The following is a 72089-nucleotide window of genomic DNA, read 5'->3' as shown; positions in this document are numbered from 1 at the left end:
TATTTTAAAAGGTTTCTATAGCCGAAAATTTTGGCTATTATGGGCCTTCGGTAGTATAGAGGTTGTGGGACATGGCTGAACGGGGCTGTACTTACCATTAGACACAGTGCCTAAGTTGGGTAACGGGGACCTTTATTTATGTTTAAAAAAAAACAACATTGATGGCCGCAGAGTACCACCCTGAGGATAGAGGGGATATTGGGTGTTGATAGAGTAGGTGCCTGCCCTTGCTCCAGACAATACTAAGATCAATAGTCAGGTCCCCCATCAGGAGGAGATACTGTGACGCAGACCCAGGACAGTTTTATATAGAATGGGTGTTCCTGGCCTTGTATTCACAGTATCTGCTCCTGAGGCAGCAAGATATTTCAAAAATACCCCCGAGTCCTTCTGCTGCACATGAGATCTGCAGCTTTCTCTCCTCTGCTTACAGCACAGTGCCCGCTGCATTTCAGAGAGCCCACAGCGAGAAGTCCCGTCCACTTGCTCCCAGCCAATGTATATAACATGACCTCTTGCTCCCAAATGATTAAAGGACACCCTGGTGCTTCTAATAGGCCTAACATGACTCCTCTTTCCCCTTCCTGACTCCTGCACCTCTCCTGACCTGTGTATTCCTATTAATTATACAGCAGCTATGCAGGCAGGTCATAGTGGTGAGGGGTGGGCTGCAGACTGAAGTTTTTCTTCTTGTCTGATGTAAAGCTATTTCAGGTAAGTAATATGTATATTCATAGGCCTACATAACTCTTATAAACTCTGGAGACTAATATGGCCTATGATGCATCCACATTTCTACCCCTTCCCTCCTGCCTGAGACAGGGGACTAAACCCCTTCTAGTCTAGCCCTCCACCTTTCCATCCTATCTGCATGCCACTTTGCTCCTTCTATCACCCTTTTTCAGCCTTCTTGATTTAGGTGGCCTACAAGTTCTAGTTGGTTATTCTTGTTTTTCATTTTCTTTTTATTCTTTTTTTATTTTTACTAACCAATTCACGGTTCTGTTTTGCATTTGTATCTGTATAAAGTGTATACAGATACAAATGCAAAACAGAACCGTGAATTGGTTAGTAAAAATATGTTTGGAAAATGTTGTATAAATAAAGCATTAAAAAAAAAAAAAAAAAAAATATATATATATATATATATATATATATATATATATATATATATGTTAGACACAAATATACACACACTTATATATAAGAGTTTGACATGGGTATTCATGTGTACAACATGTAGTGTAGTGTATATGTAGGTGTAAAATGTATTATGTGTAACATGAAATATGTGTATTTTTTAATATATATATATATATATATATATATATATATATACAGGCAATCCTCAGGTTACGTACAAGATAGGTTCTGTATGTTTGTTCTTAAGTTGAATTTCTATGTAAGTCGGAACTGTATACTTTATAATTGTAACTCCAGACAATATTTTTTGGGTCTTTGGATTGTCATAAGAACCAGGATTAATAATAAAGCTTAATTGCAGACAACTTTAATAACTGTTATTGGCTGTTTATTGTAGCCTAAGGCTAAAGTACCGTAAGTTACCAAAATCCAGATGTCCGTTTGTAACTAGGGGTCGTCTGTAAGTCGGGTGTTCTTAAGTAGGTGACCGCCTGTATTGCTTTCTCTATCTAAATACAACTCTATATATGTATGTGCATGTACAGTGCCAAAGGATATGTTCACAAAGTAGATTTAGCCACTTACTTCCTTGCCAGAATCCCTATTGAAATTGAGGTAATCTGGGAGAATTCCACTGGAAATATAGGATATTCTGCCATGTGAACATACCAGTAAATAATATGTACCATATGGCCAAAACATTGTTAATTTTTAAAACATTTTTAAAACTTCCACATTAACTCAAAATGACCATTATAAATTATTTCCATGTTATGTGATGGTCATTTTGAAATATAGTATGTATAGTCTCGGGTAAATGTGTGCATCAGCAATGTTTTGCATACTGTAGCAAAGGATTTTTCACAAATTTATTTAAAAATGAATATGCAGTAATCTTGGTTCTGGTCTTTTATCTATGTAGTAACCTTGGTTCTTGTGCTATATCAATGTAGTAAGATTTTTGTACTATCGCCATAGTTATGTTATAGTTACCATGCAACAAGTTTTTTCATATTGCAGTTTTTTACCAAACTTGATATCATCTAAAAAGTACTGTACTCTAGTATAAGGTAGGAAAATAATGTGCATGGGGCAAGAGGGAGCCAACAAAATTTGCACCAAAATTCCTGGTGGCGGCCCTATCAATAATACCTGTGTCTTTAGGACAACGGGTTTTACTGATTGCCAGAGCATCACAGGTGACTGCTGCTTTGAGAATTCTAGAAACATACAGGGGGTTATGGACAATGGCATAAGCTTGACACCTCCTATACAAGTGGAGCTTTCTCTTGAAAGTTACGATCAAATTTGGTATAGGGAATAAATTTATTAATTCCGTGAAATGTATGTAAGATAGGCCGATGGCCAGAGTAGGGGAAAATACTTCAGATTTTTTTCAGTTATCTAGAGGGACCGGACTGTGTTGTCCTTTATTTCAAAAATAAGTATGAGTTTTCATGGTGACCCCAAACTTTTGAGCGGTAGTGTATTGCTGGAAAATGGTGTAGTAGAGAGCCCCTACTAAGAGTCAATGGTACAATTTGTCATTGCAACTAAGGCAGTATGAGAGGATGCATTATATGAGTAGTAAACAGTTGAGTAAGTGTGAGAGAAATTGGGCATGCTGGCATTAGTATCCATTTCCAATTTTTTTTTATCTCTCTCTGCTAGAGGTAAAAAGGGGTGGGGTTAGGGGTGGTGTAGCAGATATTTGGGATTTCTATATTCGTATATTGATTTAAAGAGTAACTGTAAAGGGTTTTTTTTTCCAGAAATCAATAGCTCTTGGGATGTAAAACAACTTTGCCTATTATCTTTGTTACCTTATTCAGTAGTTTCCTTGCTATCCCACTCAGATTACCTCAGTGCTGCAATGGCTGCTTCCTCTCCATGTGCTGACAAGCCCTATGATTCTGCACTTTGTTTACACTTTGTTTCTGGGTTGGTTTCATGGGAGGGGAGGAGATGCTGCTCCCTGCTGACAGAGAAGGAGGTCATGTGACAGTGTTTGAAGCAGAGCTGAATGTGTGAATGCAGATGTCTCCTGCACAGAATAGTGAGGTACAAGATCTCCCTGACCCCTATGAGTCCCTCCATCCCAGTCTGTGATTCTACAGAACTTTCTCTGTCTTATTCATCTCCTTATGCTGCTCTTCTCCCCCACCTTGTCATCGCCAGTATCAGCTCTATCCAGATAAGCTATTAACCTTTAGTTCTCACACAGGTTATAGACTGCATGTAACTGGTGTACTAATGATTTCTGCAAAGGAAAAGGATTGAGCCCACCATCCAAACACAATGCCTGGTGTGGAGGAATCGGCACGGGCCACCTCGCAGCTGAGTTATTTAACCTTCATTAGAGAGTATTATTCACGGTCCAGCCAGTATCCAATACACACTTCTTTATTTGATAAATCACAGATACAAGAGAGTTGGTAAGGTCTACACGTTTCTAGCGGGTCAACCGCTCTTAATCATGATTGATACATAATAGAAACATGACGAACGCAGCACATTTAAAATCCCCGCCGGGAGGGAGAAGCTCCGCCCCGAAGTTGCGTGTCACTTCCCGTTCGTTGATGAATATTCATGAGTGGGGAGTGTATTCCACGAAAGACAGGTAAGTCTCGTGCAACGAATAGACAAATGCAATATATAAGACAAATAACAATATCAATGAAAGGGGGAAATGGATACAAAAGTTGGAAAACAAATGTAGTAAATAATTTTGAGGAAAAAGGCGGTCCTGTGTCGGGAGGAGGGTAAGAAATAGTGAGTGCGGCAAATGAAAGCCGACGATAGACGGTCCTTATGTGAACGACCCTGAATAAGCCCGTCACGGGGCAGCGTCCCCTCCAACAATTATCTGCAAGTAAACAGACAAAAGATTGGTAAAAAACAGATTTACAATAGTAAAATCAACATATTTATAAATGGAAACGTACAAGACAAGACATAGCACCTTAATTACAAGCATTTAAATATGTTGCAAATATGTTGCAGGTATACGTGATCAGTGCATTATTGTCTGTAAGTTTAAAGGGAGAGCAACAATGTTTACAGTACCACAGTCAGTTGAATGGCAACAACGGAGGCAAATTTTCAGGTATGTAGATAATGATACATTATTTCTTTCTTTAAATTAAGACCTGACGGGGAGCGTGATTCCAAGTGGAAAAAACAAAAAACCTGTGAAAAATGTTTTGACGTGGCCGTCAGATTGCGCCCCTCAGGGCGTAGGATATCGTGTAAATGCTCCATGAATCGGATTTTAAATTTGCGCATTGTCTGGCCCACGTACATTAAGTTGCAGGATGTGCAATAAATCACATTACATTTTTGTGTTGAAGTTGTTGAAACCGCGTATAGGAAAGTTTCTATTCCTCTAATTGTTGGTGAAGTATTTTTTCTTGTTTTCCGCATATTTGCAAGTTGTGCAGCGTGTGGCCCCGCATTTGAAGAAACCTTCTGTGTTAAGCCATGATTTAGTGTGATCAGGTTTGGAACTGAACAAAGAGGGGGATAACATATTGCCCAATGTACATCCCCTGCGGGATACTATTTTGTATCCTTGGGACAGTATCGAATCTAAGATTGGGTCTGCTTGTAGGAGAGGAACATGTTTTTTTTATTATGTTAGAGATTTGTTTGAATTGTGGACTAAATTGTAGGACTGCTGTTGGAGAAGCTTTGGATTTTGTAATGGGATTTGTGGAATTATTTTTAACCCATTGTTTTTTGTGTCCGGTTATCAGGTCTCTAAATTGTACATTTCTGTTTTGCTACAATTTCTTTTGCTCCTAGTCAGTTCTCCCACCAGTATGGATTTTATTGTGTGTCTGGGGGGTTGAGATGTGGCATGCAGAATGGTGTTACCTGCTGTTGGCTTCCTGAAGGTGGATGTAATAATTGGTTGATCAGCTGTGCCTTCCAGGGCAAGATCCAAAAAAAGTGGTTCTACAATCGTGTGTGTTGAAGGTAAATTTTAAGTTGACATCATTGTTGTTGATATAATTGATGAACTCTGGTATGGCAGGCACATCTCCCGACCAGATGATCAGGATATCGTCGATGTACCTGCCACACCAGTGTATACTGTCCAAGAAAGGGTTGGTATGATTGTAAATGACATGCTCTTCCCACCAGGCCATAGTTAAATTTGCTAAGGAGGGGGAGAACTTAGTTCCCATGCATACTCCTTGTAGTTGCAGGTAAAAAGTATTATCAAAAATGAAATAATTGTGGGTTAGTAAGAAAGAGCAGACCTCCAATACATATTCCTTAAATTCACTAGTATTGTTGGAATATTTGTTTAAATGAAATGCTAGCGCTGTTAGGGCCACATTGTGTGGTATTGAAGGATACAATGACATGACGTCACAGGTAAGCCAATGGAAACCAGGTTTCCAAGTCACATCAATGAAGGAGGATAATACATCTCTAGAATCTTGGAGATAACCTGGTGTTCTAGTGACTAAGGGTTGTAAAACCTGATCCAACCAGCTGCATAGATGTTCATTGATTGAACCTATGCCCGAGACATTTGTTCAGCCAATGCCTTAGTGAAAATACCCAGAGAGACCCCTTTGGCTAGAGTCTTCCTGAGTTCCCCCTGAAACATAACTACTAATGATTTCTACCACTTATTACATGTTCCCTGCTTCTCCATGTGATGGAAGTTGCCAGGCTAGTCACCATATATATCCAGTATGTATTGTACATGTCCCTTGCTCCTCCAGGTGATGGAAGCTACCAGGTTGTCACCATACACATCCTGTATGTGCACTGTGCAGTGTACAATGGATTTACTTGTGGGAAACTAAATGGATTTCATGCTAAATTACTATAAGAGAGAACACAAAGCATCATAGGATCTGAGGGTAAGCTAACTGGCCTCATCTTCAGGGGATAGACTAAATTAGTCTCCGCCCACTTCACCTCTGTTGAGAAAGATTTTTGTCAAACACTTTCAGAACAGAAAATGCCAGAACTTTGGAAAGAAAAGGATGAGCAGCACAAAGTAGGCATCATTCTGTATGTTTTAAAGTTGGAAGCACATAAAGTAATTTGGTAAAATCATTATAACTTTACAGTTACACTTTGAGTACTTCCTGCCCCTGGACATGTATTTACATCCTGCACTGCTGTCACTAATGACAACTGTTAACGGTGACAGCAGCACAGGAACCTGGCTGTATGCAATAGTTGGGCTGCTGCAGTAATAGCTTAGCATGTCCATGGCGTCTATAGGGCTTCACTACCTTCCCAGAACAGGATCTGTCAGTGTGCGTGTCATCCTATGCATCTGCCCCTCGACAGCCGGGACCCTGCTTTAAAAGTCCAGATGGGAATGAGCTCAAATCCGGCCTGTTTAACCTGGTAATGCTGTCAATGCTGTGACCGTGGGATCTAGATACCTGCAGAGAGAGGGGGCTTGCGTGGTGCCATCTTCACTGCCACGCAGCACTTGCATAGGCTGACAGACAGCTACAGGGGCTGGACCGAGCAGGCACTTGCACTTGCTGATGACAGACCATTCATTAGGTCCCCAGAACTGTCATCAGCATGTCCCTGACAATGGCTGGACCGAATAGCTGCCTTTCAGCCTCTGCATGATCATTAGTTCATGAGCTAGTATTGTAAAAATAAAGAAGCACAAAAATTAAAAAATAAATAAATATTTTAAATAAAATTAATTAAAATGTCCCAAAAGTCCCTAACACATATAAAACAAATAATTTAAAAAAGTGGAAAAATGTTAAAAAACACAACATATCAGGTAGACCTATAGAAATTTTAAAAACGGTTATTCTTGGTGGTGAACCCCGTAACAGAAAAATGCACTCAAATGAAAACGTCAGCTCGTCCCGGAAAAAAAAAATGACACCTTGGCCAACTTTCTGCTACTAAGTATGAAAAAGTTATTGGAAGTTATTGAAAAGTTATTGGAGTCAGAATATGGTAAAATTAATAATAATTTTTTGGTACCAAAAGTTAAAATTTTTTGTAAAATCTATTAACACCTAAATTTGGTATCCCTGTGATTGTAACAAACCAAAGAATATATTAGTGATGCCATTTGGAATATACAGTGAAAGGGGTAAAAACGGAACCCACAAGTGCCCCCTTCCCGCAGCCCAGTGCATAGAGTAGGTGACGGGCCGGAAGCAACGGGGGGAGTGCATAAATTAAAATACGAGGTTCCCTGAGGCGCTCGGGTGATGTAGCCTAAGCACCCCAGGGTAATTAGCATAACTTTTATAACTCTATAATCACAGAATGGCAGAACGTTGTTCTTCAGTAAGCCGATAGCGCATGTCCTTTAAGGTGAAAATGAGCTGGGTCCCTAAGACACTGGGGCACATGTATCATAGATTTTCGGCTGCCACATTTTCAAGTTTCCTGAAGTTGGCCTACTTAATCATTACAATGTATCTTAAGTTTTTCCCGTTGTGATACATGTGATGAGTTGCTTGTTTAGTGTCACTTTTGTGACTTTTTGTGGTGTGAGACTTTTTAGTCACAAATAATAGCTCCCAAAAGTAAGTCTTGGTTTAGCATGCTGTGTTTTGGGACTTATTAGGCGCAAGAATGGGATAGTTTTAGAGCCCAAAAGTCTTACAAGTTGAACAAACATCTGGGCTACAAAGATAAATACGGTACACTGCACTAAATCCTTGAGGCAGCCAAATCTGGTACGCTGTTGATTCTGCACCTGAAAAGTCTCAAACTGCAGAAAGTCTCAAAAAAAATTTGCACAAAAAAAGAGAAAGCAATAAGAGTGATACATGTCCCCCACTGTCTTATCTCCGGGAAACATGGTACCAACAAAGTCACTTGTATAACACCATTAGGGTTAGCTACAAGTTAAAGAAGTACATATTTTGGCACATTGGATCAACATACCCCTGCTCTTTATATGTACTATACAGTGTAGAGTAAAAATCATGTAACCTTTATTCTATAGGTCATTTCAATTGCACTGACCCCAAGTTTGTGGTTTAAAAAATGTATAGTTTACTATTTAGCATAATAAAACACTTTTAAAATATAAATGAGAAAGGCTGCACTCAAAACCCATAACTGTTTTATTTTAATTTTTAATCAATGTAGCATTCAGAGGGTTTGTTTCTGGGATATGTTGATTACAGCAATGCTAAATATGTATTTGGGTATATATAGAAATATCTTAGGTTTTTATTGTTATCCTCTTTTCTCTTATCGATATTTTAACATGTCAAAGAGTGAGAAGATATACAGTGTTACAGCATTTTTGAGAGGAATCAGTGGGCGAGGGAGACATAGGCCTCTACGACATAAGTACAGACATTAGGTAGAACTGTTGCTGGTCCCGATGTTAGCAACAGTGATAACTGCACACTCCTCTGAAGCTATAAAGAACCAAAGGATCTACTGGTGAATCAGGTTCGAAAATATGGAGATTGAAGAGATGGAGTAGAAGATACAGTCTATTAGATCTTATTAATGCATCCTACATGGGGACTTTATAGATGAAGGATGGGCCCTAAAGATGACCACCTCTGGTAGGCCCTTTATGTGCCAATCTGACACTGGAATCAGTTAAAGTAGTTTTGGATGAACCTGCTAAGAGTTAAGAAAGAAAGCCAGGTACTTAAACATTTACAAGAATAGGTGTCCTACATGACATCATCTGCTTGGTCAAAGCCATAGAAATCATAAGTAGGTGCGGTTTCCTGAACTCGCTCAATTGAGATACCGAAAATACACAAGACACAAACAAGACAGGAAGACAAACACAGTTAAGAAAACATTGCATTCAAATCTTTCAATTGATTCCCATAGGAATCTTGTTGGTACGACAACCTGTGTGACCTTTGTTAACAGCTTCTGTGAGCAAACACAGCCTCCAGGTGTAAAAGATACCTGGCTGAGCAGACCAAAATAACACATTTTCACTAGGCGGGTACATGAGATACATCCGGGGAGTTGTAAAGAGATCAGATTGTTTTCCATTCTGTGCTGCTAGAAATGTCATTGAGAAAAAGAGGTGTGTGCCAGGGTTCATATCCTCCAACAACAAGCCTTGGCTGAGTAGCCAGTCTTTTACAAGTACACACATCACCATTTCCTGCATGGCAGAACAGATTAAACAGTAAGGAGAAGGTGCGGCATGGCAGAGGATGGGTCAATAAAGTGTAATATGTATTAAGCACAGCTAAGTAAAAGTGGATGTAAATGTAACATTATTAAGCCTAAAAAAAGTTTTGCATGTGTATTCTAATTTGCCATTTGACAAGAGCAAAACCTAATTAATATTATGCTGTAGTAGGTTATTCATGTTACAATGGGGGAGATTTATCAGAAGTATATGAGAGCAGAACTGTTCTAGTTGCTCAACGCAACCAATCAAAGCTCAGCTTTAATTTTTACACAGCTGTTTCCAAAAAATTAAAGCTGAGCTCTTATTGGTTTCCATGGGCAACTACAGGGTGGGCCATTTATATGGATACACCTAAATAAAATGGGAATGGCTGGAGATATTAACTTCCTGTTTGTGGAACATGAGTATATGAGTGGTGGAAAACCCTTCACGATGATTGTTAACAATGGTGGCCATTTTAAAGTCAGCCATTTTGGATCCAACTTTATTTTTTTCCAATGTGAAGAGGGTCATGTAACGCATCAAACTTATTGAGAATTACACTTGAAAAACAAAAGTGTGCTTGGATTTAACATAACTTTATTTTTTCATGAGTTATTTACAAGTTTATGACCATTTATAAAATGTGTTCAAAGTGCTGCCCGTTGGGTTGGATTTTCAATGCACCCCTCTTCTCCTACTCTTGACACACTGATAGTAACACCACAGAAGAAATGCCAGCACAGGCTCCCAATAACCGTTGTTTCAGATGCTTCACAGCAAAGACAATTGCCTTTAGATGACCCCAAAGATAAAAGTCTAAGGGGCTCAGATCTGACCTTGGTGGCCATTCGTCTGGCCCACAATGACAAATCCACTTTGCAAGAAACTGTTCATGTAGGATTGCTCGGACCTGACGCCCATAATGTTGTGGTGCAATATCTTGCTGAAAAAGCTCAGGGAACGAAACACAGTGGTCGCCTAAAGCCTTTGGAGCCACAATTTTATAGTGTTTTTACTGCAAATCGCATTGTTTGGGGTCACCGCAACATGAGTAACTGTATTGCAGGGTCACAGCATTACAAAGGTTGAGGACCACTGATCTAAACGCAATTGTCTATGCCGTGAAGATATGAAATGTGCAGCATCTAAAACAATGAATACTGGAACCCTGTGCTAGCATTTCTTCTGCAGTGTTGCTATCTGTGTGTCAAGAGTATGAGAAGAGGGGAGCATTGACAATCCTATACAATGGGCAGCACTTGAAACACATTTTATAAGTTGTCATAAACTTGTAAATATCTCATGAAACAATAAAGTTATGTTAAAACCAAGCACGCTGTTGTTTTTCAAAGTAATTCTCAATAACTTTGATGTGTTACATAACCCTCTTCCCATTGGAAAAAATAAAGTTGGATCTATAATGGCCGACTTCAAAATGCCCGCCATGGTCAACATCAATCTCAGTCCCTCACAGACCACATAACAGGCAACCTACAGCCTAAGGCTACCTACTCATAACAAGGAAATAAGGACGATCTTTGGTGTGGATCATTCCATTCTTGATCCAAAAAGGTAGACTTCTTATGAAGAGGTACAGCGCAACATGACTTTTGAACGCATATGATTTTTTAAATTCTTGTTGGATCACTCACCTATTATAGAGATTTTATTATTCAGAGGAAAATTCATTGTAATCCAGGATCAAACATGTGTTCCATCTGAAATAGCTTCATTTTGGCTTATCAAAGGCCAAAATTACACCGATTTCTTGGTCAGATCACAAGCTTTTAATCCTTTCCTTAGATCATTTCTGGCTTAAATTCCTGCCAATTCTGCCTTGGCTCGGGAAATCCAAGATAAGTTGATGGGGTACTTTGATTTTTATAACCCATTAGGTACTCTGGCAACTAATTGGGGTGCTCAACATGCCACACTGAGCAGCAAGCTTATTAAGGAAGACCATAGATTCAAGAAGGAATGACCTTTTCTGTTGGCAGAAAAGGAGTCTACAAACAACTCTCAGGTGATCCAGCACAAAAGTGACCTAAAACTTATCTAAGGTAAGGTATTGGAATATATCTAATATATAATGCTGAGTGTGTGTGAGTATGTATGTATGTATGTCCGCTAAAGGAATCGCATTTACAATCATAGACTAGGTTTTGAGACAAAATTTTAGCCCTGCACTTTCCAAAATACACATATTAACCACCATTTACAGGAACCATTGTCTGGTGCTGTTGCTATGGCAGTTAGAAGCTGAGTTGTGATTGGTTGCTATTTTGCCACAGGCCATTAACATGAGCTCTGAGCTGGTTACTATAGGCCAGTGATGGCTAACCTATGGCCCTGGTGCCAGAGGTGGCACTCGGAGCCCTTTCTGTGGGCACTCAGGCCATCACCAGAGATGACTCCAGGTACCTTCTTGCAGTCCCAGGCAGCCCAGGACTTGCTGTGCTCAGAGCTATTTTAAAGTGACAGCTGTACCTGGGACTATTTTCTGCTTTATTGGTGACCTCAGAGTGCTGGTATCAATGAAAACTGTGACAGTATAAATCACAAATTAAATATCTGTGTTGGCACTTTGCGATAAATAAGTGGGTCTTTGTTGTAGTTTGGGCACTCGGTCTCCAAAAGGTTTGCCATCACTGCTATAGGCAATGAGTATAAGACAACTTATGCGTGAGGTAAGATGGATAGAGATACAAAGATAGGGGGAGATTTATCAGAAATGTCTGAGGTTTCTGGTTGCCTCTGGAAACCATTGAGACCTCAGCAGTAATTTTATAAACAGCTGTGGGAGAAGAAACCTGAGCTCTGATTGGTTTCTGTGGGCAACTAGAACAGTTCTGTTCTCAGAAACTTATGATAAATCCCCCCATAGACAAAGTGACTGTCAGAGTCAATCGGAGACAGTCAGAGACAGCCGGAGACAGACAGTGTCAGAGAAAAAGATGGTCAGAGACAGAGACAATCTAAGAAAGTCAGAGACAGAGACATTCAGAAAAACCCAGAGTCAGAAAGAAAGTTTTACACTCAGATACAGCTGGAGAAAGAGACAGTCAGTAAACTCAGAGACAGTCTTCTTATAGGTAAGAGCAGGTATTTACTATCCCAGGCAATGCTGGGAGCTACAGCGAGTATTTTATATATTGGAATTTATTAATGGCTATATTGCTTTTTGCACACTAATAAGCACAAAGGTGTATGCCATTTAAACAAAAAAAAAAGGCTTGAGGTGCACATCCATTGCGTTTTGTCCCTGAAGGTTTGACATTGCTTTGAAAACATCACAACTGTTCTTCAGCCTCATTGGTGAAAAAAATTGATGTTTCATAAATTTTTTATTTGCGGACCCATAGACTTCTATAGCCTTTCATGATCTGCATCTGTAGAAAAATAGGACATGTTTCATTATTTTTTCAGATCAGTTAAAACACTAGCCAATGTGAAAACACCCATAGAAATCATTGGCTTTGTGAGGCATCTTTGTAAATCACTGAACCATGAACGTGAAAACCAACGCCAATGTGAAAGAGCCCTATGTTTCATAGATTGGACAATAATTTTTTTTTAAATCAAGTAGTTTCTATTAACAATTAATTTTTTTGTAACAGCACAAGAAAGAAAATACATACAAACATACAAACAACCCCCCACCCCTCTGGAGTAAGGTGTCTCAATATCCAAGCATTAGATCCATCTCATATGAGCACACAGTGGGGCACATTTACTTATCCAGTCCAGGCGAGTTCCCGGAAAGTGCATTGTCCAACAATCATGCACACTGCTGCGATTCACTAAGAGCGTGCACCCAAAATCCTGCATGTGTCGCTTCCCCGCTCAGGTCCGTCAGAGTTCACCTTCTTCATGGTGCATGTAAGTGCATTGTCTTGCGACACAATTTGAAAGTTAAATTCCGCGCTCAGTCCAAATCAGTCGGATCGTTCAACGGCAAGCCCCCACAATTTGTGTCGCATGAAAGCCAATGCAGCTGTGCCAAAATCCGATCACGTGCGACATAATCCCAGCACAAACCTGTCAAAGCTGTGCAAATCCCCAAAACCGGGAACAGTCAAACAAAAGTGTGATCCGCGACCCTTAGTAAATAAGCCCCAGTCTGTGCCACCAGATATACCAAGAGAACGACAAGTGGAGCTTAATTGCAATTTGCAGGCCTATGAAGACCCCCGGGACTGCATAATCGGCAAGACGGGTGTGAGGATTCATTTCCGCCAGTGTTTTTCAAATTTCTTCATATTATCTTGCTTCAAATAAATGTACTTTTCCATTCTAATTACGAGATTAATTTGTGTAACTAGTTCCTTGAATTTAGGAGGTGATGCATCTAACCAATAAGAGACCACAAGTTTCCTTGCCTGATATAGTATCTCAGTAGTAGTAAATTTTTTAGCTAATGTTATATGGAGCCTCGAGACAGTGGTGACTTAATGTTAATTTCCTAAAGCTTCTCTACTAAGCCAAATGTTTTGCCCCAGAAGCGTTGAAGCAACAGGCATCCCCAGAACATTTGCAAGAAATCCTCCGAACACAGTGGACATTTTGGGGCACATTTACTTACCCGTCCCTGGCGCGTTCCCCGATGTGTCCTGCATGTGTCGCTTTCCCCCTCAGGTCCGCCGGAGTTCACCTTTCTCTTCCTGGTGCATGTAAGTGCATTGGATGCAACACAATTTTAATGTTAAATCTCCCGTTCAGTCCGAATCCGTTGGATCGTCCGACGAAACCCCCCCCCCCTCCCGAAGTCTGTCTGTCGCATGAAACCTGGTGCAGATGTGCCAAAATCTGATCGCGTGCGACACAATCTCCTTCTAAATACCTGTCAAAACGTCGGGAAGTCCAAAGGAAATGCGACCCGCGGACCCTTAGTAAATAAACCCCTTTGTGTCAGGACGATACCCCATTTTCTGCAACATGGCCTGTGTATGGTAAACTCTGTGCAACAGGAACAACTGGGATCTCCTATGGGCAATATTTAGGGACACCGTTGGCACGGTAGAGAGGATTTCCTTCCATGTTTCCCCTGTAACACCCTCTATTTCAGATGCCCATTTATCACATAGTATATCCAGAGAATTCAGATTCAAAAAGTCTAGAATCTGACTGTATAATATTGACCACTAGCTGAGCCTTCGTGTTCCAGCAAGTTAACAATGACAGAAGTTTAAATCTCCAGAGAGTCATCCAGCTTTGAGCTTCTGACGAATGTCGTAGTTGGAGATACTTTTGTGTGTTTGTGGGAGAGCAAATTTGTCTTGTGACTGCTGGAACGACTTTAAAGTGCCATCGTGGTAAATCTGAGACGTGTGGTTACCCCTTTCTGTTCCCACTCCTCAAAGCCCTCCAGCTGATACACCTCCCACTTATCTGGGTTATGCCACAATGGGGTGTGATTGGACAATAAGTTGACTCAATCAAGGCAGACACTAGGTAATTTACTTAAAGGACATCTACCACCAGTTTTTCTTGTGGTAGACTGTCACCAATGTAATGCTTGTAACCTTAGGGGTTAACTGGAGCAGTTTTTCTTATATTCCTTCTTTCTTATATTTTGGCACGTCTGTTTCACTGCAAAAACAACTTTATAGAATATGCAAATGAGCCAGAGGTGCTCAGGCCTAAGTCAGCCTAGCGCCTCCCCGCTCCGTTCCGCTAATAAAGTATGCATGTCCCCTTCATAAAAATTAATCCTTTTAACCTGTGATGTCATCCGGCTATCTGCAAATATCGTGGTCTCCGGCAGGCTACACAAGGTGTAGAGCTACCGCACTTCTGCGAGATTTGCCAGGCGTTGTCACAACCTGTCTGCAGCTTGGTTGTAGGCTCAAAGGATGATTTTTTTTTAAATCATCCTTTGCGCGAAAGTCATTAAAATCTATTCATTGCCCCCCCCTAATTAATTATAACAATTATAACATCAACAGTTCCAGCCTTCAAATTAAACACAGTGCTTCCGGATGTATTATAGTACTATAAATAATGGGACCCTGTAGTTCATATATCCATACGGTGGCCCAGTTTTTGTACTCCAATTGCATCCTCCTCCCAGCTTCTGTTGCCAACTCAAGCAGTGTGATGATGTCATCGCACTCCTGTGTTATACTTGGGGAACCGTGCAGGATTCTTAGCAGGAATCTTGTGCGAATTCTTGTTATCAATAGCATCCGCTTCTTCAAGAAATGGATGCTACAAATCTCTTTTGGTAGAAACAGCTCCTGCCTCAATATTCTGCTAAGGTAATTAATGTTTTTTTCCAACTTCTGTTCTGATCGGTTCTTTTCTCCTAGTCAATGTGATAATTGTGCTGCAGATGCATTGTTAAAAGATACCCACGAAACCCACCAATACATTAAATACTGTACACCGATCTAGATTTCACTTGAAGAGGGTTTGGGCCATTACCTGAAAATCTGATGTCTGGGTTACTTCGGGAATACTTTGTCTTCAAGAATTATCAACAAATACTTTAGTCAACCTGGATATTAGGAACTTAAACACTCATTGTGGTAGGAAAGGTAAAGCTACTTTTTGCACACTTACTGTATATAAATCTTAAACAGGTAGGTGGCAGACAAAGCATGTAGCGTGATAATGAAAGGATGCCTCACCTTTCAACAAAATTTTCTAAAAATCAGTGTGTGTATAGTAGTAGTAGTGCAGAGTATGTTCATGTGAGTGAATGTATGTAGCAGTCCTGAGCGAGTGAATGGATGGATGTGGCAGTACAGTGTGTGAATGAATAAATGTAGCAGGGCTCAGTGTGAGTGAATGAATGAATAAAGCAGAGCTGCCTGTTGTGTGCTTATATATGACCAACAGGAAATTTGTATTTGGTGTATAATATAGATTTCCTTTTTTTTGTATGACCAAATCTGGGGTGTGCCTTATATTAGCAAAAAGACACTATATTATAAAGATTCTTGCATTTACCAGAAATATTAATGATGAAATGTGCATTGAAAAGTTAGTGTCCATCTACAGCAAATTGGGATGACTTTTTCGCCAGACAATGGGTCAGATTTAGTTACCAGTCCCTGCGCGATCCCTGTGGTGCTTCCCCAACGAGAATGCACAGCTGCCGCTATTCACTACCAGGCTGAGCCCGATATCCTGCATCTGTCGCTTCCCTGATTAGGTCTGCCGGAGTTCACCTTCTTCTTCCCGATGTATGTAAGTGCTTGGCTTGCAACACAATTTAAATGTTAAATCCCGCGGTCTGTCCGAATCCGTCGGACAGACGGAATCCCCCGATTCTGCCGCATGAAAGCCGGCACCGATGCGCCAAAATCTGATCGCATGTGACACAATCTCCGGCGTGATCCCGGAAAAGTCAGGAAACCCGACGAAAATGCAGCTGTGGGGAGCCGTAGTTTAATAGGGCTCTCTCTTTTATATGTGATGGGGCTTTTGACTGAAGTTCTTGTCTAATCTTAATCTTTATTGCATATTGATAGTCTCTGGTGACTGTTGAATCATGGTAGCAATTTGTGTGTCATGTGCGACTCAACAAACATTGGTTTGGGAAAATGGAATCTACCATCAGAAATACTGAAGGTAGATGACTTACACTGACATGCATAGCTCTTTAGGTCCTCTCCAGAACCGTCCTCTTTATGTGCTTCATCATATGTGCTCGTAGCCCCGCCGCTGTTCCAGCAGCATAAAACCAAAAGAGCCGCAGACCTTAAGAAGGATGTGAGGCATGCCACCCCCTCTGAATGACTGCACATCGGTGCCTCAGGCTCATTATATATATTCTATAAGTAATGTAGCTGAGACATCATAAGAGCCTGTCTGATCATGAGCATAAGCTGTTATGATCTCCCACTGTGGATAACTTGTACTGTATGATATTGAATAGTTCCTCATCAGGGGAGGAGACAAAAAGAAAATCTAGATAACATTTTTTCCTTGAGCAGGTTATATAAAGTTTGTCTTACAATCAATCTAGTAACTTTATTGAGTGATCCAGCACAGTTATGACTTTCTTTTTGGATTGTACATCCAACTAAAAAGAGGACCTGTAGAGTTTTAATATCAATATATTGGAAGTCACACGCATAGAAATTATGTTGCATGACTTTCATGTGACACAAGTGTAGCCCCTATGGCCCAGACCCTGTCGCTTGAATTAAAGCGGAACACGCACTTTAACCTTGAATAAATTATGATCAATTTTACATATATCCATCAGAAAATTCCTTGTACAACCAACCCCACAACATGTTCACTCTTAAACACATAGTAATAAGTGTACTCTGAGAATTGCTAGATAAGTGACATTTATTAATGTTCTGCTATATTTACACTTTTAACATAGTAAAATTTTAAAGTGAATTGCCCCATGGCAAATAAAGGTGCATATCAGTCTACACAAAATGCAACATTTTGCTTACAGATTTTAAAAGCACATGAAAGTACATGTATGTTATGTTTTACCCCCCCCCCCCTCAAATCCATAACAGACATCCCTACCCATGTTAAATAAAAAATACATCCAGCTACTTATTTTCCAGGTGACCGGGCTATGTCAAGTCCCAATGTGCAGAATAAAGCCAAGGACAGCAGAATGTGCCTTGAGTAGAGATGTTGACTTTTTTGCCGACTGCCATATAGTACCGTATTTTTTGGTGTATTCACATTTATTCAGTAGTATATATCAATTTCTTGGATGGAAAGACATTTCTGACTAAACCGCAAGGTAATGGCTTTGCTTCACCATTTGTTACTTAGCCTAATGTATAGGCTGCAAAAAATTCAGAGAATGACGCTATTAAGAGAAAGAGCAAGTCTATAAGAATTGGAATCAGCTTGCATTACGGTACTGACATACGGTACATTCTAGATATTGGTTCACACCAGAAAAATACATATATAATTAAAAAGACAGTGACATTTGCATCATCTACTTTATTTGTCCTTTGTAGATGAAGTTAAAACCAACCACTAATTTATCATCTGTCATGGAGACTTGTCATAAGATCACATCAGAAACATCTTCCAATTCACCTTTTTACTTGTTCAAACCCCAGAAATTCCACCCCCTGCTATAGGTGACCTGCCAACTTGTGTCTATGACATATCATAAGAGAACTTTAAGCTGGGTTTCTTTATTCAATGTCCAATCTGGAGAGGGTTTCCTCTTATATAGATAGCATTCCAGTTGAAATAGTCAAGCTGTTAGGCCTATTGCCCACAAGTGAGTTTGATGCATCCAACTCATATTGTGTGCTGGCTGGAACGTCTGGCCCGGGTGCCCTTCTGAGTTCAGTTCTGGTTGCTGAGCGTTCGGGCCGGACATTCAAGACAGTACATAAAGGGATATCACTTTTCAGCTCATCCAGTTACATTTCACTGTATGTCTACAGTGTTTGGTATCTCATAGACAACCATGATTTCTTCAGGACTTCCATGCAGTAGTTGTCTATATGCTTTTCAATGATAGGCTAAAATGCTGATATTATTGGGTTTTTTTCAAGCATTTTTTGCCCCAAGGTCTGGAATGAATCCAAAATACAATAGTTATGTTAGTTCCCTTCACATTAGTGATAAGTTTCTTTAATTCATGACAAAGATAATCATAAATTCATGCAGCATTTCTGAACCCATCATGGATTTAATAGCGTCCGCTATTAATGATCATCCTTTGCCACCTCCATCCACTGATACTGATGTGGTTGGAACGTTTTCTCTAGCCCCAACCATTCCCAAGCAATCACTGGCATAAGTATTGTCACTTAACATGTTAGTTTCTTTATAATCAAGTGGGCAGTGCTTTGTTGTCTGCCTCAGCTCTGGACCGCCCATCTGACTGTAAGGGTGCTAACTAACAAAATGAACTCCAAATCTAATGCCACCAATTGCTAGGGAAAGGTAAAGGTGTCAAAAAAAATCTCAATGTACTGGAAAGAGTGCTCGCATTTTAGGGTGTAAAGAGTTGGAGGCAAAGGGAACGTGTCAGCAGAAATCATCCTAATAAGTCACTACCTGTACTTTAAGCAAGCTCATCAGTATTGCAGATCATTTCCCAGAAAATGATCTTTGAAGTTATTTGCAAATGAGTTTGTAACTTAAGTAGTTTGAAACTTACACTTACATATTAGAACTTTCCCAAGCCCTGTGATTGAAAGCTCTCTTATGCATCAGGCAGGTGCCAGTGAGAAGAACTGGACTTCAGCGCCAAGCTTTCCTCCTCCATGACCTTATACCACTAATTTAGGTATCAATTTCCAGTTTATAGTTTGGATGATGCCACCAAGCTGAGCCATAAAAGGAACATTATCTGGTAGGTGATGTTCTGCTTGAAAAGTGTTGGTAGTAATTGAGTAGGTAATTATCTGCTGACAGGTTCCCTATGAAGTGGTGCCGCCATTTGTAATAATAATATTTATAAGACTGAAACCTCTCAATGTCATTTTTGACACGACAACTAGTTTCTTAAAAGGCTGCAGCCCTATGAATAATGGTTTAGTAAAGCGGAAGCAATTTAATCAGAATACTTACATAGAGATCTGCATATATAACTGATAGAATGTCTTAATTCCTAACATCCTTCATTTTCAAAATAATCTAGCATAATCTACAGATTGTGTTGTAAAAGTAAGAAGTTTATGTTAATGTCTTAAGCCTTTTTTTCCCCCCAAAAGCAGAACACAATACAATACACAAAAACATCTGTACGGCAGTCGAATGGAGAATATGGAAAAACAAGATAAAGCGAGAGTGCCCTCTGCTGGCAGAAGGAGTGCAGGTCAATGTTCTCTTTGTGTTTTACAAACAATATATAAGGCTTTATTAGTACTTCACAAACTTGATTGCAATAGCTTTGATTTTAACAGTAGCCACTAATGATTCCAGAAGAATAACAACAAAATTCTGCAAGAACTAGTTAAAGTTTACACCTAAAAACAAACAAAAGGAAATGTTTATTTTCTCCTCCCTCTTCGACAGTTACGCTGCTCATGGATGTTGTTTTTTTTTTTTTATTATTTATTTCGAAGGACTTTTCGTTTCTTTATAAAGCAGATATTTATTTCACTCTTCGGTGTATGGAACAACTCCTCCCTTCCTGCCGATGCCATTGCCGTCCATCAATAAGTATGGGATTTCTGGAGAGGCAGGAAGGAGGGGATGAAAACACTGGAAAGAAAAACGGATATGGATAGTCACACCAGTAATAGCGTCCACTTCCCTAGAGCAGGACAAATACATCAGGATGAATGTTATGCGTCACCTGGAGTAATGGGGCACATCAGTGAAGTCACTCAACACTACAGGACACAATGTTCATGTCACTGCACATCTACAGGGCGAAAAGGTTAACATGTACTTTTCATATTTTGTGACGGAGTTGAGCTCAGTTTATAATGTGGACTATTGGGTAATAACATGGCCAGTTGTGTAAGATGCTTACATGAATATTCTTATTATATTAAAATGGTGGTTTGGGATCAGGAGTTTTTTTAATATACGTCCCAGATGGGGTAAATAAATAACAAAGGTGCTAGAGGGGTTAGTATAAGACATTTGATATATTTAAACCCTTGTGGGACCTGTATGTTAAAATCCATGATCCCTAACCACCCCTTAAGTTATCCCCTAAATACAGGGTAGAGAAAAACCTGGTGATGGTGACTACTGGGACTGCCAGATATAGGCACGTGCTGGACTCCATTACCTCCAGCAGTCTCATAGAAAGGAATGGACTGCCGATACAGGCATCGCCAAGAGATTCAGTTCTAGTGAGCAGTCAGAATTATGTGCAGTACTGTTCTCTTTGCCCTAAAAAATTGACAACTAGATGTAACAATTATCTTGGTCTCATCTAAACAGAATAACATTGGCAGACAGGATTAGCACATCACAGAGCCAGGAGTGTCTGCCAGCAGAACTGTTCTAGTCGCCCAAGGAAACTAGCATGGTTTTATCTCAGACACTTCTAATAAAACTCCCCACGTGTCCAATCCAACTGCAATGAACACCATGGGTTAATGTTCTGAGAATTTTGGAGACTTTTGTATTACTTAAAGGGGTATTCCGGGAATATGAAGGTCTGACACAAAAACCCATGATGATCTAAATAAATAAATTCAATAATACTAAATGTCATTAGTAACAAAACAGAGCTTAAATATTTTGATTTTATGATTTACAAAATTTATGGCCTCTCTAAAGTAGGTGGAGTTATCAGTAAGATGGCCGCCACTGGAAACTACAAGTTCCATGATCCTTTAGTTCTCAGTAGCTCCTCCCACCACTTATGCTCTGCTCCCAGTGATGATCTAACAGGTTTTCTTGCTCTGTTACCATAGTAATGATGTGTAACTGCCATCACCAATACACTGGCCATACTGGATGCACTGCAACCAACCGACTACAGCCAAACGTAGTGGTGATCACATGACCTGCCCAGGCAGGTGCAGGACATGTGATGTGGACATGTGACCAGCAGTCATCTTCTGTCCTGCGTCTGCTTTGCAACGGACCGCGCGGAGGAAATTAACGGACTGATTAAAGGGCCGGTAGCATTTTAATTCTTCATTACAGTCTGTGTCATCAGCATTTTCTGCTAAGGGGAGCAAAATTTAAAATAACAACTAATTACACATTTGCTTATATTTTGAGTGCCCACTTGTATATGAATTATGCTGATTCCTGGAATACCCCTTTAAGGGGTTGCCTTTCTCCTTTTACACATATTCCCTATGCTAGATGCACATGTTAATATAGAAGCTGTTGGTTACTTGTGCCATACAGTGTATCAGAAGACAATAAAAAAGGGTTCTCAACAAAAGTATATGGCTTAAAGGAAACCTGTCATCAGGAGCCATTTATCTGGCTGCCCCATGCCCCCACAGAGAAGTATTTTTATAATAAAACTGCCTTTTTCAGAAAAAAAGAAAAGTTAAATGAAAGTCTACCTTCTTTCTCTGCAGAGCAGTGGCCCGTGGCAGTGGCCAGTGAGAAGTGGTCCCACCCTCGGGAAATCGTCATGGGTCTACGTCAAATAGCAGGGATATGGGTGTATTATTTGAATGGAGAGATTTGCCAAGGAGGGGGGGACCACTTCTCCCTAGCCACTCCCATGGGACACTGCTTTCCAGAGCGAAAGGTAAACTCTCACCTAACTTTTCCTTTTATTAGAAAAAGACGTGTTTAAGTTTTATTATAAAAACACTTTGGCACTGTGCACACTATTCTCTATGGGGACATGGGGGAGCCAGAACAAGGGCTCCTAATGACAGGTTCCTTTTAAAGTATTTGTCCCACAATCTTGGGACTGGAATACAACACTGCTGTAAACAGAGGTTCACTGAAATCAGACTAGTTGTTAGTGCCAGCTATATGACATATATCTACAGACCCTGACACGTTGCATGTTACAGTAACTTGTTATGCTCATTTCTAGGAGTGCAACGGAGAAAAAGTAAAGACGCTCCTGAAACCACTCCAAATGAGGATTAAGAGAATATACTATAACAACAGGATGTACCGGCGTGTTTCAGCTACACCCATTGCAAACAAATCCCCAAATTCAAGCACACATCTACTTCTTAAAAGGATATTACACTTCTCACATTAACAGGTTTTAATTAGAGCGTTTAGGAGAACTATTTAAAAAAAATTCATTGTTGCTGACAGATCCATACAATATTATTTTTATGTTCTTCTGGGGGAGGGGTGCTCAATAAAAGATGGCAAAAATGAAAATTGGTCCCTGTGGGTTTTTTTTTTCTTATATTTGTGAGCTTTTTTGGTGTATCTGCAAAGGAGCAAAAAAAATATATATATATATCACCCTCCAAGGTAAATGAAACAAGTCCAAAACCAAGATAAACAAAATAATACCAACACAAATGTTCTGATTAAAGATAAATGACCACCGATATGTTCTCAGTGGCTCAGTAACGTCTCCTACTTGTTATTTGGTACCACCCACTACAATGATTGAGCTTAAAATTGCACAGTATGTAGCAATGCCAATCCTGCACCACCTGGATAGATGGATTGCTTCATGTGCTCACATCTGCAGACAACACTAGACAACTCCTCCCATTCTCAAGGTGGCTTCTCCCCTTGGACCCGCTTCTTACAGGTCTTTGTTGTGCCTTGCATGTAAACTCTGGAGACCGCTGATCTTGAAAATCCCAGGTGACCACCAGTTTCTGAGTTACAATAGCCAGTAGCTGACATTTACATTAACCCCTTGAACACCAGTTTTTAAAAAATTTATTTTAAAGTTGCAGTTTTTAACCCGGCCCCCCTACCCCCTTCCACAAGCCATATCTTTTAGATATGTCTGTTTATAGAGCTGTATGAGGGCTTCTTATCTGTAGGACAAATTGTACATCCTTGTGTCACCATTTACTATCCAGCGCCATGTTCTGGGAATCCAAATCTGGTGGAACTGGCAAAAAAAATCCAGTTGCGCTATTTTCTGATTTAAAATGAGAAAAAAGCTTTTGCTAAGGCTGCATTCACATTGACGTGTGCCCACCGCACCGTAGCAAAGCGGATACACGTCGGCGCCAGGGAGAGGAGGAGGGGGTGAGCGCACAGCGCCATATGTCGGGGAAAGATAGGACATGTCCTATCTTTTCACGGCTACGGTATGGTGCCACACATGTGATGCACTGTACCACTCCATACGGTGCTGCGGGCCAATTTCCGGCCTATGGGGGACGTATATACGTCCCCAAACGGTCATGTGAATGAGGCATATGTGGAAAGTTTCCTTGCCAACCAAGCCAAATTTCTAATTACTTTATATTAGAAAAAAGTTGAATTTAATACAATATTAAAATTGATCTGAAACTACAGTTACTCTTTAAAAGTTTTTCTAGCTCATGTACACAATGAGCCATCCTTATCTTATCCTTAAGTTTCTGCAAAATCTGCAGCTTGGGCCTGGCATAACATCAAGCATCACACTCAGTACATACAGTTATAGTTCCTGGTCTTTACACAAACCACAGACCCAACTGCTTGAAGCTCTGTACTCCATACTATACTGAGCTCAAAAAGCTAATTGGTGCTGAAGATAGGCAGGCCAGCAATAACAAAATCCAAGACCCATTAAACCTGCCAGTGTCTGCGTGTACTAAATGCAGGAGCTGTATTTCATAATACATGTGCTATATATTTTTTTTAGAAATCTACTACTGGATGACAATGTCCTGCTGGTATCTTACCTTTAATAAATAAAAAGAACCCTAGTTCTTGGAAGGGTTGAAAAGTTTTCTGGCATCTTCCGAACCTTTGCGTAATTAATGAAGCCTCTAAGAAACAAGAGGAATCCTGAAAAAAAATAATTGTAAGCATGTGAGATATGACGGTCACTGGGATTAGATTTATACCTGTCCTCTGGTCAGAAACCAGTAAATCCGAAGCATATGATTTGCTGATAAGATTTAGTGTCCCAAATCTGGTGACCCCAGTGCTGTCTGTGGCTAGGGTCTTCAGATATTTACAGTCTTATTATTCCAGAGACGGGTCATCTATATTCGCAACTAAATGACTTAAGAACATGACCAAGGAGGGGACTGGATTCACTTAATTGTGGTAGAAACTATTCAACTATGAAATGATATCTGCAGTTGCATGCAACTCTGTGTACTCATTCCAACTGCTGAATAAGTGATACATAGAGACCCAGGAAAGGCGATGACAATCGGATTAGCAGGGGTCTGACCTTTAGGACCTGTTCCTGTTCCTCTTAATTGAGAAAAACAGTGTTGGGTGCCGGAATTGTAGCTAGATTAAGAGGTAATGCACCAGGTCCAGCTACAATCCCAGAATATAAATGAATTTTAGACAGTTCTGATGCAACTAAAAACACACACTAACGTACGGTTACACAGATCTCCAGAGCTGCTACCCAACATTAACTGCAGTTTTTATGCTCAAAACTGCTGAAAGATTCCCAAGATTTATTTGGGCTAACCCCTTTCAGAGGCCAGACACTAACTTACTGAGTAACTAACTAAAGAGATGACATTCTTCATGTAGAAGAGCCAAGTAAATGGCAAAAAAAAACTATTTCAAACCGATTTAACTCCCTTCACTGTGTCACTCTGATACTGGATTCTTAATGACAGCAATTGTCCCACAACCTAGTACAACCATAAGTACGCTCAACAGAAGGGCTCATGCACCTGCCCAATTATAACATCCTCCTCACTGGCCGTAATGACCCTGAAGATTATAAAAAATAAAATATGAATTGCTGTGCTACGTTGAATGGTGTGCTAACTCTTAAAAAGGTCCATTATTAAATATTTCAGCACAGTTTTTTTCTGGAAATATTATTGCCACAATTTAATACTGGAGCTAAATATTATTATTAATCAATTACTTACCCAAAACCAGGAACACCCACCAGAGCCAGTACTGACCATCAAAATATCCAGGGAAGTAGGTAGAAAACTATGCAGAAATATACAAGCAGCATGTTACCATGTGAAGGAAGAGAATAACATATTATTCCAAAAAGGAGATGGATGCTAGTCTGGAAATCTGTATGTGTCATCACATACTCCATGTAATGGTATACACTTATACACCAGCTATGTACATCTTCCCCCGCAGAGGTCAGTCATGACCAACATACTCGGTGTGTACAAAGGAGAGCAGTGTGCTGTAAATGTGGGGCAGTAGAAGAAACTGTGAGGGAGACGGGCTTTTGCTCCAAAAGAGATGGCGCAGGTCTGTAATGGTGCAGGTCACCATTCTTGGGACAATTATGGACATGTCTTTTAGCACCAAAAATGGCACATCTCAGAGTTCAAATAAACCGCCCCCCATACAGCACAGAAAATCTCTCACATTTTCTTAGACTTTTTTTTTCTGGCGTACATCCCCTGATAAATCTCCCTTATTGGCGATCTGTGCATGTGCTGCCAGAAAAGAGAGTCATGGCTCTTCTACTAAGGATAAGACTAGGATACTACATATACGGGCCAACACATTAAGGCTATATTCACACTGACGTATGGGGGACGTATATACGGCCGCCGTATATACGGCCGATATACGTCCCCCATAGGCAGCAATGGGCGCACGGCACCCAAGGGTACCGTTCCGTACCCGGAAAAAGATAGGACCTGTCCTATCTTTATCCGTAGTACGGCGCCGTGCGCCATTAATTCCTATGGAGAGGGGCGGGGGTGAGCTGCGCTCACCTCCTCCTCCTCTCCCCGTACACTGCCTTTGCCCGCTACGGTACGGTACGGTACGGGCGGGCAACGGCAGTGTGAATATAGCCTAAGTTCACTGCTTTAACCCTGTAAACACCCTTGTCATTTCTGTTTTGCAAGCTTATGGGTACATAATGATAGCTTGGGGGCAGAAACCTCTATGAGCATGAAGTGGATGTGCTACTGACTATAATGTAAAATGTATAAGAGGATGGGCCCCCAGAAGAAGCCGCTGACATAACAAATGTTGGGGTACCAGTGTCCTTGAGCTATAAGGTTGTCATGCTGTCTATTGGTTTTAGCATTATTAACTACCATGGAGATTATATGTGAATGATTTCATATAGTAGAGTGTCTCTATGACACGACTCAAGGTTCATAGTATCATAGTAGATAAGCTTAGAAATAGACACCGGTCCATCAAGTCCAGGTTGTATTATTAAACATCATTACAACAAAAAAAAAGTATAATCTGTCATTCTCTGCATATGTGGACTGTGCCAATGAACTGTAAAATCCTGGCTGATGTAGTCTTGTGTCCGTTACCTATTTGTAACGTCAGTGACACATAGCGTATACAGACCATGATGCGCTGGTCTCAATAAAACTTACTCGGACAATTAAGATCCATTTAATCAGGGAGAGGCCAAATCCAGAAATGGCCCCGTATCTTCCAGCTGCTGAAGTAGTCAGGCAGAAGGAGAGGAAGAATCCAATCCAGTTAAACAGGAATGCCACTATTCAAAGGAAAATATATACTGGTTACATCACATTCCCTTTAAATTTATAAATTTCACAGCATAAAGCATTTGTATTTATTAAATTATTTTCATTCTGTTCCCTCATTAAAATGGCTTATACAGGCGGTGCCCTACTTAAGGACACCCGACTTACATACAACCCGGTGTTACAGACAGACCCCTCTGGTGTAGCTCTCTGGATGTTACTATAGTCCCAGGCTGCAATAATCAGCTGTAAAGTGTCTGTAATGAAGCTTTATAGATAATCCTCGGTCCCATTACAGCAAAAAATGTTTAAGCTACAATTGTCACTGGGGCCAAATTTTATTTTGTCTGGATCTACAATGATAAAATATACAGTTTCGACTTACATACAAATTCAACTTAAAGGAAACCTACTATTTAGAATGGCAGGGGTAAGCTGTAAGTACCGAGCACCAGCTCAGGGTGAGCTGGTGCCGGTACTTACTTTCATTAGTGTTGTAAACCGCGGTACCGCGGTTTTAACACTTTTTAAACTCTAGACCAGAACAGGCTTCGGCGCTGCACGCGCACGATCGTGCGCGCGCCTACATAGGAAATGCCGGAGAGGCTGCCTCTCCTGCTCTAAAGTTTAAAAAGTGTTAAAACCGCGATACTGCGGTTTACAACACTAATGAAAGTAAGTACCGGCACCAGCTCACCCTGAGCTGGTGCTCGGTACTTACAGCTTACCCCTGCCATTCTAAGTGGTAGGTTTCCTTTAAGAACAAACCTCCGGACCCTATCTTGTACGTAACCCAGGGACTGCCTGTACCTCTTGTGTCACCCCCTTCTTCCTCATAGACAGTAAGCTCTTGCGAGCAGGGCCCTCACTTCTGTTGTATCATATGGCTTTCATTGCTACCATTTTGAGGACTGTGTGACATTTTGATCACTTTTTAGTACATTTTTTATGTCATGTAAAAAGGTGTTGGAGGTCACCGTCGCCAATAACCGTTTTTATATTTTGATAGATTGGCCATATTGGGACGCGACGATACCTAATGTGTTTAGAATTAATTTTTTAACCTTTTTTTTCTTTGTTTTTCACTATTTCTGAGAACCTCTGGGGTACATTAACCTTAGATGGTCAGATTGTTCCTACCATATACCGCAATACTACTGTATTGAAGTATATGGCATTTTTGCATATGATTCATTACAATGAGCCACGGGCTCATTGTAAAGAATCTCCTGATGAAGACCTGGGGCTGTCATGGCAACCGATCGCTGCCCCGATGACATTTGGGGGAGCGTCGATCTGAAGAAACATGGCGGCGCCGCCACGTTTTAAATGCCATTGGTGGCAGAGAAGAGGTTAGCAATATGCAGCAAAGCCCATCTCTGTACGAAGGCAGCTCAGCCCGTGAACCCTCTTCATACACCCTTAATAGATCTGCGGTGGATATATCCGTCGCAGAGCGTGAAGAGGTTAAAGTGCCACAAAATTTGATGGCGCTATGTAAATAAAGATCATTATTATTAATATTAAATGGAACCTGTTACCAGATTTTATTCCATTCAATTACCAGCACCCTCCAGTGCAGTATAAAATACCTGTTTACCTTTAAAAAAAATGCCAAAGTCATATGAAAATGAGAGAAGAGTCATATTTTACGAGGGGTGAGTCAAGTTAAGAGGTGGCAGCAGGAGTGTCACTTTAGATGCTACCTAGAAACATGCTGGTGATAGTTATAATCATGTTTCAGGCTTGTGGTTCTGTTATATACAGATAACAGGCAGTTAAAGACATAGATGGAAAAAAAAGAGGCAGAAATTGGATTTTTAAAGCATCTTTTGCACTCTCCCCCTGACTCAATGAAAAGCACCACACCAACCCTTAGGCTTTGTCTTTCGCATCCCGCTTGAATAGGTACAATAGAATAGTTTCTGACCTGTGTTTAACTAAACCTTCCAACCAATATACTTACTAAAAAAGGTGAGCATGAAAATTCCATCATTTCCTATCCTGAGCTGATCTGCATCATCAAAATCATCCCGCGCCACAAAGTCATCATCCTGAGACAAAACAGACACTTATTACAACAATAATTCAATGTCAAGAAAAAAATGTTGCAATAAAATGTAAAAGATTGTGAAATCTTGACCCAAGTTGCATTAAATGTATGAAAGTGGTGCACATGGTACATAGACATTGTACTCACCAATTACCGTACCCCTCACTGAAAAATCAAGATCCATAAAATCATAACATCACCTGTATGTTAAACATAAAGCTATAAACACAATATACTTGGGTCTACATTAGAGGGCGCTGTCTCGTTCTTATTCCCTATTTAGCTGTATATCAAACAGCAGAAATGACCTGAGAAAGGGTCCTGTAGCTTTGGGTGCAGTTGCTATTAGTTACATTGTCAATGTCATGAGAGGAATCGTTGAATAATTGGAGGTGTTTTATAATGAAACGTTGCGATCACCAGACATAGCTCTCACAAGTACAAGTTCTGATTGGTGCCCCCGCAGTTACCTCACAGGAGGGTTCATTCACATGGACGTATGGGGGGCATATGTACTGACGCAAGCTTGTGGCCCTAAATATGTCCCCCATAGACAGCAATAGGCACACGAAGCGATACCTTTCCGTACACGGGGAAAGATAGGATATGTCCTGTCTTTCCCTTTGTGCACGGCCGTACGCTGTGCATCTCTTTGGAGAGGGGAGGGGTGCCGAATGTGTGCCCGCCCCTTTGTGTGAATGTAGCCTAAGGCTGTTTATGGCAGACATGCTCAGCATCTATTCCGGCATAGGGATACGTGTTGTGAGTAGGCTTCTTCTACTAGGCTCCTAATGTCCTAAAAATGTCATTTGTAGAAGATGCTAGAAGAGTAATTTCTGAATTTCTGTACGTTGTAGGATTTGTAGGAAACTGTAGGAAATCTGGACTGTAATAGTCTTTGTCCATCAGACGAGTCCTAGTTTCATATTTCTGCATGATGCAAGGACTACATCCACTACAGCGGAGTATGAGAGGAAAAACTTACCTCTGCACAATAGTATTCCCTGCCACCTCTTCCTATCAATATTACTAGCATTTTCGGACAGTTTAGGAATAACTTAAAACCCAAAATATACATAAGCCATTCATTTACTTTTTTATACACTTATTGCCAGATATTAATCAGGGCGTGTAAGCCAGTTTTCTCCTTTTAAACCAAGAATAATACATTTACTACTGTCAACTCTCACTCGCACTTTAAAATGTATAACCAAAACATACCTGGAGTGTGGATAACAATGTGAAATGCGTTTATGCTAAGCAACCGATAAGGCAAAGTCCAGGGCACGTCATACATACATACATACATACATACATACATACATACATACAGAACGAACACGTTAAAGGGCACCTACCACCACAAATCTACCTATAAAGGTAGATCGGGTGGTAGGTGAATCAATGGGACGTGAGGATAGCCCTTTTAAGGGCTAATCCTCACGTCCCCGCACTGTTTTGTAAACTTTTATTACCCTAATATGTTAATTTACTTATGCGGCTACTGGGGCGTGGAGTAGCCGCATCTGAGGTTACACGAGGCGGCTACTCCACGCCCAGGTAGCCACTTTTCCCCTCCTACTCACCTCCTACTCACCTCGTCCGACGATCCTGCCGTCTGCGCATGCGCAGAACAGCAGGCCCGCGTCTGTGCAGCCCCGGCTTCGGAGCAGTGACCGCGCAGGCGCGGGCCTGCTGTTCTGCGCATGCGCAGACGGCAGGATCGGCGGACGAGGGCGCGCAGCTACGAGCAGCTGCGCGCCGAACATGGTGAGTAGGAGGGGTAAAGTGGCTACCGGGGCGTGGAGTAGCCGCCTCGTGTAACCTCAGATGCGGCTACTCCACGCCCCAGTAGCCGCATAAGTAAATTAACATATTAGGGTAATAAAAGTTTACAAAACAGTGCGGGGACGTGAGGATTAGCCCTTAAAAAGGCTATCCTCACGTCCCATTGATCCACCTACCACCCAATCTACCTTTATAGGTAGATTTGTGGTGGTAGGTTTCCTTTAAATGTTTACGTGTACATTTCCTCTTGTAGAGGCTAAACTTCACCAGGGAACACACCACCAAGTAAATATAAAATTATACATTTTTATTTATACAACATTAAAAAAGAAAATATGTACATACATAAATAATTCATTAAAATGGTCCTAAATACATACTGGTGCAGCCTCCTAAAAGAAGAAAAATGAAGGGGAACCACAACACGGTGCACAGGTATATATTTCTATATCCTAAATACATATTTGAAGCATACTAGATATTATTTACTAGAGACATTGAATGTCAAGGGCAAGATAGAGGTATAGGGGTTATTAATCATTAGATCAGCTCCCTGGGACAGTTCTATGTCTATTTTTGGAGCTCCGTTGCCCATCAGATTCACTAAAGTGGCTTTGGCACTTTAATAATTGTTCTTATGGTGCATTTTCTGTCTGGGTTTTTTTTTTTCAAAAAGTCCCAAAAAAGTCTGAAAATGCATAAAAAGTCTCAGTACATAGAAGTCTGAGACTTGTGACTACTTTGAGGTTTTTTTTTACGTCTAAAAACCCCAGGAAAACTAATGATCAATAACCCCTATAGCAGTGATGGCAAACCTTTTAGACACCGAGTGCCCAAACTACAACCAAAACCCACATATTTTTCACAAAGTGCCCAATGCGACAATTTAAGCAGTAACTTATTACTCCCTGCTCTGTCACAGGTTTAAATTGTAAAGGGACATGAGGACACCACTACAGTACAAAGAAGGAGTTTGCTTGGATTATCATTGTAGCTTCCTTCTAGGGTCCTGGGCTGACTGGGACTGCTAGAGGCCTTGAGTCCTGTCTGGCGAATCCTGCCCTGGGGTGATGGCATGGGTGCCCCATATAGAGGGCTCTGAGTGCCACTTCTGGCACCCGTGCCATATAGAATCTAGCATTGAAGTTGTATACCTTTTTTAGCACATGGTTGTGGTTGCTCCAGTATGTATTTAGGAGCATTTTAATGAATTATTTACGTATGTACATACCGTATAAACCCGACTATAAGCCGACCCAAGTAAAACATGAGGTACTAATTTTAACACAAAAAACGGGGAGTCGAGTATAAGCCGAGGGTAGGAAATGCATTGATCCCAGCCTCCAGCCAGTATATAGCCAGCCCATATCCACCATTATATAGCCTGCCAGGCCCTGCACCCCCCAGTATATAGCCTGTCAGCCCCTACAGCAGTGATGGCAAACCTTTTAGACACAGAATGCCCAAACTACAAGCAAAATCCAGATATTTTTTGCAATGTACCAATGCGACAATTTAAGCAGTAACTTATTACTCCATGCTCTTTCACAGGTTTAAATTGTATAGGCACCTGAGGACACCAATACAATACAAAGAAGTTTGGGACTGCTTGGGACTGCAAGGATGCTTGGGACTGCAAGAGCCTGTAAGTCCTGTCTGGCAAACTCTGCCCTGGGGTGATGGCAAGAGTGCCCATATAGAGGGCTCTGAGTGCCACCTCTGGCACCCGTGCCATAGGTTCGCCACCACTGCCCTACAGTATATAGCCAGCCAACCCCCCCCTCCAGTATATAGCCTGCCAGCACCTGTAATTTATAGCCTGCCAGCCCCTGCAGTATATAGCCATCCCCCCAGTATATAGCTGGCCAGCCCCTGACCTGAGTATGCCAAGCCTTAAAAAAAATAAAATAAAAAATAACACTGTACTCACCTTTCCACAAGTCATCTTCTTGCTTCGGATGCTCCGGTGCCTCTTTAGGTCCTTCTGGTCCTCTCACTCCACACACATGGCCGGCACACACAACGACGTCAGCCGCTTGCCAATGTCATTGCTTGTGAGCCGCCGGCATTGCGAGGAGCCAAAGAAAATTGAAAGTACCCAAAGAGGCACCGGAGCACCCAAAGCAAGAAGAGGACCTAAGGGGGAGTCAGAAAGGTGAGTACAGTGTTAATTTTTTTTATTGACTCAAGTACTGTATAAGCTGAGTTAGGTTTTTTCAGCACAATGTTTGTGCTGAAAAACTGGGCTTATAGTCGGATATATACTTATATATATATATATATATTTTTTTTTTTTCTTTTTTAATGTTGTATAAATAAAAATGTAAATTTTATATTACACGTGTTGGTATGTTCCCTGTGTTAATTAGGTGTATATGATTGAGTGAGGGATGCCCATTAGTAGGACAGGATTTTTGTGGTTTTGTAAACTACATCAGGGTAGCATGTACACTAAATATTGAGCACAAGGAGGTGTACAGTTTCTCTTAGTGGAGTCTAGAATTACATTATCATAATGGGCTTCTACTTTGCTATTATCTAGAAACCATACAAAACGACATATCATGTAAAGTAACTTGCCTTCTGGGAGGAAAAAAAAAAGACTTTACAACAGTTAATGTCTAAAGGTCACTGAAATCTCTAGAGCTAAAATATTGCACTAAGGAAGTGAAAAAAAAGGAAGGTTCTAGAACTGACAGGAGAACTCGTCATACCTCCAACGACACGGGGAAGAAATCATCAAATGTATCCAATCTTTCTCTGAGCTGAGCGCAGAAGATATCAAGAAACAAAGCGTAATAAATGTTCAACATGCAATAGTGGCATCAGAGGCAGTAATACTGCAGGACATTCTCTATACTATTGCATAGGTGCGTTATATACTATTGAGTATCTACTGTTCTATATACTATTGTCTATGTGCTTTGTATAGGGGAAATCCATAAATGCACATGAGACGGACTTTGAAGTTGCTGAACAACACTGACCTCTAAATCACTTAATCCCCTATGTCGCAGTTCAGAGGTTTCATACAGACTTTCTAATCTATTATAATGGTACTGGACATCCTAGCAGGTTATTCTGGCGAGTCCATGGGTACTAATCCTTAGAACAACAGTGTTTATGTACTATGGGTCTAACGATTGCAGCCACCGATGTTTGTCACAGGGGGAATCACAAATGTTTTCAAGTTTGGTACAAATCCTGAGGTGAAACCATCATGTTTGAGATGGGAACACCCGTTAATCATAAATATTTAAGGGTTTGTAGAGAATTTAAAAAAAAACTTATATTTAGCAACAGGGGGTAAGAAAATAAATAACTTATTTATGGGTGGTGCCACCCATCACGACGCTCATGCAATGTCAACAGCCTCGCTCCTGCTGCAGCTGGAGAGTGTATAACAGAGGTGGGCAGTGACAGGCGGTGCCGCAGCTCCACAGAAGTGCCAGAGGTGGCATAAGCCCTTTATTATTTTCTTACACCCCTGGAACCATATATAAAAAGTTTTTTATTCCCAGACAATCCCTTTAAAGGGAACCTGTCACTACAACTAGTGACAGGTTCCCATAACTCTATTAACGGTCACTCATTTTTTAGCTAAAAATTGTTTCCCTTATATTCCTATGAATCAACTTTATCTTATATTTCATGACATCAGGGAGAGCGTGTCCTGCTCGGCCAGTCCCTCCCATCTACCCATCCCCATGTCCCATGCCTCTTCTAAGTATTTAACACTTCATGTTACGTGATCAGTGTGATATCATCTAAGGTCCTGTTACAGCTGCAATGCCTACCCCATGTATGTATCTGATCCCATAAAATCACAGCATGCCTTCATGGAGGATGGGAAGGTAAAAATGCATGCAGGAATGTGGTGATTTCACGTGGTCAGATACATACATGTATGTATGTTTGGACGCTGCAGATGTAACAGGACCTTAGTTGACATCACCATGGCCACATGACTCTAGGTGCCCAATGATGTAACAGAGCTCTCTCTCAATGCTCCACATAGCAGAATGTCCTGTGACAGTGTGACCTGTCAATAGGGAGAGTTTCATTAGACTCATATCAGGTGTTTTGCATATAAGTTTACAAACTGATCTTTTAACATTGAAGCCATGGAAATGAACCATCTAGGGATAAGGGCAATGATTTTTAATAATAGTTTTTAATGAAGCATTTATTTTGGGTGGGTTAATGGCAGGTTCTCTTTAAGAACTGTTACTAATAATTGTTCTTTGGAAAATGTCTGTTTTTATTCTTTCTTGCAAAAGGTGTACATCATTTACACCGCTATGACGTACAATTGTTGGGAAGAGCAGATCTTGCTGTGACCTAAAGAACTACAAGGGCTGTGATAAAACAAGGCTCTTGCATAAAGGAATTATTATTATTATCGCATCTATTAAATATTAATGCTCCACAAATCTATTATTTACTGCAACCAAAATTCCCAAAAATCAAGAGGATCGGGCCAGATAACTTACTCTTCCAGGAACCAGAGGTATTGTGGCTTCTGCCTTAGTCCTCTCTGCTTCATCGTAACTAGGGAGCGATGTTGCCACATTGTATGATGGTGGTTTTGGAAATCCTGGCTCATCTTTGTAGTCAAAAAATGCTGTAAAACATAAACATATTAGGTAAGAAAAACAAAGCACAAAAATCTACCATCAAAATCCATCAGATAAACCAGGGACACTTACAATTCCATGCATTGTGACTGTGTTAATTTTCTTATATTTGTTATCCATGGCCTCCTTCCTTCTAAATATCAACTTTTAAAATCATGCAACCGTATAAACTCGAGTATAAACCAAGGTACCAAATTTGAACACAAAAAACTGGGAAAACCTATTAAGTATAATCCGAGGGTGGGAAATACATTGCCTCCACCCAGTATATAGCCAGTCCCTGCCCCCCAGTATATAGCCTGCCAGCCCCTGCAGTATATAGCCAGCCCCGCCCCCCCGGTGTATAGCTAGCCAGACCCTGCAGTATATAGCCAGCCCATCCCCCCCAGTATATAAACTGCCAGGCCCTGTACCGCCTCCCAGTATATAGCCATTCAGCCTCTTCCCCAAGTATGCAAAGCCTTTAATAAAAAAAAAAAAAAAAAAACTGTACTCACCTTTCCAACGCCCCCCACAGGTCCTCTTTTCGCTTCGGTTGCTCTGGTGCATCCCAGGTGTGTTACTAGAGCCTCTCTGTGGTGCAGCTTCACAGGCTGTTAAGCTGTCTCCCTCCCTAATCATTTTCTGCTCACCATACAAGTGCTGGGGACGAGGGTGAGAGAGGTGTAATGCCAGATCACAGAGGGGCTACGGTAGCCACTCAGGCTCATAAGCATATTTATAAAAGTGGATTTTAGAAGAAAGGAGGCCATGCATTACAAATATTAGAAGATAACCAGTCACTGTGTCTGGAGCTATGAGTAAGTGTCCCTGGTTTATAATGATAAATAAACCCACAAGCGAAAACAGAGTTCTGCAGGCGTTCTGCCTGGCCTGTACAGGATCAGAAAGAAGAAACATGTGCACCAGCACACATGTGCACCTGTATGCTGTCTCTGCTCTCCAATCGAGTCACCTCCTTGTTCCCTGCTATGGGGATGTGGCTGGTGTGGCCGGTGGGTGCAGTTTGGTCTGCGTTTGCCTTTGCAAATGCAGCCAAAACGGCACTGCCACTACGCTAATATTGTTCGGAAAAACTGACAGTCCATTTTAAAACGCATCAGTTTTTTACCCTTTGCCATGCGTTTGGCTGCTTTGAACCTGTTTATTTGACGTTTTGAACCCGTTTTTAAGCAGTCTGTTAAAAAACTTTTTTAACGGCTGCTTAAAAACTGACCGAAAACGGGTTCAAAACGCTAACGTGTGCCACCACCCTTAGCCGATGTGAAACGGATTAAAACCAGCGAAACGCATGGTAAACATAAAAAACGCATGTGTTTTCAGTCCGTTTGAGAACGGACCAAGAACGCACTGTGTGACTGCACCCGTAGGTGCGTTCTTAGGTTGTTCTTGGTGCGTTTTTAAACCCACCGAAAACGAATGCCTTTTTGCATGTTTATTATGCACTGGCTGGTTTGAATCTGTTTTTCTTTATTTCTGGAATTGTAAGCAACTAAATTAACATTATCACAGCTGCTTAAACCAGCCAAACGCATGGTAAACATAGAAAAACGCATGCGTTTTCAGTGCATTTAAAGAAACGCACCAGGAACGGACCACAAATAAAGTCGTGTATATGTACAGCCATCCCTCGCTTCTACTGGTAGAATGGGATTAGGAGATCTCTGTTCTGATGATAGGTGGGACCAGCCTATCACACATTCATAGGAGTCCCTGTAAGCACATTGGGGGACATTTACTATGGTGTTTCTGCCAGTTTTGTTGCTTTCACCGCATCTTCTGCTCTCCTACCTATTTATTAGCTGTCGGGGACAGAAAAAATGACTTTTTCCGCCTGCTCCGACTCTTCTCTGAAAAGGGGCGTGGCTTTGGCGGAGTGGAAACTCAGACACAATTAATAGGTGTCACGGACATTTTTGGACGCTGTAAACTGGCGGAAAGTAGACCAAAAGAAATTTGGTCTAGCAGGGACACAATACAGCGCTATTGCACTGCTGCCTGTTCTCTGACTGTTGGACACATTTCTGGTGCTCGGGACAGATTTTGGTCCCAGGGACAGAAAATGGTCTCGGCGCCAGAAATTTATCTGCACAGCTACACAATATTACATGTGTGTCTTCTTACCGAGAACAGGTCAGTAACAAAGCCAATGCAGACACCGACACTTTATGTAAAAGTCCCCCAGTATGTCATACATTCTGTGAAATTTAGTTAACATTTAAAAACAAGTAACAATGTGAGAAATTCAGTTATGTCCATAGATAAACTAACACATTATCAGCTTTCTGCCAGATAACATCACTGACATATGACTCACATTAGCACTACTTTGCTTCAGCTGATGCTAATGCTAAAAAGAAAAAAAAGTCACCTGCATTCTCTCCAGCAATGCTGCTATATGGAGGGGGAGCATCCGCTGCGGCCTGGGGGTGTTCTACCGGTTCTTCTTCATTCTGCAGCTGTAACAAATACATCAATGGCCATTAATATACAAAGTAAATGGGTCTGCAGTTCTGTATTTTTTTCACTGAAAAAACCTGGTGTTATGTTTTCTAACCTAAACCTTCAGTTTTTTTTGCGGGTGCTGACAAAAAAAAAAACTGAAGCAAAACAGAGACAAAGAGATAACTCAGTGCAGGATGCTCAATGGACATGTGACACACAAGTCAGTGTGAATCCACCCATATTCTGTGACATTTAAAGAGATGAAGATGGAGAGCTGGGCCATGCATATTACCAATTGTTTATGGGATTGTTGTCCTTTATTTCCTACCTCCAGCTTTATCCAAGTTACCTTTCATATCTCACAGATCTGTCATGTGGACGTGTGGTGCATGAGTGTATGATATCTCCCCCAGTGTATGGGAGTGCTGGAGATAGCTGAGCGCTGTGCTCGGCAATTCAATAAGATGCAATGGAGTGGCAGGATGCTTGCCAACCATTAGTGACAATGGGACCCTTGTTCCCCGGATTCCTGGTGGGGTCCTGTCAGTTGGACCCTTACGATCAGCTTGTTATCTCCTATCTTGTGTATAGGGGATAACTTAAATAGTTTGTATAGCCCCTTTAACATACTGCTTTATCTGTAGATACATTTAAAGAGCAGGAGAATCTTTGTTTTCCCTTTACACAATCTATTTTTTCATATTTACACCATAACAAAGACCTCTATGAAGCACAAACATTTTTGATAGATAAAAAAAAAGAAAAAAATATATATACATTTTGCAAGAAACCTGCAAAACACACGCAGGGTTATGACAGAACACAAATAGCATATAACGGGACTACTTTATGTATAGTGTCAGAAAGATTGAGTTTAAACACACTATTCTTTTTGCTAGTAACATGATGCCTTTGTACAACCGCATCTCCTTAAAAAGAATCTGCAGAACTTTAACCTATTCTTCCCAGCAAGAATATATGTATTATTTAGTAATCTTGCAATGTCATCTGTGAGCACTTAGCTGGTTACAAAAGAAAATATGTACATCACAAAATGTCCCTTCTATCATCTAATCTCATTCATTTCCAACAGATACCTTTAATGGCATCTACCACCAGGATGAAGGACTGTATGCAGATGAGCCTGAGGGGCTCCAGGCTCCATAGGTGTAATGTATATATGGCCGCTAGCTTGCAGTTTTAAATATGTCCCCCATAGGCTGGCAATGGGCTCATGGAGCGATACGTTACCGCACACGTGTGGCACCATACCGTTCCGTACATGGGGAAAAGATAGGACCTGTCCTATCTTTCCCCGTTTTATAGCGCCATGTGCCATGCATCGCAATGGAGCGGGGAAAGGTCACCAATCCTCCTTTCCATTGCGACAAACGTATGTCCACCCGGTTGTAGGCTGGTGTGAATGTAACCCTAATGGGGCAGCAGGCACTCAGATATTGCTGCAAGGAATAGTGTGGGAGTCATTAGTAAAAACACACACATTATATATATATATATATATATATATATACACGCACACACGTACAAACCATCTTTATAGCACGGGATGGATACGGTTCTGCCCTCCAGTGGCGACATACTGTATACTGGACTTCATTCCTCACACAGGAGCAATGGAGCAGCCAGATACCCGGTGCGTTCACATACTAGTGGTGTATTAGTAGTTGTGAATGTATTACCCGGGGTGCAAATGCTGACATACTCCCTGTAGGCCGTGCCTATGTCAGTAATAACGGGTGAAGGGAAAACAAGGCAGCTTTCCCTACTTCTAAAGCAACTGGTTCTCAATTCTTGCTAAAATTTTGAAGGCTTTTAACACACAAAACACTAAAATTTTAACCAGCGTTATGTATAAAAAGTTTATAAACTTTATAAACTTTTTATAAACTGGTTATGTTATATAGAATTGTTTCCCCTAAATCCCTTCCTCATCCAATCCCTTCCCTTCCTTGGTTGAACTTGATGGACAAGTGTCTTTTTTCAACCGTAGAAACTATGAAACTTTCCACTGTAAACGATCCCATGAATTATTTCTTGTACTACAACATATTATTTATTCTGCAAATTCCCTATGTATATCTTACAGCAAACTCTGCAGTAACCTGCTGCGGCTGCTGCTGGTCCCCGTGCCCGGCAGGCCTGTTAATCAAAGTGCTAATCCCCTCCCAGGAAAGGTGTTATACAGGATATTTCTGTTGCACATTATACTGTGCCTGCTTTGTATCCACATGTTGTTGCCTCCTGTAACATTATCAAGTGCTGCCCACACCTTACCTATTACCAGGACAAACACCTTACCATTTAGGCGTCAGGAAGCCGCACTTACTCAATGGTGGTCCCTAAAGAAGATCTCGCGTCGAAAACAGAAGAAAGCGTGGTGCGGGGTAATTGGAAAAGTTTAACCCCTTAGACACCACGGGCAGACATGGACCGCAGTGTTAAAAGGCTCTATCCACTCTGCAATCTCAGTCAGCTCCATAGGGATGAATGGAGCAGAACGGACATGCGCAGCCATCTGCTCGAGGGGTGCGACCCCAGGGAGGTACCAGGGACCCTCATTCTCTTGATCTGTTGGGGTGTCATCACTGAGACCCCCAACAATCAGCGGGTTAGGCCCTATCTTGTGGACTGGATGCAGAGGGCATGAGTTCCAGAGCAGGCATAGGGAAGGGGTTGCTTAAACATTTTTGTTTTTTTATGAAACTTTTCTGATAACAGTCTCCAAACAACCCCAGCAGACTTGCATGCCTCATATATCATCCACTAAGATAAATCAGGCAAGACCAAAACCTTACAAACAATCTAAAAAAACTAGACATATGTTTCCAGACTTATGATAAAATTCACCCTTAAACCCGAAGCCCCTCTTCACCTTCCTGACCCGACCCATTCTTGCCCTTGCCCTTCTGGCAGCTAAAAAGTGATCTCTACAAAACTGGAAGCTTTCATCTAATAGGAGACTCAATGGCCAAAATGAAGTATGCAGGATATTAGTATACACAGTAACATGCTACATTCTACAAGAATAGATCTGTTACATTTTTCTCTAGAATCTAATGATCCCGCTGGAGAGCCATAAAGCTAATAAGACAGTAGCATTCTCCACATCCAATACTCCAAGCCTGCAAGCACCACTATGCATACAAAGCAATGCATAGCAGACAGTGGTAATAACGCCATTATCCATGCATCCTCCATCAAGCATTCTAACAATTAGACAAATGCTATCATTACAGAAGAAGTGCTAGGTTTCATGGTCGGCTCTTACAGATGACATGTACTAATTGTTGTCAGTCATTTCTGAGAAAATAATGGCCTGGGAAGAGATCTGTAGAATGAAACTCAGATTACTGATCACGTCTGAATAATGGCCATCAGCAAAGTGAAAATCATATTAATCAATGATGGAAAAAAATCCCGAGTATTCATGGAAAAAATTAAATATAAAGAGAATAGCAGAGGATGTGGTGTCTAGTGAGAATGAGCAGGCGATATTCAGTGCAGATGTTATCATTCTATCACAATGTACAAATTAGGGTGCATTCACATGTGGCGCAAGCGTTTCAAAACACAATGGATCCGCTCAAGAGAGATTTGTCTGATTAAATGACTGTTAACATTTGCGTTTACAAAACAATTAACACATGTGCAAACATTGTGTTAACATAAGCATTAACTGTGGTGATTTGTATACGTAAACGTTAACAGCGATTTAATTAGGCAAATCTCTCTTCAGCGAAACTATTGCGTTTTGAAAAACATGTGTTCAGCGCCACCTGTAAATGCATCCTTAGGCTGCATGTACACGAACGTGCGCCCACGCGGCTACGGCCGGGTGGGCAAGGTGGAGAGGATGAGAAGCGAGCACTGTTCATCCCTCCCCTCTCCATAGATAATAGTGGCGCACGCTGTTCTTACGACCAAAAGATAGAGCATAGTCTATCTTTTTTGCGGCCATGGCACAGTACGACGAGCACACATTGTGCTCCCGTACTGAACCTGGGAGCCATTGACTATTGACTAAGTATACGTATGTATGGCAGCTGTAAATTTGCAGCCATACATACGTCCCCCATATGTTCATGTGAATGCAGCATTACACTGTGGTCGCCTTCGCACGTTCTGCATTTCAAGTCAACCGTAATAGGGAGGAGCTTGGCCCGATCGCAATTGAAAACGTATGCGATAGGTAATAAGCACCATGTTTTGCATTGTTTACATGGGGCCCCTCCCCGCTCTGTTTGACTTGCTTTTCTAGGGTCAAAATAAGAGTTGATTATAGACAGAACTATACAGGAAAGTGGTTTATTTTTCTAACTTTCTCTGGTATATTTTCTAGGTTTCATTGTGTATTTTTAATAGACCCTTCTGTAATTTCTCACAGCAGCCAGGGGGCAGAATTACTGTATACTCTACAGGACGTAGCGCTACTACAAAGCTAACTATCAGGTGATCCCCAGGGGGATTTATCCCAATGCATTCTGTTTCAACACTGTTCAGCATGCATAAGAACATTGGGGGACATTTATCAGGGTGGGTGAAGTGAGTGCGGCTGGTAACAGTGTGGGCCTACGTGGGCCTTCCTGCCCCGTGCCTGCCCACTACCTGGACCATGCTAGCAGCTGGCTTAGTTTTGGTCACGAGTGCCTAAGCCTCTGGATGTAATCGGGTGGGGCCTCATGCAGCGGCGCTCGTGCCTATGATAAATCTCCCCCGTGTGCAATCAGGTGGTTATTATTGCGGATGGCGCACTCATACATTAATATTAAAGATGTGTAGAACATTAAGACCACATCCAGACACGGAACCGCTTAGATGTTCTCCTAGTAGTATATCACGATAAAATCAGATAGCATGCGCATAAAAACTCCACGTGGACACCAAGTCGATGGCCGATGACTTGGCGTCCTCATGGAGTTATTATGCGCATGTTATCTGATTTTATCGTGATATACTACTAGGAGAACATCTAAGCGGTTCCGTGTCTGGATTGGGCCTTATTTTTGTCTGAGGCGTTAATGGTTCAACAGGTCAAGGGACCCCATTGGAAGATATACATATAATACGTACGAATTTGGAATAAAACTGAGATACTAGAAGACTATATAGAGCTCCGGTCACACTACATAGTATTCTTCATTATAAACGTAAGGCCTACTACTATCCACTACCAGAAGATACTGTGATACATATCATATTATATAGAAGCATACTGGGAATTGTCTGTATACTGGTGATGTATACTGGGAATTGTCTGTACAGTATACTGGTAATTGTCTGTATACTGGTGATGTATACTGGGAATTGTCTGTACAGTATACTGGTAATTGTATACTGGTAATTGTATACTGGTAATTGTATACTGGTGATGTATACTGGTACGGTATACTGGTAATTGTCTGTATACTGGTTATGTATACTGTTGTCTGTATACTGTTGATGTATATGGGTAATTGTCTGTATACTGCTTATGTAGACTGGTAATTGTGTGTATACTGGTAATTGCCTTTATACTGGTGATGTATACTGGTAATTGTGTGTATACTGGTGATGTATACTGGTAATTGTGTGTATACTGGTGATGTATACTGGTAATTGTGTGTATACTGGTGATGTATACTGGTAATTGGGTGTATACTGGTAATTGGGTGTATACTGGTGATGTATACTGGTAATTGTGTGTATACTGGTGATGTATACTGGTAATTGTGTGTATACTGGTGATGTATACTGGTAATTGTGTGTATACTGGTGATGTATACTGGTAATTGTGTGTATACTGGTGATGTATACTGGTAATTGTGTGTATACTGGTGATGTATACTGGTAATTGTGTGTATACTGGTGATGTATACTGGTAATTGTCTGTATACTGGTGATGTATACTGGTAATTGTGTGTATACTGGTGATGTATACTGGTAATTGTCTGTATACTGGTGATGTATACTGGTAATTGTCTGTATACTGGCGATGTATACTGGGTATTGTCTGTACAGTATACTGGTAATTGTATACTGGTAATTGTCTGTATACTGGTTATGTATACTGTTGTCTGTATACCGTTGATGTATATGGGTAATTGTCTGTATACTGGTGATGTGTACTGGAAATTGTCTGTATACTGGTGATGTATACTGGTAATTGTGTGTATACTGGTGATGTATACTGGTAATTGTGTGTATACTGGTGATGTATACTGGTAATTGTGTGTATACTGGTGATGTATACTGGTAATTGTGTGTATACTGGTGATGTATACTGGTAATTGTGTGTATACTGGTGATGTATACTGGTAATTGTGTGTATACTGGTGATGTATACTGGTAATTGTCTGTATACTGGTGATGTATACTGGTAATTGTGTGTATACTGGTGATGTATACTGGTAATTGTCTGTATACTGGTGATGTATACTGGTAATTGTCTGTATACTGGCGATGTATACTGGGTATTGTCTGTACAGTATACTGGTAATTGTATACTGGTAATTGTCTGTATACTGGTTATGTATACTGTTGTCTGTATACCGTTGATGTATATGGGTAATTGTCTGTATACTGGTGATGTGTACTGGAAATTGTCTGTATACTGGTGATGTATACTGGTAATTGTCTGGATACTGGTGATGTATACTGGTAATTGTCTGGATACTGGTGATGTATACTGGTAATTGTCTGTATACTGGTGTATACTGGTAATTGCATACTGGTGATGTATACTGGTAATTGTGTGTATACTGGTGATGTATACTGGTAATTGTCTGTATACTGGTGATGTATACTGGTTATGTAGACTGATGATGTAGACTGGTAATTGTGTGTATACTGGTGATGTAGACTGGTAATTGTGTGTATACTGGTGATGTATACTGGTAATTGTGTGTATACTGGTGATGTATACTGGTAATTGTCTGTATACTGGTGATGTATACTGGTTATGTAGACTGATGATGTAGACTGGTAATTGTGTGTATACTGGTGATGTAGACTGGTAATTGTGTGTATACTGGTGATGTATACTGGTACCACATACTGGTGTCTGTATACTGGTACCACATACTGGTGTCTGTATACTGGTAATTGTGTGTATACTGGTGATGTATACTGGTACCACATACTGGTGTCTGTATACTGGTAATTGTCTGTATACTGGTGATGTATACTGGTACCACATACTGGTGTCTGTATACTGGTAATTGTGTGTATACTGGTGATGTATACTGGTACCACATACTGGTGATGTATACTGGTGATGTATACTGGTACCACATACTGGTGTCTGTATACTGGTAACATCAGGGATGAAATCTATGTCAGGATGTCTGTGAACCTAGGAGGCAATCACCCAGGGTTATCTCTGGTCGTCCACAGAGGTGCCATACAGCCCGGCTGATGGGTGTATGTACACAGTGATGGGGCAGTGATAGGGGCCTGCACTGTCACCTCTCACATACATGGCATCAGTCACTGCAGGCAGAGCTGTACAGGGAGTATACAGCCGGCAGCCATAGTGCTTACATCATGACCTTCGTGTCCCTATATCACACCCGGCACAGATTGGTCTTGTGGTGTATATGGTGCACGTCCGCCGGGCCCAGTATGTGCATAGTGCGCCCCCCATAGCGCACACATATGTCCGGGGCTGCGTCCCGCTGGTTTCCGGGTGTTAGGCTGCAGCGCCCGGGCCTAGTACGTGGCGGCTCATCCCCGGGGCTCGCCCGGCCGCCTCCTCCCGCCCTCCGCCTCCATACCTGCTGATATCTGCTGCTGCTCTGCTCCGACATGTCTGCTGTAGATGACCGGGGCAGAGGCCAGAGAGTAACCCGAGAACCGAGAGACCAAGGCGGCGACAGCAGAGGAGAGCAGATGGTGAGAATGATACAGAGAGATGATAACACTGCCCTATGGAGGAGGAGAGTGAGGAGGAGACTGACTGATTCACAGGGGACAACACACACACAGCACTGCCTGCAAGCTACACCACAACACCAGCACTACACTGTATACAACACTGTATATACCAGCACTACACTACAACACCAGCACTACACTGTACACAACACTGTATAAAACACTGTATATACCAGCACTACACTACAACACCAGCACTACACTGTATACAACACTGTATATACCAGCACTACACTACAACACCAGCACTACACTGTACACAACACTGTATACAACACTGTATATACCAGCACTACACTACAACACCAGCACTACACTGTATACAACACTGTATATACCAGCACTACACTACAACACCAGCACTACACTGTACACAACACTGTATACAACACTGTATATACCAGCACTACACTACAACACCAGCACTACACTGTACACAACACTGTATACAACACTGTATATACCAGCACTACACTACAACACCAGCACTACACTGTACACAACACTGTATACAACACTGTATATACCAGCACTACACTACAACACCAGCACTACACTGTACACAACACTGTATATACCAGCACTACACTACAACACCAGCACTACACTGTACACAACACTGTATACAACACTGTATATACCAGCACTACACTACAACACCAGCACTACACTGTACACAACACTGTATACAACACTGTATATACCAGCACTACACTACAACACCAGCACTACACTGTACACAACACTGTATACAACACTGTATATACCAGCACTACACTACAACACCAGCACTACACTGTACACAACACTGTATACAACACTGTATATACCAGCACTACACTACAACACCAGCACTACACTGTACACAACACTGTATACAACACTGTATATACCAGCACTACACTACAACACCAGCACTACACTGTACACAACACTGTATACAACACTGTATATACCAGCACTACACTACAACACCAGCACTACACTGTACACAACACTGTATACAACACTGTATATACCAGCACTACACTACAACACCAGCACTACACTGTACACAACACTGTATACAACACTGTATATACCAGCACTACACTGCAACACCAGCACTACACTGTACACAACACTGTATACAACACTGTATATACCAGCACTACACTGCAACACCAGCACTACACTGTACACAACACTGTATACAACACTGTATATACCAGCACTACACTACAACACCAGCACTACACTGTACACAACACTGTATACAACACTGTATATACCAGCACTACACTACAACACCAGCACTACACTGTACACAACACTGTATACAACACTGTATATACCAGCACTACACTACAACACCAGCACTACACTGTACACAACACTGTATATACCAGCACTACACTACAACACCAGCACTACACTGTACACAACACTGTATATACCAGCACTACACTGTACACAACACTGTATATACCAGCACTACACTGTACACAACAGTGTATACACCAGCACAACACTGTACAAAACACTGTATACAACACTGTACACAACACTGGATACACCAGAACAACACTGTACACAACACTGGATACACCACTACAACACCAGCACTACACTGTACACAACACTGTATATACCAGCACTACACTACAACACCAGCACTACACTGTACACAACACTGTATATACCAGCACTACACTACAACACCAGCACTACACTGTACACAACACTGTATATACCAGCACTACACTACAACACCAGCACTACACTGTACACAACACTGTATATACCAGCACTACACTACAACACCAGCACTACACTGTACACAACACTGTATATACCAGCACTACACTGTACACAACACTGTGTACACCAGCACTACACTACAACACCAGCACTACACTGTACACAACACTGTATATACCAGCACTACACTACAACACCAGCACTACACTGTACACAACACTGTATATACCAGCACTACACTACAACACCAGCACTACACTGTACACAACACTGTATATACCAGCACTACACTACAACACCAGCACTACACTGTACACAACACTGTATATACCAGCACTACACTACAACACCAGCACTACACTGTACACAACACTGTATATACCAGCACTACACTACAACACCAGCACTACACTGTACACAACACTGTATATACCAGCACTACACTACAACACCAGCACTACACTGTACACAACACTGTATATACCAGCACTACACTACAACACCAGCACTACACTGTACACAACACTGTATATACCAGCACTACACTAAAACACCAGCACTACACTGTACACAACACTGTATATACCAGCACTACACTACAACACCAGCACTACACTGTACACAACACTGTATATACCAGCACTACACTACAACACCAGCACTACACTGTACACAACACTGTATATACCAGCACTACACTACAACACCAGCACTACACTGTACACAACACTGTATATACCAGCACTACACTGTACACAACACTGTATATACCAGCACTACACTGTACACAACAGTGTATACACCAGCACAACACTGTACAAAACACTGTATACAACACTGTACACAACACTGGATACACCAGAACAACACTGTACACAACACTGGATACACCACTACAACACCAGCACTACACTGTACACAACACTGTATATACCAGCACTACACTACAACACCAGCACTACACTGTACACAACACTGTATATACCAGCACTACACTACAACACCAGCACTACACTGTACACAACACTGTATATACCAGCACTACACTACAACACCAGCACTACACTGTACACAACACTGTATATACCAGCACTACACTACAACACCAGCACTACACTGTACACAACACTGTATATACCAGCACTACACTACAACACCAGCACTACACTGTACACAACACTGTATATACCAGCACTACACTACAACACCAGCACTACACTGTACACAACACTGTATATACCAGCACTACACTACAACACCAGCACTACACTGTACACAACACTGTATATACCAGCACTACACTACAACACCAGCACTACACTGTACACAACACTGTATATACCAGCACTACACTACAACACCAGCACTACACTGTACACAACACTGTATATACCAGCACTACACTACAACACCAGCACTACACTGTACACAACACTGTATATACCAGCACTACACTACAACACCAGCACTACACTGTACACAACACTGTATATACCAGCACTACACTACAACACCAGCACTACACTGTACACAACACTGTATATACCAGCACTACACTACAACACCAGCACTACACTGTACACAACACTGTATATACCAGCACTACACTACAACACCAGCACTACACTGTACACAACACTGTATATACCAGCACTACACTGTACACAACACTGTATATACCAGCACTACACTACAACACCAGCACTACACTGTACACAACACTGTATATACCAGCACTACACTACAACACCAGCACTACACTGTACACAACACTGTATATACCAGCACTACACTACAACACCAGCACTACACTGTACACAACACTGTATATACCAGCACTACACTACAACACCAGCACTACACTGTACACAACACTGTATATACCAGCACTACACTACAACACCAGCACTACACTGTACACAACACTGTATATACCAGCACTACACTACAACACCAGCACTACACTGTACACAACACTGTATATACCAGCACTACACTACAACACCAGCACTACACTGTACACAACACTGTATATACCAGCACTACACTACAACACCAGCACTACACTGTACACAACACTGTATATACCAGCACTACACTACAACACCAGCACTACACTGTACACAACACTGTATATACCAGCACTACACTACAACACCAGCACTACACTGTACACAACACTGTATATACCAGCACTACACTACAACACCAGCACTACACTGTACACAACACTGTATATACCAGCACTACACTACAACACCAGCACTACACTGTACACAACACTGTATATACCAGCACTACACTACAACACCAGCACTACACTGTACACAACACTGTATATACCAGCACTACACTACAACACCAGCACTACACTGTACACAACACTGTATATACCAGCACTACACTACAACACCAGCACTACACTGTACACAACACTGTATATACCAGCACTACACTACAACACCAGCACTACACTGTACACAACACTGTATATACCAGCACTACACTACAACACCAGCACTACACTGTACACAACACTGTATATACCAGCACTACACTACAACACCAGCACTACACTGTACACAACACTGTATATACCAGCACTACACTACAACACCAGCACTACACTGTACACAACACTGTATATACCAGCACTACACTACAACACCAGCACTACACTGTACACAACACTGTATATACCAGCACTACACTACAACACCAGCACTACACTGTACACAACACTGTATATACCAGCACTACACTACAACACCAGCACTACACTGTACACAACACTGTATATACCAGCACTACACTACAACACCAGCACTACACTGTACACAACACTGTATATACCAGCACTACACTACAACACCAGCACTACACTGTACACAACACTGTATATACCAGCACTACACTACAACACCAGCACTACACTGTACACAACACTGTATATACCAGCACTACACTACAACACCAGCACTACACTGTACACAACACTGTATATACCAGCACTACACTACAACACCAGCACTACACTGTACACAACACTGTATATACCAGCACTACACTACAACACCAGCACTACACTGTACACAACACTGTATATACCAGCACTACACTACAACACCAGCACTACACTGTACACAACACTGTATATACCAGCACTACACTACAACACCAGCACTACACTGTACACAACACTGTATATACCAGCACTACACTACAACACCAGCACTACACTGTACACAACACTGTATATACCAGCACTACACTACAACACCAGCACTACACTGTACACAACACTGTATATACCAGCACTACACTACAACACCAGCACTACACTGTACACAACACTGTATATACCAGCACTACACTACAACACCAGCACTACACTGTACACAACACTGTATATACCAGCACTACACTACAACACCAGCACTACACTGTACACAACACTGTATATACCAGCACTACACTACAACACCAGCACTACACTGTACACAACACTGTATATACCAGCACTACACTACAACACCAGCACTACACTGTACACAACACTGTATATACCAGCACTACACTACAACACCAGCACTACACTGTACACAACACTGTATATACCAGCACTACACTACAACACCAGCACTACACTGTACACAACACTGTATATACCAGCACTACACTACAACACCAGCACTACACTGTACACAACACTGTATATACCAGCACTACACTACAACACCAGCACTACACTGTACACAACACTGTATATACCAGCACTACACTACAACACCAGCACTACACTGTACACAACACTGTATATACCAGCACTACACTACAACACCAGCACTACACTGTACACAACACTGTATATACCAGCACTACACTACAACACCAGCACTACACTGTACACAACACTGTATATACCAGCACTACACTACAACACCAGCACTACACTGTACACAACACTGTATATACCAGCACTACACTACAACACCAGCACTACACTGTACACAACACTGTATATACCAGCACTACACTACAACACCAGCACTACACTGTACACAACACTGTATATACCAGCACTACACTACAACACCAGCACTACACTGTACACAACACTGTATATACCAGCACTACACTACAACACCAGCACTACACTGTACACAACACTGTATATACCAGCACTACACTACAACACCAGCACTACACTGTACACAACACTGTATATACCAGCACTACACTACAACACCAGCACTACACTGTACACAACACTGTATATACCAGCACTACACTACAACACCAGCACTACACTGTACACAACACTGTATATACCAGCACTACACTACAACACCAGCACTACACTGTACACAACACTGTATATACCAGCACTACACTACAACACCAGCACTACACTGTACACAACACTGTATATACCAGCACTACACTACAACACCAGCACTACACTGTACACAACACTGTATATACCAGCACTACACTACAACACCAGCACTACACTGTACACAACACTGTATATACCAGCACTACACTACAACACCAGCACTACACTGTACACAACACTGTATATACCAGCACTACACTACAACACCAGCACTACACTGTACACAACACTGTATATACCAGCACTACACTACAACACCAGCACTACACTGTACACAACACTGTATATACCAGCACTACACTACAACACCAGCACTACACTGTACACAACACTGTATATACCAGCACTACACTACAACACCAGCACTACACTGTACACAACACTGTATATACCAGCACTACACTACAACACCAGCACTACACTGTACACAACACTGTATATACCAGCACTACACTACAACACCAGCACTACACTGTACACAACACTGTATATACCAGCACTACACTACAACACCAGCACTACACTGTACACAACACTGTATATACCAGCACTACACTACAACACCAGCACTACACTGTACACAACACTGTATATACCAGCACTACACTACAACACCAGCACTACACTGTACACAACACTGTATATACCAGCACTACACTACAACACCAGCACTACACTGTACACAACACTGTATATACCAGCACTACACTACAACACCAGCACTACACTGTACACAACACTGTATATACCAGCACTACACTACAACACCAGCACTACACTGTACACAACACTGTATATACCAGCACTACACTACAACACCAGCACTACACTGTACACAACACTGTATATACCAGCACTACACTACAACACCAGCACTACACTGTACACAACACTGTATATACCAGCACTACACTACAACACCAGCACTACACTGTACACAACACTGTATATACCAGCACTACACTACAACACCAGCACTACACTGTACACAACACTGTATATACCAGCACTACACTACAACACCAGCACTACACTGTACACAACACTGTATATACCAGCACTACACTACAACACCAGCACTACACTGTACACAACACTGTATATACCAGCACTACACTACAACACCAGCACTACACTGTACACAACACTGTATATACCAGCACTACACTACAACACCAGCACTACACTGTACACAACACTGTATATACCAGCACTACACTACAACACCAGCACTACACTGTACACAACACTGTATATACCAGCACTACACTACAACACCAGCACTACACTGTACACAACACTGTATATACCAGCACTACACTACAACACCAGCACTACACTGTACACAACACTGTATATACCAGCACTACACTACAACACCAGCACTACACTGTACACAACACTGTATATACCAGCACTACACTACAACACCAGCACTACACTGTACACAACACTGTATATACCAGCACTACACTACAACACCAGCACTACACTGTACACAACACTGTATATACCAGCACTACACTACAACACCAGCACTACACTGTACACAACACTGTATATACCAGCACTACACTACAACACCAGCACTACACTGTACACAACACTGTATATACCAGCACTACACTACAACACCAGCACTACACTGTACACAACACTGTATATACCAGCACTACACTACAACACCAGCACTACACTGTACACAACACTGTATATACCAGCACTACACTACAACACCAGCACTACACTGTACACAACACTGTATATACCAGCACTACACTACAACACCAGCACTACACTGTACACAACACTGTATATACCAGCACTACACTACAACACCAGCACTACACTGTACACAACACTGTATATACCAGCACTACACTACAACACCAGCACTACACTGTACACAACACTGTATATACCAGCACTACACTACAACACCAGCACTACACTGTACACAACACTGTATATACCAGCACTACACTACAACACCAGCACTACACTGTACACAACACTGTATATACCAGCACTACACTACAACACCAGCACTACACTGTACACAACACTGTATATACCAGCACTACACTACAACACCAGCACTACACTGTACACAACACTGTATATACCAGCACTACACTACAACACCAGCACTACACTGTACACAACACTGTATATACCAGCACTACACTACAACACCAGCACTACACTGTACACAACACTGTATATACCAGCACTACACTACAACACCAGCACTACACTGTACACAACACTGTATATACCAGCACTACACTGCAACACCAGCACTACACTGTACACAACACTGTATATACCAGCACTACACTGCAACACCAGCACTACACTGTACACAACACTGTATATACCAGCACTACACTGCAACACCAGCACTACACTGTACACAACACTGTATATACCAGCACTACACTGCAACACCAGCACTACACTGTACACAACACTGTATATACCAGCACTACACTGCAACACCAGCACTACACTGTACACAACACTGTATATACCAGCACTACACTGCAACACCAGCACTACACTGTACACAACACTGTATATACCAGCACTACACTGCAACACCAGCACTACACTGTACACAACACTGTATATACCAGCACTACACTGCAACACCAGCACTACACTGTACACAACACTGTATATACCAGCACTACACTGCAACACCAGCACTACACTGTACACAACACTGTATATACCAGCACTACACTGCAACACCAGCACTACACTGTACACAACACTGTATATACCAGCACTACACTGCAACACCAGCACTACACTGTACACAACACTGTATATACCAGCACTACACTGCAACACCAGCACTACACTGTACACAACACTGTATATACCAGCACTACACTGCAACACCAGCACTACACTGTACACAACACTGTATATACCAGCACTACACTGCAACACCAGCACTACACTGTACACAACACTGTATATACCAGCACTACACTGCAACACCAGCACTACACTGTACACAACACTGTATATACCAGCACTACACTGCAACACCAGCACTACACTGTACACAACACTGTATATACCAGCACTACACTGCAACACCAGCACTACACTGTACACAACACTGTATATACCAGCACTACACTGCAACACCAGCACTACACTGTACACAACACTGTATATACCAGCACTACACTGCAACACCAGCACTACACTGTACACAACACTGTATATACCAGCACTACACTGCAACACCAGCACTACACTGTACACAACACTGTATATACCAGCACTACACTGCAACACCAGCACTACACTGTACACAACACTGTATATACCAGCACTACACTGCAACACCAGCACTACACTGTACACAACACTGTATATACCAGCACTACACTGCAACACCAGCACTACACTGTACACAACACTGTATATACCAGCACTACACTGCAACACCAGCACTACACTGTACACAACACTGTATATACCAGCACTACACTGCAACACCAGCACTACACTGTACACAACACTGTATATACCAGCACTACACTGCAACACCAGCACTACACTGTACACAACACTGTATATACCAGCACTACACTGCAACACCAGCACTACACTGTACACAACACTGTATATACCAGCACTACACTGCAACACCAGCACTACACTGTACACAACACTGTATATACCAGCACTACACTGCAACACCAGCACTACACTGTACACAACACTGTATATACCAGCACTACACTGCAACACCAGCACTACACTGTACACAACACTGTATATACCAGCACTACACTGCAACACCAGCACTACACTGTACACAACACTGTATATACCAGCACTACACTGCAACACCAGCACTACACTGTACACAACACTGTATATACCAGCACTACACTGCAACACCAGCACTACACTGTACACAACACTGTATATACCAGCACTACACTGCAACACCAGCACTACACTGTACACAACACTGTATATACCAGCACTACACTGCAACACCAGCACTACACTGTACACAACACTGTATATACCAGCACTACACTGCAACACCAGCACTACACTGTACACAACACTGTATATACCAGCACTACACTGCAACACCAGCACTACACTGTACACAACACTGTATATACCAGCACTACACTGCAACACCAGCACTACACTGTACACAACACTGTATATACCAGCACTACACTGCAACACCAGCACTACACTGTACACAACACTGTATATACCAGCACTACACTGCAACACCAGCACTACACTGTACACAACACTGTATATACCAGCACTACACTGCAACACCAGCACTACACTGTACACAACACTGTATATACCAGCACTACACTGCAACACCAGCACTACACTGTACACAACACTGTATATACCAGCACTACACTGCAACACCAGCACTACACTGTACACAACACTGTATATACCAGCACTACACTGCAACACCAGCACTACACTGTACACAACACTGTATATACCAGCACTACACTGCAACACCAGCACTACACTGTACACAACACTGTATATACCAGCACTACACTGCAACACCAGCACTACACTGTACACAACACTGTATATACCAGCACTACACTGCAACACCAGCACTACACTGTACACAACACTGTATATACCAGCACTACACTGCAACACCAGCACTACACTGTACACAACACTGTATATACCAGCACTACACTGCAACACCAGCACTACACTGTACACAACACTGTATATACCAGCACTACACTGCAACACCAGCACTACACTGTACACAACACTGTATATACCAGCACTACACTGCAACACCAGCACTACACTGTACACAACACTGTATATACCAGCACTACACTGCAACACCAGCACTACACTGTACACAACACTGTGCACACCAGCAAAACGCTGTATACACCACTACAACACCAGTGCTACACTGTATATACCAGCACTACACTGTACAAAACACTGTATATACCAGCACTACAGTGTACACAACACTGTATATACCAGCACTACAGTGTACACAACACTGTATATACCAGCACTACAGTGTACACAACACTGTATATACCAGCACTACAGTGTACACAACACTGTATATACCAGCACTACAGTGTACACAACACTGTATATACCAGCACTACACTGTACACAACACTGTATATACCAGCACTACACTGTACACAACACTGTGCACACCAGCACAACACTGTACACACCAGCAAAACGCTGTACACAACACTGTATACACCACTACAACACCAGCACAACACTACAACACCAGCGCTACACTGTATATACCAGCACTACATTGTACACAACACTGTATATACCAGCACTACACTGCAACACCAGCACTACACTGTACACAACACTGTATATACCAGCACTACACTGCAACACCAGCACTACACTGTACACAACACTGTATATACCAGCACTACACTACAACACCAGCACTACACTGTACACAACACTATGCACACCAGCAAAACGCTGTATACACCACTACAACACCAGTGCTACACTGTATATACCAGCACTACACTGTACAAAACACTGTATATACCAGCACTACAGTGTACACAACACTGTATATACCAGCACTACAGTGTACACAACACTGTATATACCAGCACTACAGTGTACACAACACTGTATATACCAGCACTACAGTGTACACAACACTGTATATACCAGCACTACAGTGTACACAACACTGTATATACCAGCACTACAGTGTACACAACACTGTATATACCAGCACTACACTGTACACAACACTGTATATACCAGCACTACACTGTACACAACACTGTGCACACCAGCACAACACTGTACACACCAGCAAAACGCTGTACACAACACTGTATACACCACTACAACACCAGCACAACACTACAACACCAGCGCTACACTGTATATACCAGCACTACATTGTACACAACACTGTATATACCAGCACTACACTACGACACCAGCACTACACTGTACACAACACTGTATATACCAGCACTACACTGTACACAACACTATACACCAGCACAACAGTGTATATACCAGCACAACACTGTACACAACACTGTACACAACACTGGATACACCAGAACAACACTACAACACCAGCACTACACTGTACACAACACTGGATACACCGGCACAACACTACAACACCAGCACTACACTGTACACAACACTGTATATACCAGCACTACACTGTACACAACACTGTGTACACCAGCACTACAGTCTATATACCAGCACAACACTGTACAAAACACTGTATACAACACTGTGTACACCAGCACAACACTGTGTACACAACGCTGTGTACACCAGCACAACACTGTGTACACAACGCTGTGTACACCAGCACAACACTGTGTACACCCGCACAACGCTGTGTACACCAGCAAAAAACTGTACACAACACTGTGCACACCAGCCCAACGCTGTACACAACACTGTACAAAACAAGGATATATTTGCCAGCACAAAACTGGAGGCAATACTGTACACAAATCACTCTATTTTATACAACGCTATAGCCACAGATGAATGCCCTATACACAACAGTATATCTGCAGATGACTGTACTGTGTACAACACTACTGTATATAACACTATATGCGCACATCACTGTCCTGTATACAGCACCACAACACTCTATACAACACTGCACTGTAAACAACACTGTGTACCACAACACTAAACACGTCTCACTACCCTGTATACACCCCTGTACCACAATTTATACAATAAGTTTATACAAAATCCTATATACAACACCATACACACAGCTGAGTATGCTATATACAACACCATACACGCAGCTGAGTATGCTATATACAACACCATACACGCAGCTGAGTATGCTATATACAACACCATACACACAGCTGAGTATGCTATATACAACACCATACACACAGCTGAGTATACTATATACACACCATACACACAGCTGAGTATACTATATACAACACCATACACACAGCTGAGTATGCTATATAGAGAATCAGAACACTTGATACACAATTCACTAAACTGTATACAACTATACACAGCTCACCACAAAACATTATACACATTTCACTGCACTGTAAACTGCAATATACACACAACCTACTGTACACAACGCTGTACACACATGTATATAACACCAACATTGTAACATTAGCCGCATACGGGATATGCAGCCATAGTAAGCTATATGTGCAGGGCTAGCACTCGCCATACAGGGGCAAGTAATGGCTGAATATACAATATATGACACCGCTCTATTATTAGGATGAAGGGAGATGTGACTGTACATATACTTTTTCCTACAAACTAAAATCTACCAAGTCTTCTTATACTGAAGATCAGGCCACGTCTCAAAGAGTTTAAGAGGAAGTATGACTCAAGAGAACCAGTGCTGTTTCTTAAAGAGATCTTCCGGTATCTAACAGAACCACAAACGCTGTGGCATACAACATAAATAAAGCACTACTCCTGCCATGGCGGTGCCCACGTGTGACTGCCGCAGCCAGAACTGGACGTATAACAAACTGGTTTGTGCTGAAAAAACCCTAACTCAGCTTATACTCCAGTCAAGAAAAAGCTGGCGGGCTATACACTACAGTGGACTGGCGGGCTATACACTACAGTGGACTGGCGGGCTATACACTACAGTGGACTGGCGGGCTATACACTACAGTGGACTGGCGGGCTATACACTACAGTGGACTGGCGGGCTATACACTACAGTGGACTGGCGGGCTATACACTACAGTGGACTGGCGGGCTATACACTACAGTGGACTGGCGGGCTATACACTACAGTGGACTGGCGGGCTATACACTACAGTGGACTGGCGGGCTATACACTACAGTGGACTGGCGGGCTATACACTACAGTGGACTGGCGGGCTATACACTACAGTGGACTGGCGGGCTATACACTACAGTGGGCTGGCAGGCTATACACTACATGGGGCTGGCAAGCTATATACTAAGGGCAGGGGCTGGCAGGCTATACACTACAGGGGGCTGGCAGGCTATACACTACAGGGGGCTGGCAGGCTATATACTAAGGGCAGGGGCTGGCAGGCTATACAGTACAGGGGACTGGCTAGCTATATACTACAGGGGGCTGGTAGGCTATATACTACAGGGGGCTGGCAGGCTATATACTACAGGGGGCTGGCAGGCTATATACTACAGGGGGCTGGCAGGCTATATACTACAGGGGGCTGGTAGGCTATATACTACAGGGGGCTGGCAGGCTATATACTACAGGGGGCTGGCAGGCTATATACTACAGGGGGCTGGCAGGCTATATACTACAGGGGCTAGTAGGCTATCTACTATAGGGGGCTGGCAGGCTATATACTGGGGCAGGGCTGGCTATACACTTCAGGGGGCTGGCTGGCTATATACGACAGGGGGCTGGCTGGCTATATACGACAGGCGGCTGGCTGGCTATATACGACAGGGGGCTGGCAGGCTATATACGACAGGGGGTTGGCAGGCTATATACGACAGGGGCTGGCTATTTACTACAGGGGGCTGGCTGGCTATATACTACAGGGGGTTTGCAGGCTATATACTACTAGGGGCTGGCAGGCGATATACTGGGGGGGCAGGGGCTGGCTGGATATATACTACAGGGGGCTGGCAGGCTATATACGACATGGGCTGGCTGGCTATATACTGGGAGGATGTGACCAATGCATTTCCCACCCTCAGCTTATACTCGAGTCAATATGTTTTTCCTGTTTTTGTGTTAAAATTAGGGGTCTCCGAATATATACAGTGAATGTGGTGAAATTGGCAAAAAACTTAATTCGCGTCACTTTCTTGTGGGCTCCATATAACACTTCTGATTTATTCTTTGGTTTGGTACGATCACGACAATACCAAATTTATACAGTTTTTATTGTGTTTTGATACATTTTCAAAAATGTGTGTACAGAAGAAAAACAATTCCGCCATCTTCTGACCCTGATAACTTTTTCATACTTTAGTGTACAGAGCTGTGAGGTGCCATTTTTTGCAAAATGAGTTGATATTTTCATTGCTACCATTTTGAGGACTGTGCGACCTTTTGGTTACTTTTTATTACATTTACATTCCATCAGTTCTAGGGAAAGAATTTTAGTTTTTTTAAATTATTTTTTCAAGCTTATTTTTTATTTATTTTTTTTTCACTATTTCTTAGACCTCTAGGGTACTTTAACCCTAGATGGTCTGATCGTTGCTAACATATACGGCAATACTACTGTATTGCAGTATATGCCATTTTTGCAGAGTATTCATTACGAGCCAGTGGCTCATTGTAACGAAACTGCAAAAACCAGACAGCCCCGGGTCTGACGAAGACCTGAGGCTGTCCTGGGAAGTGATTGCCGTAACGCCACGTAAATGTAAGTGTAAATGTCACATAACCGCAACGTAAACACAAAAGGGATGTAATAAATAAGTGTAAACGCAACGTAAACGCAAGCACCAAAACATGAGGCAAACTTGACATAAACGCAAATGCTGTGTAAGCATAACACAAGCGTTGCGTAAGCATAGCGCAAGTGCTGCGTAACCATAAACATGACACAAAGGCAAACACAACGTAAGCGTAAACACGGCACAAACACCACATATGCGGAATCGTGAAGCAAAAGAAATGCAAATGGCACGTAAGCATAAACAAGAGTATAAACACCTAAGTATAAACACCATGCAAACGTGCCGCAAATGCAAAACAAGCATAAATGCAACAGAAACACTGCGTAGGTGTAAACATGGTGCAAACGCCGCATAAGCGTAAACACGATGCAAACGCCACGTTACTGTTAAAGTGGTGCAAACACTGTGTAAGCATAAACGCACAGAAAATGCAATGTAAGCATAAACATGGCGCAAACGCCACATAAGCACCACCCCGATGCAAACTCAACATGAACGCAACACAAATGACACATAAGAGAAAACATGTTGCAAACTCCATATAAGCATAAATGTGATACAAACATGACACAAATGCAATGTTACGAAGGTTACATAAGCGTAAATGCAAAGTAAACGCCGTGTAAGTGTAAACACAAAGCAAATGCAGCGCCAGCATAAATGCAATGCAAACAACACGTAAGTGTAAACGCGATGCAAACACCATGTAAGCGTACAAATGCAAAGCAAATGCTGCGTTTGGGTAAATGTGACGCAAACGCCATGTAAGTGTATGTGTGCCACAAATGCCACCTAAGTGGTGACACATCACAGATGCCACGTTAGCAGAAATACAACGCAAATGCCACGTAAGCGGAAACACGACACAAATGGCATGTAAACGTCAACTCCGCGAATGCATTGACAACACGCAAACGCCATGAAAGCAATCACCACATAATCGTAAATTTCAATCAAACGGCAAATCTGGACTATGCAAAGCCATGTAAAAAGCAAAAGCGTCATAAATGTGAGGCCAACACTACGCAAGCACAAAGTAAATGCAAAACCATGTAAAGCTAAGTGTAAACGCAATACAGACGCTAGTGAAAAGCCACGCAAGTGCCATGTCAGCCCAAATGCCACATACCCACAAATGTAAGGCAAACATAAATGTGATGTTAACGCAAACACCATTTAAACGTCATGTTTGCGTAAATGTAATGTAATGTAGATCCTTAACATCACGTTTTATGTTTACATCGCTTTTGCGGTAACATTCCATTCCAGTTCCATACCATTCCATACATTGCATCTGCGTTCACATCATGTTATCAAGTTTGCATTTACATTGCATTTCGTTTCATAACTCATTTGTGATGTAAACGGAATGTACACACAATGTGAAGGCAATTCCGTAACATTGTAATTATGTAAGCGCAATGTCAACAGAATTTTAGCAGATTGTGCTAAGATTAATTATTTCCTATGCTGCCCCCCACCATTAATTCCTTCCTATGTTACCCCTCCACCATTAATTATTTCATATGCTGCCCCCCACCATTAATTATTTCCTATGCTTTCCCTCATAATTAATTATTTCCTATGCTGCCCCTCATAATTAATTATGTCATATACAGTATTGGGCCCCTGGCCGCCACAATAATAATAATAATTCTTTATTTATATAGCGCACACAGATTACGCAGCGCTGCACAAGCATATCAAATTGGTCCCTGTCTCCATGGGGCTCACAATCTAAACAACCTACCAGTATGTTTTGAAGTGTGGGAGGAAACCGGAGTACCCGGAGGAAACCCACGCAAACACGGAGAAAACATTTAAACTCTTTGCAGATGTTGACCTGGGTGGGATTTGAACCCAGGACCCCAGTGCTACAATCTTTTTACTGCAGCTTTTAATAAAAAATAAAAACCCTGTACTCACCAAAGTCTCCCGCCGCGCGTCTTCTATCTTCTATCTGTGGCTAGGCAGGAAGGGGTGTACGCCGGGGTTGTCTTCCGGCCACATCGCTCCAGTAATAGTAGTCGAGCGTCTGTTTCTGGCCGCACCGAGCACTATACAGTGACGGGCCATACTTTGGTGTATGGAGCTGTGAGGTGTCATTTTTTTTGCTAAATGAGTCGACGTTTTCATTGCTATCATTTTGAGGACTGTGAGACGTTTTGATCACTTTTTATTACATTTTTTTTATGTCCTGTAAAATGGTGTAAAAGTTGCTTTTCGGACATTTGGGCGCCATTTTCCGTTGTGCAGGTGACAGCCGGCAATAACCGTTTTTATATTTTCATAGATCGGTCATTTTTGGACGCAGCAATGGCTAATGTGTTTGTGATTTTTACTGTTTACTACGTTTTATATCAGTTCTAGGGAAAAGGGGGTGATATGAAATTTTTATATTTGATCAATTTGTAACATTTTTTTAAACTTTTTCTTCATTTTAAACTTTTTCTTCCACTAAACCTTGAGCTGGCCCTCATTATGCTCATGCATGGAGTCAAAGTGGAAAAACCCTTTTAATTACTTCTAGAAATCTCAAGATCAGGATTCCCATATGCAGCAGTATGGGGTAGGCCTTGCATGTCTCTATGGACTTCACACAATCCTCCCAATATCAAGGAGGTTCAGTGATATGGGAAAATAAAAAGGAATGGCAGCCAGGCACTGTCTCAGATTTTTGGTAAAGCCATGTTTTAATACATTTATTAAGTGTGTAACAAAGAATGTTGGCAGGATTAGAACAATTATCTATTGTTTCTATGGAGTGTGAATTATAGGAAATCTACCACATGGATGCATGCTGTCAGGGGCTCCTGTCTATGTCACAGGCAGGGCCGGATCATAGGGGGGGCTCCCGGGGCGCGAGCCCTGGGGCCCCCACCACTTTGCCTTTAAAGGGGCCCCCACCAAATTGGGCCGTTTCGGGTGGTTGTATGACCGCCCGCTGGCCAAATCCTGCTACGAGTCTGCCTTTTGTCTATGGCAGAGCGAGGGAACAATAAGTTCCCTGCTCTGCCATAGACGATAGAAAGTAAATAAAGATGGCGGCGCCCTGATTCTGGGTGACATCGCAGAGTGTGATGTCACAACGTGTGATGTCATTGCAACGTGACTCACGGCGCGCCTGTAGCAGGGCACGCCATCTTTGTTTACATACACCCGACACTGCGAGGGAGGAAGAGGACGGCGCGCATCGGAGGACCGATGGAAGGTGAGAACAATTTTATCTAGGACTGTATATGTTTATTATGGAGGGAGTGTATATAACAATATTAGGAATTAGTTATTACAGGGGTCTGTATGTAGTTATTATAAGTGACTCTCTATAGTTATTGTAGGTGGACTATATAGTTGTATAGGGGACTGTATATAGTTATTATAGGGAGACTGTATACAGTGATTGCTGGGGGAGCTGTATACAGTGATTGCTGGAGGAGCTGTATACAGTGATTGCTGGAGGAGCTGTATACAGTGATTGCTGGGGGAGCTGTATACAGTGATTGCTGGGGGAGCTGTATATAGTGATTGCTGGGGGAGCTGTATATAGTGATTGCTGGGGGAGCTGTATACAGTGATTGCTGGGGGAGCTGCATACAGGGATTGCTGGGGGAGCTGCATACAGGGATTGCTGGGGGAGCTGCATACAGGGATTGCTGGGGGAGCTGCATACAGTGATTGCTGGAGGAGCTGTATATAATGATTGCTGGAGGAGCTGTATACAGTGATTGCTGGGGGAGCTGTATACAGTGATTGCTGGGGGAGCTGCATACAGTGATTGCTGGGGGAGCTGCATACAGTGATTGCTGGGGGAGCTGTATATAATGATTGCTGAAGGAGCTGTATATAGTGATTTGCTGGGGGAGCTGTATACGGTGATTTGCTGGTGGAGCTGTATACAGTGGTTGCTAGGGGAGCTGTATATGGTGGTTGCTGGGGAGTGGTATATAGCGATTGCTGTTCCCTGCCTGGACTACATTCAATGGGGGCCTCCGCCATATTTTGCGCCCAGGGGCCCCGACCAAGCTTAATCCGGCCCTGGTCACAGGAGCCCCTTCTGTCTCCATCATCTGCTAATTATTCATGCCTCCATTAAGGGTGTGTCCACACGTGCAGTTTTTGATGCCCCAAGCAGGAGTGGAGTAAAAATAGAGGAGGAGTAGCACGCCTTAATGACAAGTCCTCACCCACTTTGATCCAAACCTGCTATTGGCTTCAAAAACTGCATCTGAAAAAACTGAACATGAATTTTGCCTATTATATACTATGATAATTACATTACTGTTAAAATGTGTGAACACCACAATGTGATAACATTGTGTTAACATTTGTGTATACAAATGCATTGTAAACAGTAATGTAGTTAGGCAAATCACCTCTCCACAGCTGTTATAATGCGTTTAAAACACAATGAAAAAGCAGGCCAAAACGCAACGTGAACGCCCTAAGGCCCCTTCCACACTAGCGTTGCATTTCACGTCAGGGTGCAATGCGTGAAAAACTGACGTTTTTGGCTGCGTTTTTGTTCCATTTTTCCTAATGAGTCATTAACAGTGCAGAACACAGTGAAGAATAGATTACAGATGTTCGGCACATCTGCTTACTTGTCGGGAGATACGCGCGGAACGGTGCGAACAAAATAGCATGTGAAGAACAATATATATGTGTGAAGAACACATTGCAGATGTATGGAAACATCTGCAATGTGTTCTTCACACATATATATTGTTCTTCACATGCTATTTTGTTCGCACCGTTCCGCGCGTATCTCCTGACAAGTAAGCAGATGTGCCGAACATCTGTAATCTATTCTTCACTGTGTTTTTCACTTAAATGATCCTGTGTTCACTGTTTTTATTCTATTCTTCACTGTTCTTCACTGTGTTTTTTTAAATTAAATGCTCGATCTCGAGCAGGGGCATTATTCGTGTCACTTAGCAACCCATCCGTTTAAAACGCAATGCACTCGCATTGCACTTGCAATGCTTGCGAGTGCAATGCGTTTTTGATGCGTCTCCATAGACTTGAATGGGGCGGGAAACGCAAAAGTAGAGCTAAGTGTTTCTGCTGCCTCTCGGTAAATTCAGCCGGGTGTAACAAGTGAGCTTGAAGGGACGCCTCCGTTGCATTATCTGTAAAGGCGCATTTCTCAAATCTTAAGCTAGAAGAACCAAAACGAACAATGGATCTTGTTTCGGGAGGCACACACATGTAAGGACATGACAGAAAAAGAGCATGTCCCAGGGGTCAGAATCTGCAACTAAAATGTGTATCTTTACTCTCAAGCCCATTGCCCATGAGCGAGATAAGTCTGAGTGGTCAGTGATTCTACGTTCTGGTAAATTGTGCCGCCACTAGAAAGTTTGGGGCCCCCCCACAGAATGATAATTCGGTCCTGTGTGCACAGCGAGTTCTCTGCACCTGGGAAGGGAGAAGGTTTTCTGTGACTTGGGGCCCCTTTTCCTACTCTGGGCCCCTGAACACTAAACCCCACCTACATCCTGCAAGTGGATGGAGCAAGTATGTCGGACCAAACTAATTTGTGAGGGGCAATAAGCCTTTGGCTCTGTTTGGGTTTGTTTCCATACTGCACTATTTTATCCAGGAAATCTACAGTAAAGGCTACAGAGAAGATGTGAAAACAACCTAAACACGGGTTGTGAAAGCAGCCTAAGGCGCTAGAGAAACGTGCAAGCTGCATAAATATGATCCATTTTACCTCGCAATTAGCTGCCTCAGCAAAAAGCCTGCTTATTGCTTATGCACGTAGAAAGCCAAATCATGTGACCAAAGTACTTAGTTCCTCCAGACAATGTAAGCAAAAAAACATTCTCCTTGTATTAACACTTGTTAAGCCAGGAGAAAACATACTCTGTTGGAAAGTGGACTGGGGCATAAGGAGATTTTTTTTCAGGTACATTAAAATGAATACATTTTAGAATGACCATTCATGCTACAGTTATAAACTAATAATGTTAGTCTATTAGGAAGTTGGGGCTCTTTCACATTGGCCTCAGCTTCAGTTACGTTTAGTCTCTGTTGTGTGTTTTTTTTCCATTTGTCTCCGTTACGCATCAGTTTTGTCTCCGGCTACATGTGTAAGGCTACATGCACACTGCCGTTGCCCGCCGTACCGTAGCATGGTCATCCCCGCTCCTCTTCTTAGGGATATATGGCACACAGCACCGTGTAAAGATAGGACATGTCCTATCTTTTCACGTGCTACGGAGCGGTACGGTGTACAGATGCAAGTAAATGCTCATTCAGACGGCAGGGGCAGTGATCTGGTCACATGATTTGCGGCAAGGTCACAACCCCCATAGACTTCTACTTCTCCTGGTCACGATGCAGTGAGGACAAAGTGTGCTCCCTCCATAAATTAGGAAAATAAAAAACAAACAGTCTTCACTGAAGACAGGTCTGAGAAGTTTTTTGATCAGTTAAGAAAGCAGGATAGAGTCTTAAAGGGGTATTGCCATCAGGGCATTCACATTTAATTGAATTCATTTGCCATATGTAAACATTTCTTAAATTGGATGTTTTTAAAAGAAATGTTCCTGTGTGAAGATAATTTCTCATAAAATGTTGCCATGTTGACCCTTGGAAACGAGATGGCTTCCTCGGATACGGCCACCTCACATTTTGGCAGCAGTGGCCAGACATGCGCTATTGAGCCCTGCCGGACCTTCTGGATTCAGTGTTCATTACCACAGGACGGCTGTAGGATATGCAGTAACTCCCGGACATTTCATATACAAAAACCTTTTGTTTCTTTGTGCAATCCCTCCAACAGAGGTGGCCGTATCCAAAGACACAGTCTTGTTTCTAAGGGACAATATGACTACATTTATGAGAAATTATCTTCACACAAGAACATTTTTTTGATAACATCTTATTGAAGAAATGTTTATATATGGCAACAAGTACTGGTATATAATACAATAGCTACTGTATACACCCGTGTATAAGCAGTTTTTCAGCACAAAAAATGTGCTAAAAAAAATCTCAGCTCGGCTTATACACAAGTCAATAAATATAAACTTACATACTCTCCTTCCGGCGTCCCCGATGCTCGTCGCGGGTCCTCTTCTAAAACAGCCGGCAAAGCCGCGGCCATGCGATCTGCCAGCCGGCACATACTATGGTGCGGCCACTGGTGACCTTATAGCATGCATAGGTAGGCTGTATACTACGGGGCTGTGACCAATGAATTTCCCACCCTCGGCTTATACTCCAGTCAATAGGTTTTCCCAGTTTTTGGTGGTAAATTAGGGGTCTCGGCACATATATATGGTATATCTTTTCTATGTGGATTTGTGCAATGTGCTTTCTTTTCCTATATAGACGAAATGAGGAAGAACATACCTTGCAACATATATGCTCTTATCTTGTAAAGAGGTATCTGTTTTATGCATCAAGGAATCACTGATGTGTACTGTAACTAACAAAATCATGAGCAGAGCTCCTTCACCCAGGAAAGTGAAGTCACAAGAATGCACAATGCAGAAGCATCAGACAGTGTCCTGGGCAAGGTCCTACTGAAAGCCATTTATGCAGGAGTTTTTGGTCTGTGAGACTTGCAACATGTACAGTACAAGACAAAAATTGGTTAGTACAAAATTTATTTTTCTAGTACAAAAACATTTGAAAATATATTTTGGACCAAAAAAGTTTGCTTTGGGCATTAAAGAACAGTCATATAATCTGTTTTAGACGAGTCTTAAACACGTATAATACAGGTGCATTTTGTTATTACACTACACCACAAATCCCAGCTCCACCAGTCTAGTGATCCTAAATAAAGGTCCATTAAGATGGCCACAGACCATTCCTTTGCTAACCATGGCTCATCTCAACTGAACGTACAGCACCAGTGAGGTTGTAATTTCCACAACAACCACATCTCCTATCCCATACTCACATACTACAAGTAAAGGACAGGAGAAATGAGAAATGCAACACATCTCAGCCCAAATTCAGCCATAAGCATTATATATGCTGAGGACACTGCTCTGTTTAGGCTATTTCATGCAGGAGTATTCTGCAAGCCAAACCAGAAATGGACCCTAAACAATATAAAAAGTACAAATCTTTACAGTACATTCTGTAGGGTCCACTTTTGGCATTTTCTTCATATACTGATGCAAAGTATTGCCTTGTGAACCTGACGGTTATTAGATTTATGGTCTGGCTAAAGTCCACACCTGTATTATGCTCATCGGATAACACTTAAAGGCTTTTCTACCTCAAAGTACAACAAGAACAAAATGTCCAAAGTATTAAACTCAAAATAAGTGAAATATACAGTCATGGACTGTTAATAAGAAGAGTAGAACATATCATGGTGAGCCATTATTATTCTGCTCCATCAGTCTGTAATGGGCTGTGGCCTCCTCTCACAGAGGCCGCAAACTAGGTTCTTCAAGCAACACAATTCCAGTCTGATTCTTCATGGTCATCTCAGAGCTCCCCCGCCCTGATCAGTCACTGTATGGTTTCTTTGGGGTCTGCCCATCTCCAGTTCCTTTCTCCTTCATGCTGTACAGGGGATCAACCAGTTTGTTGTGAACATGCATTAAACCTGTAAAACATGAGAGCATAGGCATTAATCCATGGATATATGTAAAGGGGGTCTACAATCTCACTTTATTAAAATGGCAGCCATAGAGTTATTCAGCCCTTAAAAGGAAATTTACCACCAGGATGAAGGATTGTAAACCAAGCACACTGACATACTGGTGTGTGCCCCCTATGGCAGGATCTGCTCTTCTTTAAGCTTCTTATTCCCTGGTTTAAGATTATGCAAATGATCCCGAGGGGCTTTAGGCTCCATAGGTTTAAATGGCACATGGAGACCCTCGGGCTCATTTGCATAATTGTTAAAGCCTTTTATTCTTAAAAACAAAGGCATAGGATGCTTAAAAAAAAAGAGCAGACCCTGCCAGAGGGGGCACACTCCAGAACATCAGTGTGCTTGCTTTACAATCCTTCCTCTGAGTGATAGATGTCCTTTAATAGGGATTACACTTAGGTATGTTGGTTATTTGTTAGTGCCTCATATGTTGTCCAAGACATAAAGTTATTATATTGTATATAAACAAGCACCTTGCTGCACAAGAGTTGTGCCCCTTTCTCCAACGTTTTTATCATTATTTAAAGGGAACCTACCACCACGAATCTACCTATAAAGGTAGATCGGGTGGTAGGTGGATGTAAGGGACGTGAGGAGAGCTCTTTTTAGAGCTAATCCTCACGTCCCCGCTAACTTTTGGGAAACTTTATTGACCGAATATGTAAATTTAGTTATGGGGCTACTGGGGCGTGGAGTAGCCGGCACGAGGCTACACAGCGCGGCTACTCCACTCCCCGGTAGCCACATTACTCCTCCTACCCTGTTGTGTGCGGCGCGCAGCTCCTCGTAGCTGGGCGCCCTCATCTGACAAGCCGGCTACTGCGCATGCGCAGTAGCTCCGGCCTCGGAGCTGGGACTGCTCAGCCTGCGTTCTGCGCATCATATCGGACGAGGGCGCGCAGCTACGAGGAGCTGCGCGCCGGACACAACAGGGTAGGAGGAGTAATGTGGCTACTGGGGCGTGGAGTACCCGCGCTGTGTAGCCTCGTGCCAGCTACTCCACGCCCCAGTAGCCCCAGAGCTCTCCTCACGTCCCTTACATCCACCTACCACCCGATCTACCTTATAGGTAGATTTGTGGTGGTAGGTTCTCTTTAAGTTATAAAGAGCCATTATTCCATGGTGTTGTAAATGAGTAGGGGTTCACATACATTATGACAAGAACAAATGCAAGTACAGAAACTACAGGGATCAGGAGACACTTGCAAGGAGGACCCTGCCCATGAGGGCTCCCAATCTATATGGGATGGTAGATGGAGGCACGAGATGAAGGCTCCCAATCTATATGGTAGGATAGATGGAGATACGAGGAAGCAGAGCATTGAAGTTATTGTGTGTTGTAGGCGATCCTGAACAGGTGGGTTTTCAGACTGCATTTCAAGGATTGGAAGGTGGGGGGAAATCTGACCCATTTTGGTAGAGTATGGGAGAAGTCCTGGAGATGGTTGTGAGAAGAGTATGGTAATAGCAGAATTTTTAATTTATTATTTTACACTGTTACCTTATAAAGAATGGCTGGGCCATTATACAAGCTCTTTACCTCTTGCATCTCCCCTTCATTCTCATAGACTGGGAAGTATGCAAATACGTTTTCCAAGATGTTAAATGGATAACAATGCCTCCAATTGTTACCTTGAAAGGCAGCCCCCTTAACACTAAGCATGACCTACAAGAAGCCTTATGACACGATGCGGGATTAAGCCAAACCAGTATATGTACTGCAGAAGGAGCCGACTCACAACTGTAGACAGCACTGTTTCGACTTAGTTGGGT

The 72089-nt window shown here is 42.0% G+C and overlaps 2 protein-coding genes across 3 annotated transcripts in view; both read right to left on the bottom strand.

The window, feature by feature from the left end:
- Window positions 1–17558: 17558 nt before the first annotated feature.
- Window positions 17559–46085, bottom strand: NDFIP1 (Nedd4 family interacting protein 1). Of its 2 annotated transcripts, XM_072146108.1 has the most exons (9): window positions 45906–46085; window positions 38060–38147; window positions 35545–35675; window positions 33766–33816; window positions 29177–29264; window positions 27097–27221; window positions 25648–25714; window positions 24481–24586; window positions 17559–20428 (listed from the first exon to the last, which is right to left on the bottom strand). In XM_072146108.1, the coding sequence occupies exons 1-8, from the start codon at window positions 45936–45938 to the stop codon at window positions 24483–24485; spliced, it is 687 nt and encodes a 228-aa protein (XP_072002209.1). In that variant the 5' UTR covers window positions 45939–46085; the 3' UTR covers window positions 17559–20428; window positions 24481–24482. The 2 variants fall into 2 exon arrangements, with proteins under 2 accessions (XP_072002209.1, XP_072002208.1); XM_072146107.1 differs by lacking the exon at window positions 33766–33816 and having other exon boundaries at window positions 45906–46083.
- Window positions 46086–69289: 23204 nt separating this feature from the next.
- GNPDA1 (glucosamine-6-phosphate deaminase 1) overlaps window positions 69290–72089 on the bottom strand; it is a 15340-nt gene continuing 12540 nt past the window's right edge. The window contains exon 7 of the mRNA XM_072146106.1: window positions 69290–70265. Coding sequence (XP_072002207.1) covers window positions 70165–70265 — 101 coding nt within the window. The 3' untranslated portion in view covers window positions 69290–70164. The remainder of the gene's footprint in view (window positions 70266–72089) is intronic.

Source organism: Engystomops pustulosus, chromosome 4, assembly GCF_040894005.1.
Source record: "Engystomops pustulosus chromosome 4, aEngPut4.maternal, whole genome shotgun sequence".
Taxonomy (NCBI): Eukaryota; Metazoa; Chordata; class Amphibia; order Anura; family Leptodactylidae; genus Engystomops; species Engystomops pustulosus.
This window is presented reverse-complemented; position numbering and strand designations above follow the sequence as displayed.

Excerpts from the sequence above, each read along its gene's own strand:
- NDFIP1 (XM_072146108.1), bottom strand. The coding sequence starts at position 45,938 with ATGTCGGAGCAGAGCAGCAGCAGATATCAGCAG. Across the intron at positions 33,817-35,544 it reads TACCTCTGGTTCCTGGAAGA|CTCAGAGAAAGATTGGATAC; the intron begins GTAAGTTATCTG and ends TTCTGCGCTCAG. Across the intron at positions 29,265-33,765 it reads TCTTCCCCGTGTCGTTGGAG|GATGATGACTTTGTGGCGCG; the intron begins GTATGACGAGTT and ends GTTTTGTCTCAG.